The following is a 72,089-nucleotide window of genomic DNA, read 5'->3' on the forward strand; positions in this document are numbered from 1 at the left end:
TTTCTTTGAAAGGGATGAGGAAATGGTTCAGTTTAAAAAAGACCGAAAATGGATGAAATTCAAGGGTTCATAAACAGTGAATACAGGGTGATAAAAAAAATATATATAAATAAATAAGCAGAAATAAGCAGGATAAATGCATGGCTGAGGGATTGGAGCAGGGGCAGGGGGCAGGGATTCAGATTTCTGGTCATTAGGACCTCTTTTGGGGTAGGTGTGTCCTGTACAAAAAGGACGGGTTGCACTTGAATCCCAATATCCTGGTGGGGAGGTTTGCTAAGGCTATTGGGGGGAGTTTAAACTAGAACTGCTCGGGGTTGGGAACTGAGCTGAAGAGACGGAGGAAGAGGCAGTTGGCTCACAAATAGAGAAAACTTGGAGACAGTGCGAGATGGAGGATAAGCAGGTGATAGAGAAGGGATGCGCTCAGACTGATGGTTTGAGACGTGTCTATTTTAATGCATGGAGTATTATGAACAAAGCGGATGAGCTTAGAGCATGGATCAGTACTTAGAGCTATGATATTGTGGCCATTACAGAGAACTGGGTGGCTCAGGCGCAGGAAGGTTACTTTGAGTGCCAGGCTTTAGATGTTTCAGAAAGGACAGGGAGGGAGGCAAAAGAGGTGGGGGCATGGCACTGTTGATCAGAGATAGTGTCACGGCTGCAGAAAATGTGGAAGTCATGGAGGGATTGTCTACGGAGTCTCTGTGGGTGGAAGTTAGGAACAGGAAGGGATCAATAACTCTACTGAGTGCTTTTTATAGACTACCCGATAGTAACAAGGACATCGAGGAGCAGATAGGGAGACAGATTCTGGAAGTGTGTAATAATAACAGGGTTGTTGCGGTGGGAGATTTTAATTTCCCAAATATTGATTGGCATCTCCCTAGAGTGAGGGGTTTAGATGGGTGGAGTTTGCTTGGTGTGTTCAGGAAGGTTTCTTGACACAATATCTAGATAAGCCTACAAGAGGAGAGGCTGTACTTGATCTGGAATTGGGAAATGAACCTGGTCAGGTGTCAGATCTCTCAGTGGGAGAGCATTTTGGAGATAGCGATCACAATTCTATCAGCATTGGAGAGGGATAGGAACAGACAAGTTAGGAAAGTGTTTAATTGGGCTAAAGGGAAATATGAGGCTATCGGACAGAACTTGGAAGCATAAATTGAAAACAGATGTTCTCAGGGAGATGTACAGAAGAAACGTAGCAAATGTTCAGGGGATATTTGCATGGAGTTCTGCATAGGTACGTTCCAATGAGACAGGGAAAGGATGGTAGGGTACAGGAACCGTGGTGTACAAACGCTGTTGAAAATCTAGTCAAGAAAAAAAGAAGAGCTTACGAAAGGTTCAAGAAAATAGGAAATGATAGAGATCTGGAAGATTATAAGGCTAGCAGGAAGGAGCTTAAGAATGAAATTAGGAGAGCCAGAAGGAGCAATGAGAAGGCCTTGGTGGACAGGATTAAGGAAAACCCCAAGACATTCTACAAGTATGTGAAGAGCAAGAGGATAAGATGTGAGAGAATAGGACCAATCACGTGTGACAGTGGAAAAGTGTGTATGGAACAGGAGGAGATAGCAGAGCTACTTAATAAATACTTTGCTTCAGTATTCACTATGGAAAAGAATCTTGGCGATTGTAGGGATGACTTATAACGGACTGAAAATCTTGAACATATAGATATTAAGGAAGAGGATGTGCTGGAGTTTTTGGAAAGCATCAAGTTGGATAAACCACTGGGACTGGACAAAATGTACCCCAGGCTACTGTGGGAGGTGGGGGAGGAGTTTTCTGAGCCTCTGGCAATGATCTTTGCATCATCAATGGGGACAGAAGAGGTTCTGGAGGATTGGAGGGTTGCAGATGTTGTTCTCTTATTGAAGAAAGGGAGTAGAGCCAGCCCAGGAAGCTATAGACCAGTGAGTCTTACTTCAATGGTTGGTAAGTTGATGGAGAAGATCCTGAGAGGCAGGATTTAGGAACATTTGGAGAGGCATAATATGTTTAGGAATAGTCAGCATGGCTTTGTGAAAGGCAGGTCGTGCCTTACGAGCCTGATTGGATATTTTGAGGATGTGACTAGACACATTGATGATGGTAGAGCAGTAGATATAGTGAATATGGATTTTAGCAAGGCATTTGATAAGATACCCCAACGGGGACATTGCTTTGTGGACCCAGAAGTGGCTTGCCCACAGAAGGCAAAGAGTGGTTGTAGACAGGTCATATTCTGCATGGAGGTCAGTGACCAGTGGTTTGCCTTAGGGATCTGTTCTGGGACCCCTACTCTTTGTGATTTTTATAAATGACCTGGATGAGGAAGTGGAGGGATGGGTTTGTAAATTTGCTGATGACACAACGGTTGGGGGTGTTGTGGATAGTGTGGAGGGCTGTGAGAGGTTACAGTGGGACATTAATAGGATGCAAAACTGGGCTGAGAAGTGGCAGATGGGGTTCAACCCAGATAAGTGTGAGGTGGTTCATTTTGGTAGGTCAAATATGATGACAGAATATAGTATTTATGGTAAGACTGTTGGCAGTGTGGAGGATCAGAGGGATCTTGGGGTCTGAGTCCATAGGACACTCAAAGTTGCTGCGCAGGTTGACTCTGTGGTTAAGAAGGCATATGGTGCATTGGCTTTCATCATCATGGGATTGAGTTTAAGAGCCGAGAGGTAATGTTGCAGCTATATAGGACCCTGGTCAGACTATACTTGGAGTACTGTGCTCAGTCCTAGTCGCCTTACTACAGGAAGGACGTGGAAACCATAGAAAGAGTGCAGAGGAGATTTACAAGGATGTTACCTGGGTTGGGGAGCATGCCTTATGAGAATAGGTTGAGTGAACTTGGCCTTTTCTTCTTGGAGCGACGGAGGATGAGAGGTGACCTGATAGAGTTGTGTTGGATGATGAGAGGCATTGATCGTGTGGATAGTTAGAGGCTTTTTCCCAGGGCTGAAATGGCTAGCATGAGAGGGCACAGTTTTAAGGTGTGTGGAAGTAGGTACAGAGGAGATGTCAGGAGTAAGTTTTTTAAGCAGAAAGTAGTGAGTGCGTGGAATAGGCTGCCGTCGACGGTGGTGGAGTTGGATATGATTGGATTTTTTTAGAGAGTCCTGGATAGATACATGGAGCTTAGAAAAATAAAGGGCTATGGGTAACCCTAGATAATTTCTCAGGTAAGGACATGTTTGGTACAGCTTTGTGGACTGAAGGGCCTGTATTGTGCTGTAGGTTTTCTATGTTTCTAAATGGCTAGCTACATCAGAAAGATAGTCACATTCAATTGCACAACAGATTATACTGAATGAATTAAGCAGTACTTTGAAGCAAATGAAATAGTCAGTGATACTGGGTGCAATTGATGAAAGCATACAGTTTGCTTTGAAGTTTAACTACTCTAACCAAACTAGTCAAAATGAGCTTTGCTGAAGAGATTATCCAAGCATTGTCAGTTCAGTGATTGGCTTAATGATTCATTTAGTTTATCCAATCTTACAAGAAAGCATTCAGAAATGGCTCCTAACCAAAGCACAACTCACATTTAAAAGAGCAGTTGAAATTGCTGTATCAATGGAAACAGCAGCCAGAGATGCAATTGAGTTGCAGTCAGGAATAAAAGTGATCGTGAACAAAATCGCAGCATGGAAACGCAACCTACCTGGTGAAACAAATCGTGTTAAAATTGTAGCGAGGGCTCACATACACCACCCAATGCAAGTTTAAATGCGAAACTTACAAGAAATGCAACAAAGTAGGACAGGTATAAAAAACATTGGGCAGACAAAAATAAATGACTGCACTAGGAAGAAAAAAAGATAAATGTCAAGTTCTTTCAAAAAGAGCACTAATCTGCATGCTGTTATTTGAACTCTGAGTTTAGAAGACATATTTAAAACTTGTGGCCAAGTCTGAACACTAGAATGTTGCATCTTATTAAACAGTTAAGCTACACCAGATAGCTTAACTTCAATGATCTACTAAGAAGAGACAAGCTATAAGTAGCACAAAATCTATGTAGACAGTATGTTTCAGGTTTTGATTTTTAAAGCTTTGCAGTTTAGTTGATCTCATATAAAGTCACAGTTAAAATGGTATAACTAGCTGCATTTCTCTGGAATAAGAGGCAGGAAAGTTAACGAGAGTTAACAATTACCCTTGGGCGAAGCCTGATATAAAAATACAAATTTGTGTATTTTTATTACAGTGGTCGTCACAGGATTAACAAATCAACTCTTTGTGCTTATATAGTCAGCAGCTATGCACCCAGTAACCACACACAGATTATGCAACTTAGAAAGTACTAAGCAGTTATCAACAAGTGACCAAGTTGGCAAAGAACATTATTATTTTAAATACAAGAGTTTCTGTGGATACTGGAGATCCAAAGGAATAAGCACAAAATGCTGGAGGAAATCAGCAGCTCAAACCAGATCTTATGCCATCAACATTTCCTGCCTTAAATCACTTGCTTTTAAGTCCTATTGTGAAGATGCTCCAAATAAATTGTTACCTTTGTGACTAAAATCCAGGCAAAGATAAACAGACAGCGAGTGAATAATAAAACCTGGATATTACATCCTGTCTGCTCTAGTCCCACACATCTCTTTTAAAGCTCATTCTCAGGGAAGAAAGCAGGCTTACATCAAGAGGATTTTTGTCTTGAATAACATTCCGCACCTTTACAAAATCAACTCCTAGCTATAAGCATGCTTCATCTATTCTGAATTAGACACGTTTCAGCCTGGATTGCTGATTATAATTGCCGATAAATGAAGAATTCATAAATGCAGATTTCAATTTGAGGAAAGCCTACCAAACAAGGAGAAAATTGATTTTAATTGACTGTTATTTACTTTGGAACAGATTGATTCATGACACATCAAGAAGCAAGTGAAAGCTCATGTTTCTATGTCAAATGGAGCAGAGCATTTTTCTTGTTCTGGTGACTCAATTGCCCTGAAAATCTCCTTTTATTTTCAAGCCATTTGCTGCCAAAGAAAAATGTTCAATACACTAATCATACTGAGTGAAGATGTTTGTGCATGAAGCAACATGACCTGAGCAAAGCACGATAAAGTTTGATCAGGTCTCTGTTCATCTGTGCACTACTGGTTAAGTGACCAGATTCAATATCCTAAGGGCTGTGTTGATGTTTGCTTGTAAAGATTGGATAAAGCTATAGTGACTTGTGGGGCTTTCTCAATTTCTACCTCAAATATGTTAATACAGTGTGCTAGAAATGACAGGCTGAATAAAGGCATCCACCTTCTAATACACAAACACCCCAGGCTTCTCTTGCTTTAGTGCTGATGCACATTAAGTGTATGTGGAAATACAAGATGAGTCAAGAGCTACAAATCACAAACACGAGAAAGTCTGCAGATGCTGGAAATCCAGAGCAACACACACAAAATGCTGGAGGAACTCAGCAGGCCAGGCAGCACTCTGGAAATGAGTAAACAGTCGAGGTTTTGGGGCGATACCTTTCTTCAGGACTGAGAAGGAAGGGGGAGGATGCCAAAATAAAAAGGTGGGAGGAGGGGAAGGGGGCTAGCTGAAAGGTGATAGATGAAGCCAAGTGGCTTCAAAATTCAAAAGGCTGGAGAAGAAGGAATTTGATAGCCGAGGAGAGTGGACCATTGGAGAAAGGGAAGGAGGATGGAGCCCAGTGTGAAAGTGATAGGCAGCTGGAGAAGAGGTAAAAGGTGAGAGTGGGGAATAGAGGAGGGGGGGATTGAAATTTTTTACTGGAAGGAGAAATCAATATTCATGCCATCAGGTTGGAGGGTACCAGATGGAATGTAAGGTGTTACTCCTCCACCCCGAGGGTGGCCTCATCTTGCACAAGAGAAGGCCATGGACCGACATATTGGAACAGGAATGTGAATTAGAATTAAAATATTTGGCCACCAGGAAGTTCCTTTCGTAGTGGATGGAGCAGAGGTGCTCAACGAAGTGGTCCCCCAGTTTACAATGGGTCTCACCAATGTACATACATTGGGAGCACCAGAAACAATAGATAAACCCAGCAGATTCACAGGTGAAGTGTGCCTCACCAGGAAGGACCTTTTGGAGCCCTGAATGGAGGTGAGGGAGGAGGTGTATGGGCAGATGTTGCACTCAGACCACTTGCAGGGATAAGTGCCAGGAGGGAGATTAGTGGGGAGGGATGAATGGACAAGGGAATCACGGAGGGAGTGATCCCTGTGGGAAGCGGGAGGGGGGAGGTAAAGATATGTTTAGTGGTAGGGTCTCTTTGGAAACAGCAGAAGTTGCAGAGGATGATGAGTTGGATGTGGAAGCTGGACAAGAGGGAGGTATGGACAAGAGGAATTCTATCACTGTTAAGGTGGCAGGAAGATGAGTGTGGATGTTCAGGAAATAGAGATGTAGGTGAGGGCAGCATCAATAGTGGAGGGAGGAAAACCCAGATCTTTGAAGAGGGAGGACATCTCTGATGTCTTGGAATGGAAAGCTGTGTCCTGGGAACAGATGCGGTGTAGGCGAAAGAACTGAGAAAAGGAAATAGCATTTTTCCGGGAGATAGGATGGAGAAAGGTATAGTCAAGATAACTATGGGAATCAATAGGTTTATAAAAGATGTCAGTTCATAGCTTATTACCAGAGATGGAAACAGAGACATCAAGAAAGGGGAATCACGAGTTTCGCTATTTGGAAAAGTTTCTGATAAACTCTGACTTCATGAGAAGCTCTCAGAATGCTAAGAAAACAGGTTACTGCTTATATGTTAATTGCCTATGTCTTCACTCTACCACATGATAAGTGTTCAGCTTGCTTACAGTAAACTCAAAGTTAGACCTGCATTTTGGACTCCTGTATCTTCCTTTGAAGTAGCTGAATGTTTTGAAGTTAAAAAATATAACATTGGCAACGAGGTATTTTTAAAATGAACCTAAGATGGCTACCAATCTGTTAAAGTGCACCAAGATGTTTGAGAAAAATTGAAGCGAGTAACGGTCAAATTTTAAAAACAATAAAAGCAGCCTAGCATCTGTTCTTCAGAAGGGGTGCCATAACTGATTTTTTAAAAAGAATGTCAGAAAACAGAAGAATACACAGCCTTGTAAAAAGTGAGTAGTGGGTGATAATAATAATCATTAAAAAAACAAAAATGGCTGGCTGCATCGGAAAGATTGACACATTTGATTACACAATAGGTAACTAGATTTTACATACTGAGCAAATTGAGCAGAATTTTGAAGCAAATGAAATAACCAATGAGAAACAAGTATCAGTTTTGCTGAGTTCATTCGGTTTAAAGACATACAGCTTGCTTTGACATTTAACTGCTCCAACCAATTCATCAGAAATGAGCTTAGCTGCTATTGTAAAAGTAATGCAAGAACACTTAAGCCAAAGCCATTATTAACTGCAGAATGTTTTGGGTTTCATAAGCAGAATCAAAAAGAAGTAGGTGCACTGAGAGGTCATTTAGTTTGTGGAATCTTACAAGAGAGCTTTCAAAAACGGCTCCTAACTGAAGCACAACTTACATTCAAAAGTGCAGTTGAAATCGCTGTTTCAAAGGACAGAGATACAATTAAATTACGGAAAGTGAGCGTGAACAAGATTGCAATGTCTAAACAGAAACCAGCCTGGCTGAACAATTTGTGTTATCATTGGAGCAGCTGCTCACATACACCAAACAAATGCAGGTTTAATGGTGAAATTTGCAGAAAATTCTTTTTAACATCATAAACCAGCAGGTTGTTGCTATGTCTCCCTCTCGCTGTGAAAATGGGGGACACCTCCCTCTCCCTTGACAGGGAGAGAGAGAACCTGTAGGTTGCCGAATGCCAGATGAATTGCGATAGTCTTTAGGGTAATTGCAAGGTCTGTGCCTTTGCTATCGCTTAGGTCACGCTTGTGCGGGTGCGCTTTTTGTTTTGCTGGTGGGGGGGAGGGGGGATTGTTCCTCGCCGCTGTTTACGCGTGGGAGGGGGGAGCTGGTGGGGCAACTTGGATTTCTCACGTTTAACTGTCATTCATTCTTTGGGGCATTTCTCTGTTTTCGTGGATGCTTTGCGAAGAAAAAGCAATTCAGGATGTATATTGTATACATTTCTCTGACATTAAATTAAACCTTTGAACCTTTGAAAATGCAACAAAGTGGGACACATACAAACAGCATGTCAGGCAGACAAAAATAAGTGGACTGCACAGAGAAAAGATAAAAGTCAAGTTGCAGTTTCAAAAAGAGCACTAATCTGCATGCTGTTGATAAAAAATCTGATCATGATGAGATTGAAACAGGACTGGGTACCCTTGAGATTCACAAGCTAACAATAGAAAATTAAACACAAAATACTCTGCAGTATTCTGCTGGGGCCAAAGCAACACTCACAACACGCTGGAGGAAACTCAGCAGGTCGGGCAGCATCCGTGGAAACGATCAGTCAACGTTTCGGGCTGGAACCCTTCGTCAGAACTGAAGAGGGAAGGGGCAGAGGCCCAATAAAGAAGGTGGGGGGAGGGTGGGAAGGAGAAGGCTGGTAGGTGCCAGGTGAAAAACCAGTAAGTAATAGAAAAGTAAAATGTCTTACATCCGAAGTGAATGGTAAATTTATTGATATGGTATTAGACACTGGTTTGGCTGTCCAAAATATAAAAACAGACAGTAAAATTTTTTGTCATTATATAAAGTGGAAAAGGGTGGCTAAAGTGAGCATAGTTCCCTTGGAGGATGAGAAGGGGGAATTGATATTGGGCAATGAGGAAACGGCCGAGGCTTTGAATGACTATTTTGTTTCAGTCTTCACAGTGGAGGACATGTCTAATATGTCAAAGAGAGATGATATGGATTCAATGGGAGGTGAGAACCTTGATACAATATTTATCCCTGAAGAGCTAGTGCTGAGCAAACTTGTGGGTCTAAAGATAGACAAGTTCCCTGGTCTTGATGGAATGCATCCCAGGGTACTGAAAGAAATGGCAGTGGTTATAGTAGAAGCTTTGGAGATAATTTACCAAAATTCTCTGGGCTCTGGGCAGGTCCCAGTGGTTTGGAAGAAGCCAAATGTCATGACACTGTACAAAAAAGGATGTAGGCAAAAGGCAGGTAACTATAGGCCAGTTAGTTTAACATCTGTAGTTGGGAAAATGCTTGAAACTAACATTAAAGAAGAAATTAGCGAGGCATCTGAAAAGAAATGGATCCATCAAGCAGATGTAGCAAGGATTCAGAAAAGGCATGTCTTGTTTGACAAACTTACTGGAGTTCTTTGAGGATATAATGAGCGCAGTGGATAGAGGGAAGCAGATGGACATTATTTACATGGATTTCTGGAAGATGATTTTATGTTTCTGAAGGTGCCACATTTTATATGTTCTGAAGGTGCCACATAAAAGACATATCCATAAGATAAGGATGCATAGAGTTGGGGGTGATGCATTAGCATAGATAGAGGATTGGTTAACCAATAGGAAACAGTGAGTTGGGATACATGGATGTTCCTTCGGTTGTGAGTGGTGTGCTGCAGGGGTTGGTGCTGGGCCTGCAACTTTTCATGATATACATTAACGATCTGGAAGAGGGGACTGGGTGTAATGTAGCTAAATCTGCTGATGATACTAAATTGAGTGGAAAAGCAAATTGTGCAGGGGATGCAAGGAGTCTGCAGAGAGATATAGATAGGATAAGTGAGTGGGCAAGGGTCTGGCAGATGGAGTGCAATGTTGATGAATGCAAGGTCATCCACTTTGGAAGAAAAAATGGAACATCGGGTTATTGTTTAAATGATAAAAGATTGCAGCATGCTGCTGTGCAGAGGGACAAGGCAGTGCTTGTGCATGAATCACAAAAGGTTGGTTTGCAGGTACAGCAGGCTATCAAGAAGGCAAATGGAATGTTGGCCTTCATTGCTACAGGGATTGAATTTAAGAGCAGGGAGATTATGCTGCAACCGTACAGGGTACTAGTGAGGCCACATCTGGAGTACTGTGTGCAGTTCTGGTCTCCTTACTTGAGGAAGGATCTACTGGCTTTAGAGGCAATGCATAGGAGGTTTGCAGGTTGATTCCAGAAATGAGGGGGTTAGACTATGAGGTGAGATTGAGTCACCCGGGACTGTACTTCCTGGAATTCAGAAGAATGAGAGGAGATCTTACAGAAACATATAAAATTATGAAAGGGATAGATAAGATAGAGGCAGGAAAGTTGTTTCCCCTCGTGTGAGACTAGAACTAAGGGACACAGCCTCAAGATTTGGAAGGGTAAATTTAGGATGGAGATAAGGAGGAACTGCTTTTCCCAAAGAGTGGTGAATCTGTGGAATTCTCTGCCCAATGAAGCAGTGGAGGCTACTTCAGTAAATATATTTAAGGCGAGGTTGGATAGATTTTTGCATAGTAGGGGAATTAAGGGTTATGGGGAAAGGCAGGTAGGTGGAGATGAACCCATGGCCAGATCAGCCATGATCTTATTGAATGGCAGAGGAGGCTCAATGGGCCAGATGGCCTACTCCTGCTCCTATTTCAAATGTTTTTATGTTTCAGACATTCCACAAAATGAGTTTGAACAGTATTTTAAAGATATCAAACTAAAGCCCGCAGATAGAACAGAGAACATGGAATAGTACAGCACAGTACAGGCCCTTCGGCCCACAATGTTGTGCCGACCCTCAAACCCTGCCTCTCATATAAGCCCCCACCTTAGATTCCTCCATATACCTGTCTAGTAGTCTCTTAAACATCACTAGTGTATCTGCCTCCACCACTGACTCAGGCAGTGCATTCCACGCACCAACCACTCTCTGAGTAAAAAACCTTCCTCTAGTATCCCCCTTAAACTTCCCACCCCTTACCTTAAAGCCATGTCCTCTTGTATTGAGCAGTGGTGCCCTGGGGAAGAGGCACTGGCTATCCACTCTATCTATTCCTCTTATTATCTTGTACACCTCTATCATGTCTCCTCTCATCCTCCTTCTCTCCAAAGAGTAAAGCCCTAGCTCCCTTAATCTCTGATCATAATGCATACTTTCTAAACCAGATATCTATCTAACAACTTATACTGAAGTAAAGATGAGTCCTGTGGGAATGACATTTGTAGCTGTGAAATACAACAATCAACAAGCCACATTGGGCATGCACGTGGTAAAAGCAGAAGGACCAGCATTGTGGGGATGAGATTGGCTGAAACAATTACAACTTGATTGGAGATCCGTCCATCATTTGCATGCCACATCCCTGCAAAGACTCCAACTGAAAGTGAACTAAGAAAGTTACTGAATGATGCCACAACTGTCTCCACGTTGTACACCATGAACCATTGCTGGAAGGAGCATGCTGCTTAGAGGAATTATGAAAGTGACAAAAGCAGTGGTCCGACTACAACAGGTTTTGTTGGCAACATATCTGAGAAAGCTTCTCATATGTTAATCAGGCAGTTACCTGTGAAATGTGGCTCGGTTTTAAACTGGAAGAGAGTTCAAGGAACTTCAGGAAATTTGTAAACATTCAGCTTTTGTGAGTATAAAGAACGCAGCTACTCTGCGTACATTAAGATTATTGCATGAACTTCAAGTATGGAGCAAAAAGCTGCTTGTAAATCTAAATGCACAGACCAAAGCCCAGCTGGGTGAATGGAAGGCCAAAAAGAAAGGAGTCAATGGAGATATGAAAACAGGATTCCACAGATGATATGGAAGATGACGAAACCAAGAGATCAGATCTTAAAGGGAGCAATAGGAGGATTAGTAAGAGAATACTCCAAAGAAATAAACATACCTTCCCAAGATCAAGATGCACAAACTAGAAGAAGAAAAAAGAGGGAAGAGATGGAGAGAATGAATGTGTCTGAAAAATGAGAAGAAAGGCATTCAGAGCTGTCAGAATGAACCACTTCCTACAGTCTCAGAGTCAACTCATACCACCACCATCTCAAGGCCCCAGAACTTGAGATTGTTCTCACAGCCACAAATCTCACCTGCCAAACTGTACTGCTGCTGCAAAAAGCTGAACTTCCTGGCAACAATACCCCATACATGTGTGCCTAGAGCAATAATCTTGAACTTGAATACTTGGAATTAAATTAATGAGCAAATTATTTCAATGACTCAGTAAATAAATGGAGAGTGAATACCAGTGAATTCAATTCATATAATAGTTAATACAGAATTAGTTCATAAATTTTATTATTTCAATTTTCTTTCGACCAACTGCTTTAGCTCATACAGTCATACACACGAAGTGGTCGTCCTGCCCATTGCTCTTGTTCTGACTCTTCTCGAGCTACTTTAGACAGATTTATTTATCACATGTGCATCAAAACATCCAGTGAAATACATCATTTGTATTAATAATCAACACACCCAAGGATATACTGGGGGCAGCCTGCAATTGTTGCTACACACTCCTGCACCAGCATAGCATGCTCACCATGCTTGGCAGAACGACTTAGAATATAAGGAAACAGAACACACCGTACTAAGCAACAAAGCAAGAACAGCAAAAACAAGCGCTGTTCCTCCCTCCCACCCACACGCATACACAATCCTCTAACCCCAGGGCAGGCCATCTTCCTCAGCTTCCAGGTCCTGGTGGACTTGTTGGCTCACAGATATTGGACCTTCTTCTTCCCCAGCAGACTTGGGGCTCCAGCCATCACATCTCGATTTTTGATCTATTGATCGATCTTTGGTATCGACCTAATGACTTAATTAATTTTTTGGCCAATCACTTAATCAGACACTGCTCTCTGACTTCATCCTAAATGAAGTCCTTCTCCCCTATCACCCTTTCCCTTGTTAACCAACTCAAACATCTGCCTGGTCCGGATTGCAAGAAGCTGCAGAAGGTTGTTCATTCAGCCAGCTCAATCACAGGCATAATTCTCCCTGCCATTGAGGACATCTTCAAGAGGCACTGCCTCAGGAAGGCAACATCCAGCATATATGGGAGGAGGTACAGGAGTCTGAAGACCCACGCCCAGCAATTCAGAATGGCTTCTTCCCCTCTGCCATCAGGTTTGTGAATGGTGCATGAACACTACCTTGTTATTCCCGTTTCCTACATTATTTATTTATTGTTGTGATTTATTGTCGTTTTACATCTTTGCACTGCCACAAAATAAACAATAATTCTGATTCTCATTCCCTCTCTAACCTTTATGTGAAGGATGCACTTGCAGTCAAGAGGGTACAGAGGGGATTTAAAAAGATGATGCAAAGCATGGCGACTTTTAGTTATGAGGAGAGATTGTAATGGTAAGACTAGATTTTTTTTGAAATGACAAGGCTGAAATGAGATTTAATTGAGGTGCAATGTGCACAAAAAATGCTGGTGAACGCAGCAGGTCGGGCAGCATCTATATTCAGTCCTGACGAAGGGTCTCGGACCGAAACTTCGACTGTACCTCTTCCTATAGATGCTGCCTGGCCTGCTGCGTTCACCAGCATTTTTTGTGTGTGTTGCTTGAATTTACAGCATCTGCAGATTTCCTCGTGTTTGCATTTAATTGAGGTGCATAGGATATGTGAGCCCTTGGCAGAATTAACATGGGAACCCATCTCCTTTATTATTGAGCTCATTAACAAGGTGACATGAATAACTAGTAGATAGATTATGCAGAATGGAGAAATTAATTTTTCAACCAAAGAGCATGACTGGAAGTCTGGCTGAAAGAGTGTGATGGATGCAAACATCCCCAGAATGATCACAAGTGAACATGAGGTGCTATAAATTATGAAGTTGCCCACTAAAAGTTGAGAAGTGGGATTAGCTTAAAGAGCTCTACTTTCTTTATTGTAAATATCAAGGATGCCATGATCCTTGTGCAATTTTACATTGCCAAAGCATTTTTCAGTTATGTTTGATCCTAACTGGAAGAGAATTATTACCTCAGAGGAAAGCTTGCTATTCTTTCAATTCTCATTCAAATATTAGTCTGTAGTGAGAATCTGCACATCTATCATTTGGTTCACTGTCATTAAATTATGCAAAATGTATCACCAGTAACATTTCCTGAAACTGAAAAAAAAATCTGGCTTCATTTAAATACTTCTGATTAGTGCCTCTGTAAAGCAAAAGAATTACAGGGAAAGTGAAATATTTTGGAATTAATCCCCTGCCCCAAATCTCTGATCAGCATTTTGCACATTGGGTGTACTATCCTCTGACGAACAAAATGCTGAAAACATCAATTGCAGTTATTTTTTAATGTAATCAAATGCTCCCCCTTGTGGTAACATCTTTTCTCTAGTAAACATATTTGAGGGAAATTTTCAGTTTTGCTATGCCCCATAAACTGATACATAGATCATAATCAAGCAAAAAATGGGACCAAAATTTAGTGGAGCTGGTATCAAGATGTGATTGCTGACTATGTCTTACTTAGTGCCTCATTAGAAAATTTAAATATGCAAAATGCAGTATCATAATCAAGCCATCATTCTCCAAACCTATCCCACTATCCATTAAACTTTGATGAAACAATGGTTTTCCCTGGGACAGTAATGCAAATATATATTTTTTTTATTATGAACAAAGTGTATTGTGTTAATAAAAAGCAATTTACATCAAGAACAAATCTCTCCCCATCATTGGTAGTATCCACATGAGGTGCTGCCTTAAGAAGGCAAGATCCATTATCAAAGGTCCCCACCATCTGAGCCATGCCATCTCCTCACAGTAACCACAGAGCAGACAGTACAGAAGTCTCGATCCCACACCACCACGTTCAGGAACAGCCACTTCCCTCCAACCATCTGGTTCTTGAACCAACCTGAACAAATTTAATTTTGTGTTACTACATGTCAGTATAGCAATAATATGACAACTTTGTTTGATCATATAAATGATGTAATTGCAAAAAAAGCATGACATCTCCTCTATTTCCTTAGAAGGCGGTGAAGATTTGGCATGACATCAAAAACCTTGACAAACTTCAATAGATGTTCAGTGGAAAGTGTATTGACTGGCTGCATTACAGCCTGGTATGGGAAAACCAATGCCTTTGAACCAAAAATCCTACATGGATTCAGGCCAGTACATCACAGGTAAAACCCTCCTAACTATTGAGAGTATCATTGTTGTTGGAACTCAGCATCTATCATCAAAGATCCTCACCACCCAGGCCATGCTCTTTTCACATTGCTGCCATCAGACAGAAGGTGCAATTGCCTCAGGACTCGCACCACCAGGTTCAAAACCAGTTACTCGCCCTCTACTTCAGACTCTTGAATAAAATAGGATAAATACACTCACTTGCCCATCTATTGAGATGTTCCCACAATCAATGATCTCATCTTAAGGACTCTTTATCTTGTTATTTCATGCTCTCGTTATTTATTGCTATTTAGTTAGAGTTGCATTTCAACAGTTTGTTGTCTTATGTGCTCTTGCTGTTTCATTGATCCTGTTTACAGTTACTATTCTATAGATTGCTGAGTATGCCCACAGGAAAAAAGAATCTCAGGGTTGTATGTGGTGATATATGTAGTCTGTTAATAAATTTTACTTTGAACTTTGCAGTAAAATGGATTTTTATTGTTCTAATGGTGTTCTTGTAATTGTGTTATGTAAAACTTGTGTATATGTTTAATTTCTGTATTTTTCTTGTGAATACTGTTTTTATGATGCTATGCGCCTGTGACATTGCTGCAAGTTGTCACTGCACCTGTGCATAGAGGTAATTGTGCATATAATAAACTGGACTTTGCTTTGTACTCTATCCAATATAACATACTGTATTCATTACTCACAGTGTGGTTCTGTCAACTCTGAGCAAAGCAAAAGCAGGTTGACAGACTATTTGCAGAAAAACTTCCATTTTCTCTGCATGCATGACCCTACGCTACCAGTCACCGATCAACTGAATTCTTTTTTTCCACTCAAACCCTGACCTCACTCCCCTTGACCTATTGAACTGTTCTTATTAATCTTTATGTGAATAGAAGAAATAGCACTTCGCCTTCGGATTGAACATATTATAACCTTTCAATCCTAGCACTAAGTTTTACATTTCAGATAATTAGCATTTCCAATGTACACTCAGTGGCCACTTTATTAGGTACAGGAGTAGAACCCAGTGTGGTTTCTGCTATCAACACACATTAAAGTTGCTGGTGAATGCAGCAGGCCAGGCAGCATCTCTAGGAAGAGGTACAGTCGACGTTTCAGGCCGAGACCCTTCGTCGGGACTAACTGAAGGAAGAGTTAGTAAGAGATTTGAAAGTGGGAGGGGGAGGGGGAGATCCAAAATGATAGGAGAAGACAGCAGGGGGAGGGATGGAGCCAAGAGCTGGACAGGTGATGTTTGCCAATCAAGTCCTTCCTCAACCTTCTACACTCCAAAGAATAAAGACCCAATTTGTTCAACCTTTCTCTGTAACTTAGGAGATGAAACCCAGGCAACATTCCAGTAAATCTTCTCTGTACTCTCTCAATTTTGTTGACATCCTTCCTATAATTCGGTGACCAGAACTGTACACAATACTCCAAATTTGGCCTTACCAATGCCTTGTACAATTTCAACATTATATCCCAACTTCTATACTCAATGCTCTGATTCATAAAGGCCAGCATACCAAAAGCTTTCTTCACCACCCTATCCACATGAGATTCCACCTTCAGGGAACTATGCACCATTATTCCTAGATCCCTCTGTTCTACTGCATTCTTCAGTGCCCTACCATTTACCATGTATGTCCTATTTTGATTAGTCCTACCAAAACGTAGCACCTCGCATTTATCAGCATTAAACACCATCTGCCATCTTTCAGCCCACTTTTCTAACTGGCCTAAATCCCTCTGCAAGCTTTGAAAACATACTTCATTATCCACAACTCAACCTATCTTAGTATCATCTGCATACTTACTAATCCAATTTACCACCCCATCATCCAGATCATTAATATATATGACAAACAACATTGGACTCATCACAGATCCCTGAGGCACACCATTAGACACCGGCCTCCAATCTGACAAACAGTTATCCACCACTACTCTCTGACGTCTCCCATCCAGCCACCGCTGAATCCATTTTACTACTTCGATATTAATACCTAACAATTGAACCTTCCTAACTAACCTTCCGTGTGGAACCTTGTCGAAGGCCTTACCGAAGTCCATATAGACAACATCCACCGCTTTACCCTCGTCAACTTTCCAAGTAACCTCTTCAAAAAATTCAATAAGATTTGTCAAACACGACCTTCCACATACAAATCCATGTTGACTGTTCCTAATCAGACCCTGTCTATCCAGATAATTATATATACCATCTCTAAGAATACTTTCCATCAATTTACCCACCACTGACGTCAAACTCACAGGCCTATAATTGCTAGGTTTATAGATAAGGAAATTTCCAAAGAGAGAAATATACTAGTTAATAGGCTACATAATTAAAACAATTACATCACCTGGGCAATGTGCCCAGAGAGCCAATGAAAAATGAGAAAGGTGACAAACCATTAGTTTAACTGCTATACCACTTTCTGGCTGTAAGTGGGGACAAGCTACCACATACTGTGAAAAATACATCAGTTTGGGGGCTGTTTTGTTGAGAATATCGGCTCCATCCACCAAAAGTAGATTACCTGATGGCTAATCATCTTAATTCCTATCCCCATTCCTGTTTCGACATGTCGATCCATGGCGACCTCTCTGCTATGTTGAGGCCAGTGTCAGGATGGAGGAGCAACACCTCATATTCTGTCTAGTTAGCCTCCAACCTGGTGAAATGAACATCGATATCTCCTTCCGGCAATTTTTTTCACTCTTTTTTTCTTTTTCCTTCTCCCTTCCATCTTCTTCCATTCCCCACTCTGTCCTCTTACCTCTTGTCCTCACCTGCCTATCACCTCCCTCTGGTCCCACTCCTTCTTCCCTTTCCCCTATGGGCCACTCTCCTCTCCTGTCAAAGTATTACTTTAAAAGGATTAAAAGTATTATATATGAATGCACAGAGTATAAGCTTGAGGCTCAGTTGGAAATTGGCAAGTATGATGTTGTGGGAATAACAGAGACATTGCTGCAAGAGGACCAGGGCTGGGAAATGAATATTACGGGATATACATCCTATCGAAAAGACAGACAGGTTGTCAGAGGAGGTGGGTTGGCTCTGTTAGTGAGGAATGAAATTCAGTCACTTGCGAGGGGGGACATAGAATCAGGAGATGTAGGGTCAGTATGAATAGAACTGAGAAACTGTAAGGGCAAAAAGACCCTGATGGGAGTTATCTACAGGCCCCCAACAGTAGCCTGGATATAGGGTGCAAGTTAAATCAAGAGTTAAAATTGGCATGTCGCAAAGGTAATTCTACGGTTGTTATGGGGGATTTCAACATGCAGGTAGACTGGGAAAATCAAGTTGGTCCTGGACCCCAACAAAGGAAGTTTGTGGAATACCTCAGAGATGGCTTCTTACAGCAGCTTGTATTACAGCCTACCAGGGAGAAGGCAATTCTGGATTTACTATTTTGTAATGAGCCAGATTTGATAAGGGAACTCGAGGTAAAGGAGCCATTAGGAGGTAGTGACCATAATATGATAAGTTTTAATCTACAATTTGAGAGGGAGAAGGGAAGATCAGAAGTGTCAGTATTACAGTTGAATAAAGGGGACTATGGACCCATGAGGGAGGAGCTGGCCAAAGTTGACTGGAAAGATACCCTAGCAGGGATGACAGTGGAACAACAATGGCAGGTATTTCTGGGAATAATACAGAAGGTGCAGGATCAGTTTATTCCAAAGAGGAAGAAAGATTCTAAGGGGAGTAAGGGGCGAACGTGGATGATAAGGGAAGTCAAGGACAGTATAAAAATAAAAGAGAGGAAGTATAACATAGCCAGAACGAGCGGGAAGCCAGAGGATTGGGAGACTTTTAAGAAGCAACAGAAGATAACTAAAAAGGCAATACAGGGGGAAAAGATGAGGTACAAAGGTAAGCTAGCGAAGAATATAAAGGAGGATAGTAAAAGCTTCTTTAGGTATATGAAGAGGAAAAAATTAGTTAAGACCAAAATTGGGCCCTTGAAGACAGAAACGGGTGAAATTATTATGGGGAACAGGGAAATGGCAGACGAGCTGAACAGGTACTTTGGATCTCTCTTCACTAGGGAAGACACAAACAATCTCCCAGTTGTAATAGTGGCCAGAGGACTTAGGGTAACAGAGGAACTGAAGGAAATTCACATTAGGCAGAAAATGGTGTTAGGTAAACTGATGGGACTGAAGGCTGATAAATCCCCAGGGCCTGATGGTCTACATCCCAGGATACTTAAGGAGGTGGCTCTAGAAATCGTGGACGCATTGGTAATCATTTTCCAATGTTCTATAGATTCAGGATCAGTTCCTGTGGATTGGAGGGTAGCTAATGTTATCCCACTTCTTAAGAAAGGAGGGAGAGAGAAAACAGGCAATTATAGACCAGTTAGTCTGACATCAGTGGTGGGGAAGATGCTGGAATCAATTATAAAAGATGAAATAGCAGCATATTTGGATAGTAGTAGCAGGATAGGTCTGAGTCAGCATGGATATACGAAGGGGAAGGGGACTGCTCTTCTGTAATTTTTTGAGAATGTAACTATGAAATGGACATGGGAAAGCCAGTGTACCTGGACTTTCAGAAAGCCTTTGATAAGGTCCCACATAGAAAGTTAGTGGGCAAAATTAGAGCAAATGGTATTGGGGATAGGGCAAACACGAGGAAATCTGCAGATGCTAGAGTTTCAGCAACACACATAAAAGTTGCTGGTGAACGCAGCAGGCCAGGCAGCATCTCCAGGAAGAGGTACAGTCGACGTTTCGGGCCGAGTCCCTTCGTCAGAACTAACTGAAAGAAGAGCTAGTAAGAGATTTGAAAGTGAGAGGGGGAGGGGGAGATCCGAAATCATAGGAGGAGACAGGAGGGGGAGGGATGGAGCCAAGAGCTGGACAGTTGATTGGCAAAAGGGATATGAGACGATCATGGGACAGGAGGCCTAGGGAGAAAGAAAAGGGGGAGGGGGGGAAAACCCAGAGGATGGGCAAGGGGTATAGTGAGAAGGTCAGAGGGAGAAAAAGGAGAGAGAGAAAAAGAATGTGTGTGTATAAATAAATAATGGATAGGGTACGACGGGGAGGTGGGGCACTAGCGGAAGTTTGAGAAGTCAATGATCATGCCATCAGGTTGGAGGCTACCCAGACGGAATATAAGGTGTTGTTCCTCCAACCTAAGTGTGGCTTCATCTTTACAGTAGAGGAGACCATGGACAGACATATCAGAATGGGAATGGGACGTGGAATTAAAATGCTTGGCCACTGGGAGATCCTGCTTTCTCTGGCAGACAGAGCGTAGGTGTTCAGCGTAACGATCTCCCAGTCTGTGTCAGGTCTCGCCAATGTATAGAAGGCCACATCGGGAGCACTGGACGCAGTATATCACCCCACCGACTGACAGGTGAAGTGTCGCCTCACCTGGAAGGACTGTTTGGGGTCCTGAATGGTGGTGAGGGAGGAAGTGTAAGGGCATGTGTAGCACTTGTTCCGCTTACACGGATAAGTGCCAGGAGGGAGATCGGTGGGGAGGGATGGGGGTGGGTACGAATGGACAAGGGAGTCGTGTAGGGAGCGATCCCTGCGTAAAGCAGAGGTGGGGGAGGGAAAGCTGTGCTTAGTGGTGGGATCCCGTTGAAGGTGGCGGAAGTTACGGAGAATTACTGTATATGTTGGACCTGGAGGCTGGTGGGGTGGTAGGTGAGGACAAGGGGAAACCTATTCCTGGTGGGGTGGCAGGAGGATGGAGTGAGAGCAGATGTGCGTGAAATGGGGGTGATGCGTTTGAGAGCAGATTTGAAGGTGGAGGAAGGGAAGCCCCTTTCTTTAAAAAAGGACATCTCCCTTGTCCTGGAATGAAAAGCCTCATCTTGAGAGCAGATGCGGCGGAGACAGAGAAATTACGAGAAGGGGATGGCATTTTTGCAAGAGACAGGGTGAGAAGAGGAATAGTCCAGATAGCTGTGAGAGTCAGTAGGCTTATAGTAGACATCAGTAGATAAGCTGTCTCCAGAGATCTAGAAAGGGGAGGGAGGCGTCAGAAATGGACCAGGTAAACTTGAGGGCAGGATGAAAGTTGGAGGCAAAGTTAATGAAGTCAACGAGCTCAGCATGCATGCAGAAAGCAGCGCCAATGCAGTCGTCGATGTAGTAAAGGTAAAGTGGGGGACAGATACCAGAATAGGTTTGGAACATAGATTGTTCCACAAAGCCAACAAAAAGGCAGGCATAGCTAGGACCCATATGGGTGCCCATGGCTACACCTTTAGTTTGGAGGAAGTGGGAGGAGCCAAAGGAGAAATTATTAAGAGTAAGGACTAATTCCGCTAGACGGAGCAGAGTGGTGGTGAAGGGGAACTGGTTAGGTCTGGAATCCAAAAAGAAGCAGAGAGCTTTGGGACCTTCCTGATGGGGGATGGAAGTATATAGGGACTGGACATCCATAGTGAAAATAAAGCGGTGGGGGCCAGGGAATTTAAAATCATCGAAAAGTTTGAGAGCCTGAGAAGTGTCACGAACATAGGTAGGAAGGGATTGAACAAGGGAGGATAAAAGCGTGTCGAGGTATGCAGAAATGAGTTCAGTAGGGCAGCAGCAAGCTGAGACAATAGGTCTACCAGGACAGGTAGGTTTGTGGATCTTGGGTGGGAGGTAGAAACGGGCAGTGTGGGGTGTGGGAACTATAAGGTTGGTAACAGTGGATGGGAGATCCCCTGAGCGGATAAAATCGGTGATGGTGTGGGAGACAACGGCCTGCAAGCAACACACATAAAAGTTGCTGGTGAACGCAGCAGGCCATGGCAGCATCTCTAGGAAGAGGTACAGTCGACGTTTCGGGCCGACGTTTGGAGGTAGGGTACTGACGTGGATAGAAAACTGCTTGGCAGACAGGAAACAAAGAGTAGGGATTAATGGGTCCTTTTCAGAATGGCAGGCAGTGACCTTTTTTTTTAAGGCTCGGTGCTGGGACCGCAACTAATTACAATGTACATTAATGATTTAGATGAAGGGATTAAATGGAATATTAGCAAATTTGCAAATGACACAAAGCTGGGTGGCAGTGTGAAATGTGAGGAGGATCTTATGAGAATGCAGGGTGACTTGGACAGGATGGATGAGTGGGCAGATGCAGTTTAATGTGGATAAATGTGAGGTTATCCACTTCGGTGGCAAGAACAGGAAGGCAGATTACCATTATCTGAATGGTGTCAAGTTAAGAAAAGGGGAAGTACAACGAGATCAGGTTCATCAGTCACTGAAAGTAAGCATGCAGGTACAGCAGGCAGTGAAGAAAGCTAATGGCATGTTGGCCTTCATAACAAGGGGAGTTGAGTATAGGAGCAAAGTGGTCCTTCTGCAGTTGTACAGGGCCCTGGTGAGACCACACCTGTAGTATTGTGTGCAGTTTTGGTCTCCAAATTTGAGGAAGGACATTCTGGCTATTGAGGGAGTGAGGTTCATGAGGTTAATTCCAGGGAATGGCGGAACTGTCATATGTTGAAAGATTGGAGCGACTGGGCTTGTACACACTGGAATTTAGTAGGATGAGAGGGGATCTGATTGAAACATATAAGATTATTAAGGGATTGGACACGCTAGAGGCAGGAAACATGTTCCCGATGTTGGGGGAGTCCAGAACCAGAGGCCACAGTTTAAGAATAAGGGGTAGACAATTTAGAGTGGAGTTGAGGAAAAACTTTTTCACACAGAGGGTTGTGGTTTTGTGGAATGCTCTGTCTCAGAAGACAGTGGAGGCCAATTCTCTGGATTCTTTCAGGAAAGAGTTAGATAGAGCTCTTAAAGATAGCGGAGTCATGGGATGTGGGGAGAAGGCAGGAAAAGGGTACTGATTGTGGATGATCAGCCATGATCACAGTGAATGGCGCTGCTGGCTCGAAGGGCTGAATGGCCTACTCCTGCACCTGTTGTCTATTGTCTGTCATTCCTTCTTCTCCAGCTCATTACCTTTTCCACCCACATGGCTTCACCTATCACCTTCTAGCTTGACCTCCTTCCCTTCTCCACACCTTTCTATTTTGGTGTCTTCCATCTTCCTTTCCAGTCCTGATGAAGGGTCTTGGCCTGAAGACCCTGACACGTCGACTGTTTGTTTATTTCCATAGATGGTGCCTGACGGTTGAGTACCTCCAGCATTTTGTGTGTGTTGTTATGGATTTCCAGTAAATGCAGAATTACTAATGTTTATGATGTGAAATCTATTGTTTTGTTGAAGTAGTACAGTGCAAAGACACAATATTAAAATAACTATTTCAAAAAACACTATTATTTTGTCATTTAATCACTCAGTACAGCTTTCCCATTTCATTTCTCTGTACATTCTAACACGTTTTCCTCAAACTTTTCTAAATTCTGATGGAAGATTATCAACAAGAAATGTTTCTCATCCATAGATGCTACCTGGCCTGATGTGCATGTCCAGGATTTTCAATTTTCTTGCTTTTGATGATCCGTTTTCACTTGTATTATTTGAAAGATGATAAAAAGCAGGGCACTTGCAGGTTTTGTGAGTTCAAACATAACAGTGGAACACACAAGATGCTGGAAGAACTCTGAGTGGGCTGGGGAGCCTGTATGGAGAGAAATGGACAGTCAACATGTTGAGATGATACTCAGTTGTGCTAACACCCTGGGAAAGTAATTGTATTCATTTGAGACATTCCATTATTGCCTACAAACTACAGAGACAACATAAAATGAGAAACATTTATAATACGAGATAAACAGAGAATGATCAGTGGATCACGAACAGCTTTGAAAGGAGTGAAACAACAGGCTGGAGTTTAGTATTCAGTGTTGATTTGGCAGAAATACAGTGAAAAGTGGTGGAGGTGGAGTGGCAGGAATTCCATAAGGGTTAGAAGCCTTTCAGAAAGGTTCAGGGAAGTGAGATACTATCGCTCATGGGTCTTCATGATTCGGCAAGTGAAGTAGATGTTGAATGGGGAGGAGGAGAAGAGTACATAATGATTGTGATGGTGATGCGCTCTGAGGGTAAGGGAGGAGGGGTGGGGATAGAGGGCGTTGAAGCAGGTGGAGGCAGTGGGAAGGGGAAAGGACGGTAGCAAGGAGAATTGAAGGGCAAAGGTAAGGAAGAGATGAACGGAGGGGGAAGGTTGAGTGTCGCCTGCATGGCAATGCGGAAGGCTACAGGTGAGAGGCCCTGATGGGCTGGGGAGTGAGAAATAGGAATTGGTTGGGACTCCCGTATTAGACAGACAGACAGACTCGACCTTCCCGTATATCAAAGCGCAAATACTTACACTACCCGCCTAAATGTACCGAGATCTCGCGAGAGCGCCACGCCAGAGTTCGCGAGAGCTGTAGCGCGGGGGGCGGGCCCTGGTTGCTGGGAAACGGATGGGACCCGTAGCGGGAGCTGGCCGGCAGAAGGTAAGAGGTAGTTACCGGGTTTAATGAGTAGTGTCTGGGATGGTAGGATAGGATCCTCTGGATTCCCAGAGCCACGGGGCAAGGAGTGTAGGAGCGCTAGAGTGCTCGGTCAAAGGCGGTAGGAATCCCCGCTAGCCCGTCACTCCCTCCTGCAGGCCACATCTCCCTCCAGAGGTGAGGCTGTGGTTTGTATGGCAATTCGCGAGATGCCGGAGGAGCTCGGTAGGTCAGGTAGCACCTTTGCAGAGAAGTGCACAGTGACGTTTCGTATCGAGACCCTTAATCTGCCTGTTTTAGAGTTGCGACCTAATGCCTCGCCTTAGTAGTAGTAGAAGACCTAAACACGCATTGATGGCTGTTGTTAATGACGCCCTGCCAATTTATCCCCACTCTAACCCCCACAGCACAACCAAATGTGTCCTTATCTTATATATTCTTTCCCTACTATTTTGTACAGGTGACCAGATCAGGTTAGTTTGTTGTCATATTCATCAGGCTGTAGTGGAATTTCTCGCTCGCCTGAAGCTCACGGAGTTAGCAGTGTACGTGGTGGTAATAAATACAACAAGCACAAAATGATGGAACGCTGCAAAATGAAATGTTAAAGTGACAACGTAGGCTAGAATTAAGCGTTCAAGAACGTCGAGGGATATATGAGGGGGTTGATTGCTTCAGATCACTGATTGCAGTCGGAAAGACGAACATTCTTCAGCCTGCTCATCTGGACTTTCTTTAGAAGATAGAAGAGAAAAATAGAGACTGGAGTGAGGGGAGTCCTAATAATACTGTTAGCCTTCCTAATGTAAGGCGCCGTGATAATAGGTTGGATGGAAGGACATGAGGAGCAGTTTACAACCCTTTGCAAGTTCTGACAGTCTGGAGCAGAGCTGTTGTCATACCTCCCCATCAGGATGCTTTTGATATCACTTGTGTGGAAGTCTGAGAGAATGCTGATCTATCTGGAGCAAAAATCATCTCTGGTTAAGGCAGCAGTTTGCACCATTTTGCTGTTTCGCACTTGTATTTATTATTACCATGTATAGTGTGTGAGCAAACAACAAATTTCATTGCACCTTGCTGTATGTGATCAGTAACACTTCATCCCCCTTTCTGTTCTTTTGACCCAGTAATCTTAAATCTTGATACTGGTTCTCCTTTCACTTGCTAGAGTGCAGGGAAAACTATCAAAGCCCCTCATAAATTTGAACTTCAATTAAATATTATTTTAACTTGCTCTATCCTCAGAAAGTGCTATGGTTTTTGCTAGTTTCTGAATACATTTGCAATTTCCTGGTGCTGCCTTCTTTCTTATTTATTCAAGAAAGATAGTAGTGATAAGCAGCGTAATTACAAGCCTGTGAGTCCAATGTCAGTGGTAAGAATGTTACTGGAAGTTTCTGAGGAATAAATGAATCTACACTTGGAAAGGTTTATGGGAGATCTAATCCAAAATTAGTGTGCTAAGAGGCTGAAGGTGGACAGCCAGTCTTGTAATCAGAAGCATGACACAAATAGTGTACCGTAAATTAGTGGTGAACACTTACTGTTTATTGTATACATTAACAAGTTAGATATGAATATCGGAGGTATAATTAGTAAGATATTGGATGACAAATATTGGTGGTATTCATAGTGGGGTAGTTGGTTTCAATCTACAGGATGCTATTGATCAATTGGTAAGATTACAGATTGATAGCAGATGGAACTTAATTTTGAACACTGAGGTAATGTACTTTGGGAGGACTAATAAGGGCAGATCATGCAACAGAGAGTGGTAGGCCCTAGAAAGTATTGAAGAACAGGAGTACAAGTACAAGGATGACCAGGTAGCATCATCAACCAACAGTTAAATTTTGCAGACAGCTCACTAAACTACTGGATATTCTAGTAGATATACTTCTGAACTGCAGCCTGTAATTTCTCTTTTAAGGATGCTCTTTTGAACTGACTAAATGACCACCTAAGGGATTTAGCAAACTAGACTCTTGGGAGTGCAGGTACGGCTGGGGCAACCATTGCTGGAGGTGGACACTGTGTCGAGGCCTGATGGCAAAAGGCAAGCTCATGATTGGCTTCATTACTCCATATCGATAAAGTCAAGCAAGGTTAAAATAGTTGAGAACTAGAGTGGAAAACGTACAGGTGTTCAGCATCGTCTGCCTGCATTTGACTGGTCTCCCTCTCCTCTTGTGTCAGGCGGAGGTGAAGGAGTCTTGGGTCCCATGCTCCCAGGCTCAGAAGCAGTTGTTGCCTGTATCCATCGGGCACCTGGACGGGCTTCACTCAGCTCAGTGATGAACAGGCTCCATTGCTGTGGACTCTGCAGTTCACGTTCCGTGTGTTTTCGTTTACTTTGTTTTTTTACTCTTTGCGTGATTTGATGGAAGTGTCAAGGCTGAGGATGAAGGTTGAACTAATGTTCAGCTCACTGCTGTACGAGATTTACTGGGTTCAGCGCTGACTGGCTTTGCGGTTATGGTCTGCAGCTATCGGACTTCTGAACTGGCTTAACTCACCTCAGTGCTGATCTGGCTCTGACTGTGGACTCACTTTCGGGACTCTGTGTTTTTATTTGTTTACTTTTTTATTATTTGCATGATTTGTTCTTTTTTCACACATTGGGTATTTGACAATGTTTGTTATGTGGAATTTTTTAATAGTTTTGAGGCTGTCTACAAGAAAACGAATCTCAAGCTTATATACTGTGTAGATACTTTGATAATAAATGCACTTTGAACTTTGATCCTTGAAAGTGGCTGCACAGGTAGGTGGTGAGGGAGGTGCCTGGGGCATTGGCCTTCATTTACCAGAGCATAGAATAGAAGAGCAAGGAGATTGTGATGCAGCTTTATAAAATTTGTTAGGCTACAGTCTTGAGACTGTGTGTAGGTTTTGCCACCAAACAGTTGGAAGGATGAGATTGCACTGAAGTGGGTACAGAGGAGATTCACCAGGATGTTGCCTGGGATGAGGGCATTTCGGTTCATCAAGACCTGTATTCAAAAGCTGGTTAGTTTTTCAAAACCACGAGAGGTTGTGTTTGCAGGGTACTTATGATGACTTTAGTTTGCGTCATTTGGTGGCTGAGCGCTAAGGAAGATATTAAAATTGCAGCAGTGGATTAAGGTTATTGGAATCTTTGTAGTCATTGAAGGCTTTTATTTTCCCCCAGGAGCTGGAAGACGGCACAAACAGCAATCAATGGCTCGAATCAGTAAAACTGCAATATTGAGCTTGCTGTCTGTGATGAGTTCAATCTTTCTGTTATTTCAGCTGTATTATTACAAACAATACTTCTCAACAAAGGCAAGTGCATTATATTTCCTTTTTCAGTCATTTTGACTCTAAAATTGTTGTGAAGTGGAAGCACTGAATTTTCATTTTAAAAATCTTTTTATTGATACATAATCTTCTACAGCTTTAAAATGGTACAAGATTACAGCAAATTAATATATTAAAAGGCATCTGTTAGTCTTGCAAGACTATGGATCTGCGCCTGGAAAGTCTTCACTCTCCATGGCTCAGGCCTGGGCAAGATTGTATGGAAGACCAGCAGTTGCCCATGCTGCAAGTCTCCCCTCTCCACGACACCAATGTTGTCCAAGGGAAGGGCATTAGGACCCATACAGCTTGGCACTGGTGTCGTTACAGAGCAATGTGTGATTAAGTGCCTTGCTCAAGGACACAACACGTTCCCTCGGCTGGGGCTCGAACTCATGACCTTCAGGTAGCTAGTCCAATGTCTTAACCACTTGGCCACGTGCCCACAAATTAATATATATACAGTTAATAAAGCTGAAGAAAAGAAACTTATCAAAAAAGAATAATATGACAATGAAAAAAATATTTTTGATGAAGAAAAGAAGGAAAAAGAGAACCCCAACTACTAAAAGAGGGAAAAAAAACAGTAACTACAAGAGAAAGAAATGGAAAAAAGAGAGAAAAAAACCCATTAGGAACCAACTCCCGGAGCAATACGACTTATAATCATCTATATAAATAAAGAAGAAAAATCATCAACCGCCAATTCACATTTATATAAAATAAGATTGGAAGGAAACCATATAAATTAATTCAAATTAAATGATAATATTTGGCAAAAGAACCCTACCTTCTCTCAAAATTGAATCAAGGATCAAAAGTTGTACTTCTAATTTTTTCCAAGCTAAGACATGACATTACTTGACAAAACCATTGAATTAATGTAGGGACAGAGGTATCTTTCCATTTCAATAAAATAGCCCTTCTTGCCAATAATGTGACAAATGCAATTACATGTTGGTCTAAAGATGAAATACCCTGAATATTGTGTGGAACTATTCCAAATAAGACAGTCAATGTATTAGGTTGTAAATTAGTTTTCAGAGCTTTAGAAATTGTAGAAAATAAAGATTTCCAAAAAGACTTTAATGAAGAACATGACCAAAACATATGTGACAAAATAGCTATGTCAGTTTTACACCTATCACAATAATTGTCTATGTTAGGAAATATTTTAGATAATCTCTCCTTTGTTAAATAATAACGGTGAACAATTTTAAATTGAATTAAACAGTGATTGGCACATATCAAAGAAGAATTAATCATTTTCAAAACTCGCAACCAATCTTTATTAACAAAGGTCATATTAAGTTCTCTCTCCCAACCTTGTTTAATCTTTAGTAAGAGGTTATCTTTTTGTAGTAAAAATAAATTATAAATTCTACCAATGGAACCTCTCACTAAAGGGTTCATATTTAAAGTAGTATCCAACAAATCAGATTCTTGCTTATATGGAAACTTAGATAAGTATTTTTGTAAAAAATGTCTAACCTGAAAATATTGTAGGAAGTGTGTCTGAGAGAGAGAATATTTGCTAACTCTTCAAAAGTCATCAATCGACCACCACAAAATAAATCTGCAAAAGAACAGATCCCATTATTTCTCCATAAGAGAAAAATGGGATCGGTTATTGATGGTTTAAATAGAAAATTTCGATATAAAGAGCTAGACAATTTAAATTGTTTCAAATTAAAAGAGTTACAAAACTGAAACCAAATCTGTAAGGACTGTTTAATAACTGGGTAGAGATTTAAATCTGGAATTTTAGCAAGTTGTAAAGGTAATGGAGCTCCTAGTAATGAGGTTAAATGAAATTGTTTGATAGCTTTTAATTCCAAATCAATCCAAGCTGGTTTTTGGCTCTTATCGAGCCAATATAGCCAAAAACATAATTGTCGAATAGTAACAGCGCAATAATACAATCTTAAATTAGGCAGTGCAAGTCCACCATCTTTTTTAGATTTTTGTAAATGATACTTATTAATTCTTGGTTTTTTATTATTCCAAATAAAGGACGAAATAATAGAATCAATTTGATCGAAAAAATTTTTAGTTAAAAAGATAGGTATATTTTGAAAAATATATAAAAATCTAGGTAAAATCATCATTTTCACGGCATGAATACCACCTATTAAAGAAAGTGTAAGTGGGTTCCATCTAGAAAATAATTGTTTCATGGAGTCCATTAAAGGAACTACATTAGCTTTATAAAGATCTTTATATTTTTTAGTAATGATAATACCTAAATATTTAAAAGCATTCACAATTCTTAATGGAATATCGTTATAACAGGAGCTTTTAATGGAAACAATCACTTTTATTTAAGTTGAGTTTATATCCAGAAAATTTTCCAAAATCATTTAATGTTTCCAAAAGATTAGGAATAGATTCTTCAGGGTTCAAAATATAAACCAAAAGATCATCTGAGTAAAGAGAAATCTTATGTGTGGTCCCATTTATAGAGATACCATGAATATTTTTAGCTTCACGGAGTGTTATACCCAAAGGCTGCAGTACAAGATTAAATAATAAAGGACTTAATGGACATCCTAGTGTAGTACTTTGTGAGAGTGAAAAAAAGGAGACCTGAAATTATTAGTAATAACAGTAGCAATAAGATTCTTGTAGATCATTTGAATCCACTTATTAAAATTATTACCAAAGCCAAATTTTTCTAATGCATTAAACAAATATGTCCATTCAACTCTATCAAATGCCTTTTCTGCGTCAAGAGAAATAACACATTGGGGTATCTTGGATAGTGATGAGTATATAATGTTCATCAATTTCTGAACATTGGAGAAAGAGTAACGGCCTTTAATAAAACCTGTTTGATCCGTAGAGATGATTTTAATTAAAATAGTTTCCAACTGGTTGGCCATTATCTTAGAAAGAATTTTTGTGTCCACATTTAATAGCGAAATAGGTCAAAATGATGAACATTCAGTAGGATCTTTATCTTTCTTAAGGATTAAGGAAACAGAAGCTTAATTGATTATGGCTTAATTGAAATTTGGAGACATATGCATCCTAGTGATAGAGAATATTCCTTTTTCTCACATGTGCATATTAAATATTCGAAAATCGACTATTTTATAGTCGACCCTTGACCTCTATTTAATGTTCAGAAATGTGAATAGGATGCAATTGTTATTTCTGATCACACTCCCTTAAACTTAATATTTGATTTGAAAGATGTTGCTTCTACAAGACCACCTTGGCGTTTTCCAGAACGTGTCACAAAGCTCAGAGTTTGTTGAGTTTAATGAAACTCAGATAAAAGAGTTCTTTCTCTTTAATAATACAGGAAATGTCTCAAAGTTAGTTACTTGGGATACATTAAAAGCTTATTTACGTGGTTAGATTATTTCGTATTTAGCTAAGCTGAAGAAACAGACAAGAATGGAATTAGATAAAATTTCTAAACAAATTAAAGAGTTAGATAACATCAAGCCAATTTCTCGAAATGTTGGTTTGTATAAAAGAAGAGTGGAATTACAATCACAATATAATTTATTATTAACTTATCGTATTGAAGGATATTTGTTTAAATTGAAAAGTCAGTTTTATATTTTTGGGGATAAAAATAATAGGCTCTTAGCTTCCCAATTAAGGGCAGCTAGGGCTAAAAGACAAATTTTAAAGATTCGTAAAGATAATGGGGATATAGTAAGTAATCATGAAGACATTAATAATATTTTTCAGGACTTTTATTCCGATCTTTATAAATCTCAATTTCCTGCAGACTCCTCCAAAGTGAAGGCTTTTTTACATAAGATTAAATTTCCTCAAATTACTGTTGAAGATCAACAGATCCTTGATGCTCCAATTACTGAGCATGAAATTCAGAAAGCTGTGTTGTCAATGCAATCAGGTAAAGCTCCTGGACTTGATGGTAATTCGGTAGGATTTTACAAAAAATTTGAAAAATTACTTTCTCTTTCTTTTCAAAACTTTATGTTGTATATATATATATGAAAAATAACATGAGTACATCGAAGTAACAACACTTACAATGCCTCAAAAAAAATCATCTTAAAGATTGAAAACAAAATTTTGTGATAACAAAAAAACTACTAAGCAGGAAAGTGAGAAAAAAAAGAGAACCCATTAGGTATACAACCCCGGAGCCATGCGTCATACAAAAAGCTTCTAAAAGTAAACATCAAACTGCCAGCAAGAAAAGAAAATATACTAAAAGAATTTACAATTAGATCGTGGAAAAATTATATCAATTAAATCAAATGATAATAACGAGCAAATGAGCCCCATCTTTTCTCAAAATCAAATAAAGGTTCAAAGGTTTGACTTCTAATTTTCTCCAAACTAAGACATAGCATCACTTGAGAGAACCATTGTGACAAAGTGGGAGCTGATGTATCCTTCCACTTCAACAAAATGGCCCTCCTAGCTATCAATGTAACAAATGCAATAACATGTTGGTCAGACACAGAAATACCATGAATATTTTGAGGAACTATTCCAAAAAGCACTGTTAATTTATCAGGTTGTAAATTAATTTTAAGTGCTTTAGAAATTGTCAAGAAAACTGACATCCAGAACTGTTCCAATATAGAACAAGACCAAAACATATGTGTCAGTGTAGATATCTCAGTTTTACATCTATCACAATGACTATCAACATTAGGAAAATTTTTAGAAAGTCTCTCCTTTGTCAAATGATAATGATGTACAATTTTAAATTGAATCAATGAGTGGCTAGCACAAATTGAAGAAGAGTTAACCAACTTCAATATCCGCATCCAATCCTCCGTCATAAAAGTCAAATTAAGTTCCTTTTCCCAATCCGGTTTAATCTTAGACAAAGGACGCTTATCCCATTGTAATAATAAATTATAAATTCTTCCAATAGAACCCTTAATCAAGGGATTCATACTCATAATAATATCTAACAGGTCAGCCTCCAATATGTAAGGGAAATTACTTAAATATTTTTGTAAAAAATGTCTAACTTGAAGGTATTGCAAAAAGTGTGAATGTGAAAGAGAATATTTATCAGTTAATTGTTCAGAGGACATCAATCTATCTTCTTTAAATAAATCCAAAAAAGAATTAATACCTTTATTTTTCCAAAGTAGAAAAATTGGATCACTCAAAGAAGGCTTAAAAAGGTCTCTCTTTATGTTGATGATTTATTGGTTTATATATCTAACCCTGACGAATCCATTCCTGCCCTGTTAAAATTATTTAATGAATTCGGAGGTTTTTCAGGATATAAAATTAATTTTAGTAAAAGGGAATTATTTCCTTTAAATGATTCTGTTTCTATATATGATAATACTCCTGTCAAAGTTTCAGACTCTTTTAGATATTTAGGTATTATAATTACTAAAAAATATAAGGATCTTTATAAAGCTAATTTTGTTCCCTTAGTAGACTCTATGAAGTATTTATTTAGTAGATGGAGTCCACTTACATTTTCACTTGTTGGTCGTATTCATATAGTTAAAATGATGATTCTACCGAAATTTTTATATTTATTTCAGAATATTCCTGCTTTTTTGACAAGGAAGTTTTTTGATCGGATTGTTTCTATTATTTTATCTTTTATTTGGAATAATAAAAGACCAAGAATTAGTAAATGTCATTTACAAAAATTGAAAAAGGATGGAGGTCTTGTTTTGCCTAATTTTAGAATGTATTATTGGGCTGTTAATCTGCGATATATGTCTTTTTGGTTATACTGGGTTGATAAGACTGATTGGCCAGTTTGGGTAGATCTGGAACTAAAAGTTGTAAAACAGTTTTATTTAACTTCGTTATTGGGGGCTCCTTTACCTATGCAATTAGGTAAAGTTGTTAATTTAAACTTATATCCTGTGATTAAGTATTCTTTACAAATTTGGCTCCAGTTTCGCAATTCTTTTAATCTTACAAAATTTAAACTTTGTAGTTTAATTTACCGAAATTACTTTTTTTAATAATTACTTTCTCCATATCTTTTGGAAATATTTCATGAATCTTTTGAGAAGGGTAATTGACCTCCTTTTTAGGAAGCACTGAATTTTAAGACAAGATGGAACCTTCACCAGATGTCTCAGTAAAACAATTTTGTTTTCCCACGCCTCCCTACTTTTTTTTTGGCACAAAAACTACAAATATTGTGAATTTTGATTTCAGTCACACTTGCAGATTTATAACCCCTGATTGAAACATGCTCACACTTGCCCATTATGCTGCTGGCATTTAAGGGCAGCAATGAAGATCCTTCATATCTGGTGGTGTTTAGAGCTTCCTTCATTGTGCCAATAGCTTGCTCTCGGTTTTCACTCATGTCTGCCGTGAAAGTCCTGAGTGGAGCCTAAGTAATACCATCGCACTCAGATGTAGAAGGATTCTTCATTGCTATTTCTGTAACAGTTTTGTTTTACCAGTCAGGTTGTTAGCCTCGAGATGAATCCCCAAACTTGGAGAACTGGTGGACCACTCTTTAGTCTGTCCTTTACCCTTTGACCTGTTTGTCATGGCTGACCCTACCAAGAGCCAAAGCACAAAGCCCTGACTCCAGCCAACATAGCTCTACGGGTCATTGAAGCACACAAGCCTCCAAATAATGACAAGGTTGTGGTCCTCTTGGAAGAGATACACTCACGTTTATCAATAAAGATTAATTACATTTTTTTAAAAATGGAACTTAGCCCAATTCCTGTTCGCCCAACAAATTCAATGCTTCTTTAAGTATCCATGTATTTATCTAAATTTTTAAAAAATGTTATTATCATATCTGCCTCAACAATTTCCTCTGGCAGTTCTTACCATATACACACCACCCTTTGTGTGAAGAACTTGTCCCTCAGGGCCTCTCACCTTCAATCTATGACCTCTAGTTTTCAGTTCCCTTATTGAATTATTGAAAGTTATGGAACTAGCATGGTGGGCATGGACAGCTTGGAATGAAGGGCCTCTTTCTGTGTTGTATTTTCTGGCTCAATGACTCAAATGCCTTTTTGGTTTTAAAGTTCTCAAACACGTTTTCAGTGTAATCCATTGTTTAGCCCACATCCATTTTTAAAACACCTCAGCCTTGCTGGAGATCTCTGCATCTTAAATTCTGGCCCTTTGATCATTTTCCCCCTATTTACCTACTCTGCTATTGACAGCTCTGTCTTTAGCAGGCAGGTCCTAGTCTCTGGCATTTCCTCATGTTCCCCTTTTGTTCTTTATGTCTGCTCCTTGGACAAGATTTCTAATCAGCTGGCTTACTATTATCTGATGTGGCTTCCCTGAGGTGAGTTGGGACTTCTTGGAAATATTAAAAGAAGTTATAGTCACTGGAGAAAATACAGAACTTTATGCTTTTGTAATTTATTAAAATGTCTTAAATATGAAATCTAGACACCACAAGTGATGTGCCCACAAATATGTGTTGTCAGTGACATTTTAATAATTAATGTTTTGTTCATTGCCTTTGTCCATAAAATTATTGACTGATTTTTGCAGCTAACTATTACAAGATATCTTTATATTTTTAGATTTCTGATTGTTTAATAAGTTGTGCTGATCACAGTAAAGTATTCATGAAGGTCTTATGAAAGAAATTGGCTTACAGGATAGATGAAAAATATAGCGCTCCTTTGTAATGTTTTAGTAAAAATTAAAGCAGCCACTAGAGGACGCATCTTAACAATGAAAGTCAAATGCTATATTGTAAAAGAGCTTGTGCATTTTAATGTGGAGCCTTACTCTTCTGCTAATGAAGTCCTATTCAAAAATCATGACAGTTTTGGTTTTCTAATCTCAAAGTCTATTCACATTGACTCCCAACTACACATCACCCAGGTTAAGTATTTCATCCTAACTTTCAAAGCTCTCAATGGGTTTACTTTTCTAATCTCCTCTCGTTCTACAACCCTTCAAGATTTGTGCAGCAGCTAAACTTGACCTCACGCACATCCCTAATTTTAAACTGTTGTCTCCAAAGTTCTAGATTCCAAGGTGCTAAAATCTGGAATCCTCTTATAAATGTCTCTCTCCCTCTTTCCTTCTTTAAGACATTTTAAAAACTACTTTTTAAAAAAATGTTGGTTACTCTTTATAATGTCTCCTCAAGGCTTCTGTTTGGTATTTCTTTGATGCATCTCAGAATATTTTGGCATATAAAAATTGCAATGCAATTATAATTTCTTTGCAAGTTGTAGTACTGTGACATGTACACAGAGGTGGATTTGCTCATCATTGGTTTAACAAAATGTTTTGGCTTATTTCAGAATGGAGCAGACACTTCTGATTTCAAAAAAAGTTATTCCTCGGAAGATAGCGTGCCCTGGGTATGTACATTATTTGGACAGACTACAATTTCATGAGTTTATAGAGAGTAAACACACATTAGTAACATGCACACATGAGATTCTGCAGACGTTGGAAATCTAGAGCAACACATACAAAATGCCAGAGGAACTCAGCAGGTCAGGCAACATCTATAGAAATGAATAAATAGTTGACATTTTGGGCCAATGGCAAACATGGATTGTTTATTCCTTTCCATAGATGCTTTCTGACTACTAGGTTTTTGTAGCATTTTATGTGTGTTATTTAGCATCTTCTACTTTATCTCATCTAAGCTTCTCAACTGTTTGTGGAAGTTTTGCATCATTTTGTCAGTATTTTTCTGCTTGTGACTATATTTAATGTTTAATTGAAATTCACGTCTTTTAAGAAATTTTGGAATGCTTGCTTCATTAGTGTAATATATTAAGATTTGTTAATCTTATTGTTAAATCTGATGCTTTACTCTGGACTTGTATCCAATCTTGATGTGTGTAAACTTCAGAGCTTGTGAATTGCTGTCACTGGCATTAAAGTGTACTACGCTTTGATTGGCCACAAATACTTTATACTTTATTGTCGCCAAACAATTGACACTAGAACGTACAATCATCACAATGATATTTGATTCTGCGCTTCCTGCTCCCTGGATTACAAATATTAAATATTAAAAATAGTAAAAATTAGTAAATATTAAAAATTTAAATTATAAATCATAAATAGAAAATAGAAAAATGGAAATTGAGGTAGTGCAAAAAAACTGAGAGGTAGGTCCGGATATTTGGAGGGTATGGCCCAGATCCGGGTCAGGATCCGTTCAACAGTCTTATCACAGCTGGAAAGAAGCTGTTCCCAAATCTGGCCGTATGAGTCTTCAAGCTCCTGAGCCTTCTCCCGGAGGGAAGAGGGACGAAAAGTGTGTTGGCTGGATGGGTTGTGTCCTTGATTATCCTGGCAGCACTGCTCCTACAGCGTGCGGTGTAAAGTGAGTCCAAGGACGGAAGATTGGTTTGTGTGATGTGCTGCGCCATATATATACATCTTCTTTCTATTCCATATCAGATGAAGTATGAACAAGTGCTTGATAGTCATAGTTTTGATCAAAGAAGTTTAATTTGGTATATGGAAGTGTTGTTTCGTTTCTACCTGGAGGGCTATTGTAATTCTATTAATGCTGATGTCTGTTTTATTCCAGAAAGTGGTCAAAAAGTTTCTTGGCTTGGTATCAACCCACAACATTCCTTTGTATTTGATTGATCCTTTGGTTTTGGGACAAATGAATGAGAATATTCACAAGGACACAAGCACAGCCAGTGGTCTAAGCTGCCAGTATCTGTGCACTCCCAGAGAGGTTACCACATTTGCACTGTTGGGCAAATTCTGGAAAAATGAAGTGAGTGCAAGTAGTTTATTGATACGATGATAGAAGACACCTAGTGGGCATCATAGGACAATCAGATAGAAGAAGCAATTTTGCCTCATTTTCATGAGGTATTATATTTAATGTTTTGGATTCAGAATTGCAAATAATAAAAAAAAGCTTAGAATTATTAAATATGGATTTAGTAATTGGAAGCTCATGTTTCTATAATAGAAAGAAAGCAGGTTTGAAGCCCACATAGACAAAAGAGACTGCTCATGTTGAAAATTGAAGCACAAAACGATCTGCTGAAGGAACTCAGCATCACCTGATCATTTATGGGCTGGGTGTGGGGGAAGGAATTGACGTTTTGATAGTTTGAATTGAGGCACTGCAAACCCATATAATTCTTTCATCTGAGCAATAATTGGGAAGGGTAGGTAATGGGCACAGAGAATTTCTGAGTTAATTGAGGAGAGCTAGCATAGATTTGACAAGCTGGTTGAATTTTGTGGTGAGAAAATGGGGAATATTGAGGGATTGAAGTAGCTGTTGTAAAATGGATTTGTCGAAGATGTTTGATAAAGCCCCACACAAAAGATTGGTCAGCAAAATATTTGGCTCATGGAATTAAAATTCCGCTGCAGGATGGATAGGAACTTATCAGAGAAGCTGAGAATACATTTGTGCCCTAAAAACACTCGTGGGTATACGTTCAGAGTGAGAATATACCTTAGGAAAATATCTGCCTGATTGTATGCAGGGAACCTGACACTTGCAGCAATGAATGTTGTTGTTGGATGGGTTAGTCAAATGGTGCAACAGCTAAGATGTTGGATTAGGGCTCTAGCTTGGCCTGTCCATAACCTTTTGGATATGATGCTGCTATTTGCTGGAGATCAGTACCAGATTATTACTTTTGTTTTTTCTATGTTAATGTCTTCGGCATGGGAGTGTAGGATAGAACTTCAAATTTGCAAATGAGCAAAGCCTGTAGGTGTAGTAAATGGAGAAGATGGCTATTGACTGTGGATTACAGAATGTGAATTCAACTATCTGATCAAATTTAATACAGTAATTTGTGAAGTGATATATCTTGGGAAAAATAACAAAGATTAAATGACACAATTTCAGAGGATGTACAGGAACAATGCAGTCTGGATGTGTATGTGCATATGTCTTTTAAACTGCCAAGTAAAACGTATGGGATTTATAATTACTGCAAGGGAGTTATGTTGAATGTGTGAAAATATTGGTTTACCCACATCTGAAGTTCATAGAAACTTTTAACAAGGATATGGAGGTCCTTAAGTGGGATGGAAGATATTTAAAAAAACAATTCTAAGACTAAGCTAGTTCAGGAATTGGGTTAGACTAGGGAAACTGGGGATTTCAAAAAAGTAATTGGATAGGGGCTTGAAAGAGGAAAATTTGCAGTGAAACTGAGAGGAACGCACTGATGGGATTGTTGCACTAGGAGATCACATGGACTCAATTAACTGAATAGTCTGTGATGAAGCAGTCCTATGGTTCGAAACCAGATATTAATTTTATTGATTATCAGGTGTTTTACTTGTGTGTTAAATGATTTAATATCCACTTGCGTACATATCAAGCTCTATATAGCTAGACGGAATGGTTGATTCAAAACTTGTCAAATTTTAAAAACTGAAATGCTGCAGATGAGAGCGTAAGGATTAAGCTTTTTGGCTTATTGAGTCTGCACTGCCATTCAATCATGGCTGATTTTTATTTCATCGTCGTTCTCCCACCTTCTCTGTAGACTTAATCTTATCAATCAAAAACCTATCAATCTGTCTTAAATACACCTTCCACAGCCCTCTGTGGCAACAGATTCCACAGATTCACCACTTGCTAGCTGAAGAGATTCCTCCTTATCTCAGTCCTAAAGATAGCCCTTTATTCTGAGGCTATGCCCTTGGATTCTAGACTCATATACTAATGGAAACTAATGGAACATTGTTATGGGGTGAATTATGCATTTTATTTACTTTTGTATAATTTTGTTTATCACATATTTAAATTTCCTCTAATTCTGTTTAGTTAATGGTAACCTTCTTGGCAAGATGCCCTGTGGCTTTGGTGAATGAGGAAGAACCTCTTGCACAGTTTTTTGCTGTCTTTCAAATGGTGTTTGAAAAGTTTGTTGGGAGATTTGGACTGTCATGCTACTGGACTATTCAAAACTATTCTTTCAATTCACTGAGGTGTTCCTGAAGAGAGAAGCTGAAGAGCAGGGTTTCCAGTGGATGGAGCTAAGTGGTAAAGACCCACGACTGGCTGGAATGGATGGTCTTTCTGGAACTGAGATTCCACTACACTACATCTTCAAGCTGCAGAGTCACGCCATCCACCTGGTGGTGTTTTATGAGAGGAGCGGTAACTACCTCTGGCACGGGCAGTTGCGGCTGAAGCAAAATGCAGACAAAATGTTCATACATTTCCGAAAATTGCACTTTGGTCGCTACCCTGGAGCCTATAACAAGTAAGAGTACACTGTGTGATCAAAGATTTGCTTTACTCATCAAAATCTAGATCTCATTTTAAAATTCAGAGTATATGTGGTTCTGTGATAATGCATGTTTTCATAATACATTTGGATAGCCAAAGTTGACTTTCTTGTCATATGCATAAGTACACGTATGCACAGGGGCAATAAAGTGTAATTGCAGCCGCATCACAGGCACATAGCATGTAAGCAGCATTCACAAGAGGAACATAAATTAGACAAACTTTTCCCATAAAAAAGCAAAATTAAAACAAAAGAACTCAATTTTAGTACAAACTGATCAAAGTTATCATAGCTTTGCTAACTGTAGGTGATTAGGGTTTTGTAGGTTGGCTCAAAAACCAAATGATTGAAGGAAAGTAGCTGTTCCATCAGGCAGAAAGTACATAAGCCTAAGGAGCAGGGTTTATTGTGTTATTTTTTAGGCTTCTGTACCTCTTGCCTGATGATAACTGCAAGAAGATGGCATGTCCTAGATGGTGAGGGTCTTTGATGGATGCTGCCTTCTTGAGGCAGTGCCTCCTGTAAGTACCACTGGTGGGGAATGATATATCCGTGATGTATTGGGTAGAGTTCTCTACTCTCTGCTGTTTCTCATATTTCTGTGCACTCCCACTTGATAAATTAGGAATCACTATCTCTATTAAATGGGTGGAATTGATTGTAATGTGAATTCAATCAGGAACTAGAGAACTAAAGAGTTACTTTGGAAATTGATGAGCAGAAAAAAATAGTTGTCTTGAGTCTGAAAATACCTGTTTGTATGTAACCTTCCTGTAGCAATTAAGCACTATTGTCTCTTAAGATTACAGGCTGATAGTTTAATTGTTCATTGAAAATTGATAATTGGCTTTATTGACACTTTTGCAAATATATTATTAAGCAATATAACATACAGCCTTTAGGATTTTTAGCTTGCAGTTACAGAATAAATTTAAAGCCGTAGGTTTTTGAAAACAAACTTGGATTATTTACTCAGGAGCATCAGAGACTGAGGGGAGATATGACAGGTGTCTAAAATGGTAAGAGCCATTGATAGATTAGAGATGTACAACACTAAAGGACATTAAGGTGAGAGGGGAAAATTTAAGGGGGATGTGTGGAGCAAGTTTTTTTTTCATGTATCGGTAGGTGCCTGGAATGGGGCGGTAGTGGAAACACATGCTATAGTGGAATTCAAGAGCCTTTTAGATGGAAGCATGAATGTGCAGGGAATAGAGGGATATGGATCAGGGGCAGGCAGAAGTTTTGTTTGATTTGGCGTAGACATCGTGGGTCGAAGGGGCTCTTGCTGTCGTGTAATGTTCCATGTTCTATTAAAGGTTTATAGGCTTAAGATCAGAGGTAGAGAAAATAAAATGGATTTCAAGAGCATCTATGGAGGGAAATAAATGTGGTACCCTGCCCCAAAGACTATCATCCAGTAGCTCTTATGTCCGCAGTGATGAAGTGTTTTGAGAGGTTGGTGATGAATCATATCAACACCTTCCTGAGAAGCGTCTTGGATCTACTCCAATTTGCCTACTGGCCCAACAGGTCTGCAGCAGGAGCCATTTCATTGGCTGTTCACTCAACTCAGGAACATCAGGATGCTCCTTATTGACTACAGCTTGGTATTCAATACTATTATCCTCTCAAAACTAATCAATAAGCTTCAAGACCTTGGGCTCAATACCTTCTTTTTGCAATTTGATTCTCGATTTCCTCACTTGCAGATTCCAGTCAGTTCGGATTGGCAATAACATCTCCTTCACAATCTTCAGCAACACAGGTGCACTACAAGGCTATGTGCTTAGACCCTGCTCTACTCGTGTCGCTTTACACTTCTGACTGTCTGGCTAAGCATAGCTCCATTGCCGTATTTAAGTTGCTGATGACACCACTGCCGTGGGCCGAATCAGAGGTGGTGACAAAGGAGGGAGTCTGAAAATCTGGTTGAGTGGTGCTACAACAACAACTCAGTGTAAACAAGACCAAGGAGCTGATTATTGATTTCACGAGGAGGAAGCCATGGACCATGAGCCAGTCCTCATTGGGGGATCAGAGGTGGAGAGGATTAGCAACTTTAAATTCCTAGGGGTTAACATTTTAGAGGACCTGTCCTGGGCCAGTATGTAAGTGCATTTATGAAGAAAGCACAACAGTACATTATTTCCTTAGAAGTTTGTGAAGATTCAGCGTGACATCTAAAACTTTGACAAACTTCTACAGATGTGTCATGGAGAGTATATTGACTGGCTGCACCACACGCCGGTATGGAAAAACCAGTGCCCTTGAACGGAAAGTCCTGCAAAAAGTCCAACCAGTCCATTGTGGGTGAAGTCCTCTCCACCATTGAGCACATCCATACTGAGCTTTGTCACAAGTAAGCAGCATCATTGTCAGGGACCCCCACCACCCAGATTGTGCTCTCTTCTTGCTGCAGCCATTGGGAATAAGGTACAGAAGCTTCAAGACTTGCACTACCAGGTTCGGGAACAGTTCTCCTCAACCATCAGGCTCTTGAACCAGAGAGAATAACTTCACTTGACTTAATTTGCCCCATTACCGAACTGTTCCCACAATCCATTGACTCTTCATCTCATGTTCCAGATATTTGTTGTTTATTTATATATTTATTATTAGTACTTTTTTTTATCTTCCTTTTTGTATTTGCACAGTTGGTTGCCTTTTGCACACTGGTTATCACTCTGTTGGTGCAGTCTTTGATTTTTTTTAAAGGTCATTGGATTTATTGAGTATGCCCGCAAGAAAATGAATCGCAGGGTTGTATATGGTAACATATATGTACTTTGATAATAAATTTACTCTTCACTGTTTTAATGGAGGTCGGGATTGAGGACGTGATTTTAAGTTTAACTCTGTTTGGTTTCAAGTTAGCCCATTGCTTTGCTTTGCTTTTAGTTAGTTGCACGGTGGGTTTTTTTTTGGGGGTTTTTTTTTCTTTTTTTTTCCATTGATATATATAAAATCTAGTATACTATTATGTTATCTTGGTTTCTTATGCTTAAATTACATTGTTTGTAGTATTTTCTTTTTGGTATTGTTATCTTTTGGAATTTTATTATACTTTAACATTGTATTAATGTTTATATGGCTTACCTTTTTTGTATACTTACTCAATAAAAAGATTTAAAAAGAAAGAAAGATAATAAATTTACTTTGAACTTTTTAAACAGTCGACATAAATGCGGCCTGATCTGCTGAATTCCTCCAGTACTTTGTGTGTGCGATGGTATTTGATTTATTCAATTTTATTTGGGCTGTATATTTTACATGGACAATAATCCAGTGGGCTTCACAGTTATCACATGGAGCTTCTTAAATAAACTTTATCGTGCAAAATCAGACTTGGCGGCACCAGGTAATGTCAGCCAGGGAGTCCTGGTACCAAACATGTTCATTTGTTATCATTGATAACATAATGCATAATTGAACATGCACACCGTGACCATGTGAGTTTACCCTGAGGCTTCAAATTTCACCCACATCTCAAAACTGTACTGGTTAGTGGTTAATAGGCTACTGTGAATTTCCCTCAATGTAGGTGGGAATCACATTGGATGGGCCTGTGGGCATATGTTGTGGCTTCGCAGTGACACTTTTGATAGTGGTTTTCTTTAAGCTCCAGTGACCTGGGCTTTGATTCTAAACTAAAGTGCTGTTGCTGTGGAGTTAACATGTTCTCTGTGACAGGGTTTTCCTTCAAGTATTAATGGGCATGCTTGGAAAGAATAGGTTATATGGAATTAAGTAGATTGATGGTATTGCTCAAAGAGCTGGTTTGGATTCAATAGGCCAAGTGGCCTCCTATGTGATGAAATTATTTCATATTTTCTTTTACTACATAAGGAAATATGGAAAAAAAATTCAAATAGGATGGAGTAAAGAATCCAATTGCTTAACCATAAATATATTTGTTTTTTTTATGTATATATATATAGACCTGAGCTACACCTAGCTTTAGTTGATGGACTGGAAATCCATGTCCCTAAGGAAATAGCACACTTCCTTGAGGAGTTTTCTCACTCCAGGTTTGTTGAATGTAGATACAAGGAAGCAAAGATGTTTTATCAGGTTAGTATGATGAAAAGGTAATTCTGCCTGGGTAATTCATTTGTTTTTGACAGGAAGTTTTAAAATCTAAATGAATTAACTATTTGTGTAGAAGTAAATCAAAATAATTTTGGTCAGAAATTGAATTGCACTTTTTGTATAATTTACCATGGACATTCTGAGAAAAGTAATGAGCGAACAATTTAAGGTTGAATGTTTGAGAGTATGTAAGCCCTTAACTGAGAGGTGGGAGTCAAAAAATAACTTAAGTCATTAACATTAGTTTTATAATTGTGTGCTTATTTAGATATTGATGTACAACTCTGGAATAGCTTTCTGAAAATGTCATGTGTACTTTTATATAGCTAAGGTGCTACGGCTTTTGCACAGTGCTGTAGTAATTTTATGTATGGCACTGTCCTGCTGCCACAAAAAAAAAAGTTGTCATGACATGTGAGTGATGATAAACCTGATTCTGGTATGGATGTCTATTGTAGACTGAGAGAGGGAGGGGGTCAGGAAGAGGGGAATAATTGGGAAAGGGGAAATGGAGAAGGGAGGGAGCAGGAAGCACCAGAGAGACCTTCTGTAATGATCAATAAACCAATTGTTTAGAATTAAATTACCTTGCCTGGTGTCTCAGTGCTGGGTGTGCCTGTACCTACACCACCCCCTGCCCCTGGCACTACTCTGCCACCTGTTCCAATCCATTCTCACCATTTCCAACATCCATTGCTCCTGCCAGAGTTACAAATTGGCTCTCCACTCCACATTGACAAATACAGTACTGTGCAAAAGTCAGGCACACTAGCTATGTAACTGGGGTCCAAAGACTCTTGCACAGTACTGTATTTAGTGTTGTTCTATAAATATATACAGTAATAATAACAGTTTACTTCATGAAACAAAGCAGGGAAATTAGTGACATTAGATTCTGCGGATGCTGAAAATCCTGAGCAGCACACACAAAATGCTAGAACTCAGCAGGTCAGGAAACCTCAGTGGAAATAATAAACAGTTGACATTTCAGGTTGAGACGCTTCTTCAGGACTGGAAAGGAAGGGTGAGATGCAGAATAAAAAGGTGCGAGGAGGGGAAGGAGGATAGCTGGGAGGTGATAAGTGAAGCCAGGTGGGTAGGAAAGGTAAAGGGCGGGAGAGGAAGGAATATGATAGGAAAGGATGAAGGAGGGGCACTGGGAGATGTTATAGGTAGGTGAAGAGAAGGGGTAAGAGGCCAGAGTGGGGAATAGAGAAAGAGGGAAGGGGGAGGAAAAAAAATAAATTACCAGAAGGAGAAATTGATGTTCATGCTATCAGTTTGGAGGCTGCCTAGGCAGAATATAAAGTGTTGATCCTCCACCCTGAGAGTGGCCTCATTGTGGCAAAAAAAGAGGCCATGGACTGACATGTCGGAACAGCAGTTGGGGATAGGAATTAAAATGGTTGGCCACTATGAGATTCCACCTTTGGCAGATGGAGCGGAGGTGCTCAACAAAGCAGTTCCCCAATATAGCCTCCAACCTGATGGCATGAACATTGACTTCTCTAACTTACACTAATGTCCCACCTCCCCCTCCTACCCCATCCGTTTTTTATTTATATACACACATTCTTTCTCTCTCTCTCCTTTTTCTCCCTCTGTCCCTCTGACTATACCCCTTGCCCATCCTCTGGGTTTCCCCCCCTCCCCCTTTTCCTTCTCCCTGGGCCTCCTGTCCCATGATCCTCTCATATCCCTTTTGCCAATCACCTGTCCAGCTCTTGGCTCCATCCCTCCCCCTCCTGTCTTCTCCTATCATTTTGGATCTCCCCCTCCACCTCCCACTTTCAAATCTCTTACTAGCTCTTCCTTCAGTTAGTCCTGACGAAGGGTCTCGGCCCGAAACGTCGACTGTACCTCTTCCTAGAGATGCTGCCTGGCCTGCTGCGTTCACCAGCAACTTTGATGTGTGTTGCTTGAATTTCCAGCATCTGCAGAATTCCTCGTGTTTAAGTTCCCCAGTGTACGTACGTCTTACCAATGTACAATATTATGCACAGGGACATATATATAGCTAAGGTGCCTCATGTTGAAGAACTGTTTGGGGCTCTTAATAAAGGTAAGGGAGGAGGTGAATGGGCAAGTGTAGTGTTTCAGTCATTTGTAGGGATATTTGCTAGGAGAAGTTTAGTGGGAAGAGAGGAATGACAAGGGAATCGCAGAGGGAACAATCTGCGGAAAGTGGAGAGTGGGGGAAGGGCATGAAGATGTGTCTGGTGGTAGAAAATGAAGATGGCAGGGGTTACAGAGAACGATGTGTTGGATGCAGAGGTTCATGGGGTGGGAGGCAAGGACAAAAGGAACTCTAACCCTGTTAAAGTGACTGCAAGATGGGGTGAGAGCAGATGTCCATGAAATGGAGGAGATGCGGGTGTGGGCATCAGCCATGGGAATCGGTAGGTTTACAGGAGATGTTGGTAGACAGTTTCTCTCCAGAGATGGAGATCAAGAAAGGGGAGAGAGATGTCAGACATGGACCAAGTGAATTTCAGGGCAGGGTGTAAGTTGGAGGCAAAGTTGATGAAATTAACGAGCTCAGCTTGGCTGCATGAAGTAGTTGTCAATATGCTGAGGCCTCTGTTGGTCAGAGTTAACCATGGATATTGCATCCTAGCTGTCTAGATACACAAGCCTGGGCAATACGATATGGAGAGCAAACTGTTGTCCATGTAGCAAGCTCTCCTTCTTCACGCATCTGATGAACCCAAAAGAATGGCAGAGACCGATACAGTTTGGTACCAGCGGCGTCGCAGGAGTTACCAGTCAGCATTGAGCTCAATGTAGGACTGCCTTAGGGCGCCAGCTCCAGATACTTCCTGTGGGGTTTACTCCCGAAGTCTTCCCCATTCAGGATATAGCTGCAAGGCAGCGGAGGTTTGAGATCAGTTTTCCTGTTAGATGAGCTACCAACCACAGCTGACGAGCCCCATCTGCTTGAAGCAGCTGGTTTTAAGGCGCTGGTAACCCACCTTCAGGCTTAGTAGCAAAGCCACACACTTAGGCCAGGAGCTGGATTTGGTTGTCAGAGACTATTTGAGGTGAACGCTATTGGGAGTTTTTAATAGGTAGTGGGAGCATGTTCCCGTTACCACCCCCCCCCCCAACTGTAACAACCTTAAGGAACCAGTTTTCAATATAGCGCAGGAAATTAGTGAATATATTTGTTGTACATCCATATCCAAATAAGCACCCAAGGCTTCGGAATTAATTGGCTACACGTATTCACTCCACAAGTTGTAGGTCAAGATTATAGAACATAGAACAGTACAGCACAGCAACAGGCCCTTTAGCCCACAATGTTGTGCCAAACTTGCTAAAAAGCACCTTTTTAAAAAAACAAAAACAAATCCCTCCTACCTGCACAATGTCCATATCCCTCCATCTTCCTCATATTCGTGTGTGTATATAAACGTACATTGTGTTTGTTTCCATTCGCTTGTGTGGGCACACCTCCCAACTATGCCCACATGATCCTTCCACTGCAAAGTATTTTTTTATCTCATTGACTTCCTTAAACATTGCCCCTCCCCTACTGGCGTATTATAGCTGCAGCATGTACCATCTAGGGAAAAAAAATGCACTGTAGTTTCTTGCCACCTCTTAATGCTACCATCAAGGACAAGAGTAGCAGGCTTATGGGGACAGCACTGTTTTCCAAGGGGTATACTGTAATAGCAGCAAAATAACTTCATCAGTTTGATAAAATGAGTAACTATCATATTTTCTGTCCTTATTATGGATAGACAATGCCCTCATCCCAGATGAAATGAAGAGCTTAGCCAATTAAACCCCACACTGTTAAGAAGAATGTGAAAATGAGATCATTTTAATTATTGTACATAAATCAAATAATTAATGATTTCATTAGGGAAGTAGGTGGGCAGATGGTTAAAATGCTGCAAGGAATTTATCATTTCTTGGAAAAATATATTTTTGTTTGGATATCATTCTTTAATGTTTATTGCTCATTTGCTTTAATGTCATTTTATTCTAATAATTGTGTATTTATCATTTATCTGTGTATATCGTAACATTGTAACAGTTTGTTTTGGGTGGGAATGTTATAATTAATATCAAATTATATAAATAAAAAGTCTAAATTCATAAGGGCACATCAGTTCTAAAAGAGGCTCGGTTTTACTCTGCTTATGTACCATGTGCATTTCATTCATAATAGGTATACCCTGAAGACACAAGTCAAGATGCCACAGATTTTAAGAAAAAAGCTAAGCATTTGCTTCATCTGGCTGCAAGGACATTGGATAAACAGAAGGTGCCATTCTGGCTCAGCAGTGGAACGTGTCTTGGTGAAGCATCTTGTGCATTTTCTGGAGTAGATTACTGAAAATTTACTTAGGATTGCTCGACAAATATAGAATTGCACTTAACTTCATGAAATAAGGCAGAGAGATTGGAGAATGTATTCATTCAGAGTCCCAACAGCTTATGAAGTTCAGTGGTCTTGTGGCTTTAAGATTGAAAGAATTAGAAGGTGTATGGTCATAAAAGGAATTTGAGAATTTTGCTGGGAGCATGAGAGGACCATAGGTTCCTCAAAGATCATTTATAATAATATAATTTAACCTACAGTCAATTTGTTGGAGGAATTTCAGGAATGACCGAAAGATATTCATGCTGGATTGATGAAGACCAGGAAACACAAGGCTATAGGGATCATTTGAGACACCGTGAACTTGTTGAATGGTGAAGAAGACAGATATTTTTTGGACTTTTCTTGTTACTGTTTATTAATGGTAATGTGTGCCATTAGGAAAATATACATCAGATTAAAAGCAATCAGCCCAATTAATACTGAAATAGTTCTTATAAGAAACTTCTCCTTCCTGACGTGCATCTAGTTTAAAGTCAGCTGCTCAGAGAAACTAAATAAATGCTGTCTTGTAAAATGAAGAAGAGAACTTGGAAATTTTGGTCCACTGTGATTAAAAGAACCAAGGGTACTAAAATTTGATTGGTATAAACTATTAGTACACACGTTATTCCAGAGGCTTGTGTATACATATCTAAGTTTATTCTTCAGAGATTTAACTTAAACCACCCCATCTGGCACCAACAATCATTCCATAGTCAAGTCACTTAGATTACATGTCTTGCCCCATTCTGATGTTTGGTCAGAACAACAACTGAACTTCTTGACCATGTCTGAATATTTTTATGCATTGAGTTGCTGCCACATAATTGGCTGATTAGATATTTGCATTAACAAGCAATTATACCTAATAAAGTGGCCATTGAGTGTCTATAGGGAGACTGTGACAAAGACTGAGTTTATACAATGCATCTGGAGGAAGTTAGAAGTACAAATTAGTGAGAAGTGGAATAGGCTGAGCAGGAGAGGAAACAGTACAACAAGCAAGATATAGCAGAGAAATTTTGGGATAGTGAAGAGTAAGGAGGGCAAGACTGGTAAAAGGAATACTGTCAAGCGTTGAAGCAAAAGGCACTATGGAAGTAAGGGATATCATAGAATAGTGAATTGCATTGTTAAATTCGCAGGCAGTGCTACTGATAATACTGGGTATCAATGTTTTTTGTTAGCACAAAACCAAAATATTGTACTTGTTAAAATCTGTAATAAAAACAAGAAATATGCAGAGTACAGGCAACCCAGAATACGGTTGTTTGTGTTACTTAAGTTCCCTTGTGGAATTCACAAATCACTACCCATAAATTTAAGAGGTGGAATTTGCTCTCACAAAATTTATGTAAGGATAAAAAGTAAACATATAATGTTTTCAACTTGTGTTTCATTAAGCATGCACAAGTAATGGGCTTTACATTATGGAAAATTGCAATATTAATAGTTTTCTAGGAATGCAAAAATCCTCATCCTTGTAAGGAAGGGGTTCCCTATACTTAGAAAATCAGGTGGCATTGGTAGATCAAAAAATTAGTAAAGTTTTGGGTCAGTGACCTATTCAAGCATTTTTGTCATGGCTGTAATGGAAAAGCCCAGTACTGTAATTTCAGAAACAAAATGAGATCTTAATGTTGCATTGAACTAAGTTTTGCAAAGCCAAGCAAAGTTCTTATCACATCTTGCTGTCAAATCAAATTGTTTATATTTATTAAATTTATATTCAGATTATTTATATGTATATTTATATTCAGATTATTTATATTTAATGTGTTTTGTCTTTTTTATTGTATTCTTTATGCTTCTTGTGTTTTTTTTATGCTGTATAGATCCATAGTAACAATCATTTCATTCTCCTTTACACTTGTGTACTGAAGAATGATATTAAACAATCTTGAATCTTGAAATTGCTAACTTTTGCTGATTTTTCATGAATCATTACAACAGCTACAAATTGCCTCTGATGTTTCTTTTGTTGTCTTGAATTTTGATGTCTGATTTTTCTAGGATGGTTCAGACAATGTAACATAATCCCATACAGTAAAGATGTGGACTTGGGAATAATGATAAAGGATTATAAGCCTGATATCATCACTGAGTTCCAGAGGGCAGGACTAACACTGAAACACAAATTTGGCAAAGTGAGTCAACCAGATGATTTGTTATTATAGAAAATGATATATAATTAAGCAATTTTCCTAAATAGTTTACTTTCATAAAGTATTATCTTCTTTGACATCACTTTGAGCTAATACTCAGATATTTGTAAGCCTGGTCACAGCACTTAAATGAACTATGTCAATTAAAACCATGCTAGCACTCATTATAGAGCCAAGAAACAAGCAATCAAACTGAAACAAGCTATAAAACAATAAATTGTAACAACTATAAAAACAACTAGATCTTCATGTTGTTTTTTTGAACTTGCCAATATGTGCAGCCTAAGCAATGCAGGTGTCTTAGAATTATATCACTCTAGAGTGTTCTGAAAGTTTTATTTCTGGACAGTACTACCTTTCTTTTTTTCTGCGGTCAGGTCTAGGGCATGAATTCTGCTGTAGATTTTGTCTGTTGACAAGCCGAGAGAACATTGGACAAGAGATTCCTCACAGGACTTTTGCGTTTTTGTCCCTTTTCTGTGGAATGTTATCTACAATGAATTATGGCAATCCCTATTACATTACAGCTAAGCAGAAAGCCTAACAATAGAAATTAGGTGGCAGGAGCACTGAGGAAGCTGACATATAAAAACCGTATCAACAGATTAAACTATTAAATTGTGGTGTTAGAAGTTTTATTTTTGTGCCATGAAGGGGACCTATTGCTGAAATTGAAGGAATGGTTAGACATTACATTATTACTCAGACAGTGTGTCCATCAACTGTGTACAATAATAAATGAACACATCCTCATTGGCAGCTGAAGCAGCCTCACACAAACAAGAAGTTAAACGTGACAACAAATCCACTGTGGTGAAGGAAATCTTTGTGCTAATAATTGAAAACAAAGTATTTATTGTGAAAAAAGAATAGAATTAAATTTTTTTTAACCTGCAAGAGCACAAATCCACTTTGGCAAAAAGAGCAAAACAAAAGATTGAAATGTAATATAATGTAGCATAACAATATAAGAAATAGGAGCGAGTGTAGATCATTTGGCCCTTCAAAGCTTTGAGGGAATATAATGCCATCTACATCCTAAAGTTAACTTGTGTTATAAATGTGATTCTTTTTGCAATTAGTAAATTCAATATTTTCACCTGCCTGCAGTTTAGTTTACCCAGGTTGTGACTCACCCAGTTGGAACTTCTCCAGCATTGTAATTAAGGAATCATAATCACTTATTTATACTCAAGATATTCTAAGAATCGCCACAGTTTGAGCTTAGCTGATTGTTTCTTATATGGAACTTCATCAAATGCTGTTAAAGTGTCCATTTATGTTAAATTATAAGGCCCAACACAGCCAACTTGGGGCACCATTTGATCAGCGTTTGGAAAGGATTTTCTGTGGATGGACATTATTTTAAAATTTAAAGATATGGTAACAGATACCACTGGCCCAATGAGCCTGCACTGCCTAATTACACCCATGTGACCAATTAACTTACTAACCCGTACATCTTTGGAACATGGGAGGAAACAGGAGCACTGAGAGGAAGCCCATGCTGTCATGGGGAGAACGTACAAACTCCTTACAGACAGTGGTGGGAATTGTATCTGGCTTGCTGGCACTATAATAATGTTCTGCTAACCACTATGCTATCATGCTGCTGGAAGTATTTATGCCTTTTTTTTCAGTTGTTTTCTATGTTAGTATTCAGTATTTAACTTCCAGTCGAAGAGCTTTTGGGGTTAAAAATTTTCCAGTGTAGATGTTGAAAAATAATTTGAACAAATTGGCATCACTTCTCCTCCCCGCAACAAACTCCCAATCCCTTTGTCCATATATGCCATTCCTTAGATCATTTAAAATCTAGATTCTAATTGGGATTGGTTTCAACCAGGCTCAAATTGGATAGGACTATTTGCCACATTTGTTTTAATTCTATTCTCTTCAAAACATTGCAAGAAGCTAAAATTAGACAGACTATTTTATCTGTTCTGTTTTGTTTCAGGAAGACGACAGTCTTGAACTTTCCTTTCAGTTAGCTGATTTGAAGCTGGACATATTCTTTTTCTATGAGGAGGATGATTACATGTGGAATGGAGGAACCCAGGTCAAAACTGGCAAAAAGTTCAAGTATGTTATTTTTTCTACTTGTTTACTGTTCTTGATTATTCTCTTCCAAGTGCAGATCCCAAGTGGTTAACCAATAGCAAAATAATTAGCATTTCCAACATTTGTAGTAAAAATCAGAAAATACTGGATCTTCTCAGCAGATTGTGAAGCATCAGAGGACAGAGAAATGAATTTAGTGTTTTAGAAAGTTATGATAAAAAGTTCTGATTAAATGGTATTGATCACAAACTTTTTGACCTGCTGAGTATTTCCAACACTTTTTGGTTTTATTCTTAAATGTTCCTTGCTATAAGATGACATGCAATGCTAAACAATCTCTAATGATCAATCCCTTCAAGGTCACACTTCGCCAAAATCAGGTGTCCATCTTAAAAAGATAAAATATACATCATGTAATATCTACCTTGTTTGTTACAGACATCACCAACATGCTACATACTCCTAATCTTAGAAAAAGAAAGGAACAATTGGATTTCTAAAGGAGATTGTGATCATTTTTGACATTGTTGCATATTCAGTATTCTTTATGTGGCATTATATACAATATGTGCCTTTGATTCAAGTTTGTGTACTGAAAGCAATTGTATCCTGACCATTGAAAACATCAGTCAAAAGCTGACTTAGGTTACATATTAAGGCATTATTTAGTAAAAGAAAGACACTCCCTGACCTGCTACATGCTTATAGCACTGTCTGTTTTTATTTAACATCACAGTTTTTCTCTTGATTATGATGTTTGGAACCCAGCTATAATAGGGACAAAAATAATTGGAGTCACAACAATATTTCAGATTTCATTGAATATTTTTAGATTTTCTTTCCCTTTGATATAATGGGAGAAAGGGATTTGGCAGCAAAAGTAAGTTTTAATAAACTAGGATTAACTCTTTGCATTTGAAGAGACAATGCAATTGACAGCATCCTCTGTAAAATCTATAATCTCATAATCTCTATAATCATCCACAAATGCGCAGTTAAATGCAGAAACTATGGACATCTGGAAAATAAAACGCAAAGTGTTGGAAATACTCAGCTGGTCAGCTACCATTCATGAGCTTTTGTCAGTGTAGAAATCCCAAAATGTTATCAGCAAATTGTTTCTCCTAAATAGAGTGTACTGTTTTTCACTTTTCATGGGTGCCAACCAACCGGTGGGAATATTCAAAGACATTTTCAATCTCACTGCTCCGATCGGAAGTTCCCACCTGCTTCAGAAGGGCAAAAATTATACCAGTGCCCAAGAAGAGTAGTGTGAGCTGCCTCAATGATTGTTGTCCAGTAGCACTCACATTTACTGTGATGAAATACTTTGAGAGGTTAGTCATGGCTAGAATCAACTCCTGCTTCAGCAAGGACCTAGACCCACTGCAATATGCCTATCACCACAATAGGTCTACGATGGACACAATCTCAAGGACACAAGGTGTACACAGCCATAGATCACCTGGACAATACACTTACCTCAGTCAGGAAGCTGATCATTGACTGTAGCTCAGCACTTAACACCATCATTCCAGCAGTCCTAATCAAAAAAAAACTACAGAATCTAGACTTCTGTACCTCCCTCTGCAACTGGAACTTCAACTTTCTAACCTCCAGCCTCAATCTGTGTAGTTTGGTAATAACATCTCCACCTCACTGACAATCAACACTGGCACAGCTTGGGATGTGTGTTTAGCCCACTGCTCTACTCTGTCTTCATCCATGACTGTGTGGCTAGGCATAGCGCAAATGACATCTATAAATTTGCTGATGATCCAACCATTGTTGGCAGGATCTCGGATGGTAATGAAAGGGCATACAGGAGCGAGATATACCAACATGTTGAGTGGTGTCAGAGTAACAACCTTGCACTTAACATTAGACCAAAGAGCTGATTATGGACTTCAGAAAGGGTAAGACAAGGGGAACACACACCAATCCTCATAGAGGGATCAGAAGTGGAGAGAGTGAGCAATTGCAAGTTCCTGGGTGTCAGTGTCTCTGAGGGCCTAACCCAACATACTGATGCAGCTATAAAGAAGGCAAGACAATGGCTATATTTCACTAGGAGTTTAAAGAGATTAAAACACTCAAGCTTCTACAGATGTACTGTGGAGGATATTCTGACTGGCTGCATCACCATCTGGTATTGGACGGGTGGGGTGCTACTGCACAGGATTGAAATCAGCTGCAGAAAATTGTAAAATTAGTCAGCTCCATCATGGGTACTAGCCTCTGCTAGGCTCGATCATCTCAGTTTGTGTAACCTCACAATGAACAGCACTCATTCTTAGTTTGCCTCCTAGTTTGTTCATTTGTGTACACTGAGTTTGATTGTCAGATTTCCAGTGGGAGCACAGTTAATATCAGCAACAAGCCTTTTGCATATGTAAAGCACTTTTTAACATCTAAGGAGGTTTGCAGGATCACTTTTGGATAAAGGGGTGTATGGTGCTATAATGTAACTGGTAGAGCTGTTGTCTCATACCTCCAAAGATCCAGTTCGCTCTTAACATCTGCTGTCTGTGTGAAGTTTCCACATTCTTCTGACAATATGGGTTTCCACAGGGTGCTCCAGTTCCCTCTCATTTCCGAAGGTGTGGGTTGCTGGGATAATTGGCCACTGTAAATTGGAACTTATGTGTAGGTGAGTGGTAGAATCAGGAGTGGGCTGATGAAAGTATTGAGATAGCAAACTAGGAATAATGTAAAGGGGTGTTTGGTCAGTGTGAACTCAGTGGGTCAAACAGTCTGCTTCTGTAGCAAATGGCTCCATGAAACATTGGCAGTGAACCACAAAAGGATATAATAGGACAGGTCAAAACACAAGAGATAGAAGAACTGAAAATTATATGCCATAAGTTGCTTAAGACATATCCTTTCTAGATAGGGAGAAGAAATATGGGTTGCTCAAGAGACCAGAATTGAATAACCTCATTAATCTCAACCATAGTTTAAAGGTGTGCAAAATACTGGTGTTTGATCTGTGGGCTTCAAAGTGGTCAATTCATAGAGAATAATGACTTCTGGACACATACAGTTAGTGTGAAAGGCTGTTTTCAAAAGTGAATGCACATTATGTTGATTTTATATTATTGCACAAAGTAAGCTCTTGCTGTTACAAAATATGCTTATTCTGGCTTCCTGTTCTCTTTGCAAATTGTTTTATAGATACATATTTCCTAAATTTATTCTCTGCTGGACTGAATTCCTAGAGCTGAAGGTTCGAGTCCCCTGTAAAACACTTGCATATGTGGAAGCAAACTATGGCAAGAACTGGGAAATTCCTGTAACCAGCTGGGATTGGAAAAGTTCCCCATCTAATGTTCAAGAAAATGGAATTTGGCCTCCCAGCGAATGGGATGAAGTTATCCAGATCCATTGAACAGCACTGCATCTGATCCCCGGGGTAGCAATAGAGAAACAATGACCACCACAACAACCTTAAAAAACTGGTTAATGTGGTTAATTATCTCTGGGCCAATCACCGACCATGAGAGAGTTTGTAGCACTGGAGATAAGGTGGTCAGGTGACAGCTATCTACTGGCATCAATAGTGTTGACAGTTTCCTTTTGATTTGTCAAGGAAGCCTCTTCATTCATGAAAAAGCTGTTTGGATACTGACTTTCAATACATTTCATGATTAGGATAACGTCTAGTGGTAAGTGTTCAGTTTTTGAATTATTTTATAAAATTTACGCTACTGAACACCAAGGCAAATTAAAGTGTTAACTTATTGAAATGCTTAAATTATCTATTTATTAATTAACTGAATTCTACATAAGTCACTAGATTTTGGAAAGAGGGTACTAATCAAAGGTACAATCCTAACTTTAATTAGTGACAGGTTGGATGTGCCTAAATGTAAGGATATCATACACTGGGTGTCAGGATGCTCTTGTGTTTACTAAATTTGAGGAAATGATCTAGCTAAGAAAGCTTGTTTTTACTTTTGGTTGATGTATTTATTTGACGACTTCCTTGTCTTCCTTGCAAACAAAAAAAGGTTTGCTTAGTCTTTGTCAACATTTTTTTTTGCGTTTGGAGCAGAGAGATTTCAGTAGTCGTACAATTAACCTTTGTACTAATGTTAGGTTAAATGGCCAGTGACATTTCTAGTACTTATACACTGTCATTAAACTGGAAGCATTAATGGTTTCTCTCTTCACGGATGTTGCTTAACCTATTGAGAGTTTTCTTTTTTTTTATTTATTAAAATATATTGTGTTTGTAATACTTTGTAAAACTGTCAGAATTAAAGAAATGGTTTTCAAGGTGCTATCCACTATCAGGAATGGACTACAGTATATATGAGTGATAACCACTTAATAATGTGTATGTTCTGCAGTAAAAACTGCATTCTGACTTGTCAGTTTTTGCAGTGAAATCTGTGTTTTCTGTATTGAAGATGTGTGTTCTAAATTTTTATTTTGTGTGGCAAATGATTCAGATTGACTGAAGCATCTAAAAAAAGACATTAAAAATGAACTTAAGGAAGTCCACTTTTGTGCATTGTTGAAATGTGAAAAGGACAGGAAATGTGATTTAATCCTAACTTTAATTAGTGACAGGTTATATGTGCCTAAATGTAAGGATTTTTTTTTCAAGCAGAAGCAAAATGTTTTATGATGGACATGAGAGAAAGTGCTCAAAGTAACATATAATGTTATGTTCTTAAACTCAGGACTTTTACTGCACCAGCACAAAATTGTATTTTTATTTAATGTAATACATCATGTATGTGTAAGTGAATATGACGTGGAATTGTCTGACTTAAGTTAACATGAAGTTAATTACCTTATATTGTGCTGAATTGTTTGGAAAACATATGTGGTGGCTCTGTCTTTTTATGTTATTGTTACCTACAAATTAAGCGTCTCATAAATAATCAAGATGGCAGTGTTTGCATTCTTTTGGATATTTGTTTTGAGTAGATTTCAAATATATTTGTAAGAGGAACTATAACCTAGCTAAAATAAATCATCTATTTATTTTTATCAAAATAAATCAAGTAAATAATCATCTAAAAAGAATGTATTCTCACAAAAATTTCCATGATCACTTTTAAAGATCTGAGAAAAGTGCCAGGTGAGTGAATAGGGAGCTGGCATCTGGCCTGGATGGCTTTCTTATACACCATAATTTAAAATCAACTTTATCGATACCTCTGGAAAAACCTCATTTGCTTTTCTCCAGAACACAAATATTCCAGTTAAGTGTCATTACAACATTATTGCTAAGCTAAAGGAAGTGATAGGGTCATCCTCTGGTGTCAAACTGTTTAGTAAAGGAAACTTCTCAATTTAAATTCTTCAAAGTCCTTTACAAATTGTGTGCCATCTCAATATTCTGCAAATCAGAGCTGCGCTGTTGGTTGACTGAACACAAAATTGCTGTTATTTCTAGAGAAGTTGATGGCTGTTATCTTAACCCAACTGTCATGAAATAGCTGCTTTTCCACTTCATACCATGTCTTTCTTAATTAACAGAAGGCGGAGTCTAAGTAAGTGAGTCTTGTAGGGAATCCCCCATGATCTTTACTCCGCTTTGAACTGAGGCTGTGGCCTGCACCAGCTGCAGTGATGCTTGGCTCCGTGTTTATTGTAAAAATTCAATTGTGAATGCTATTTGCTTTGTTTTATTGTTTGCACATTTTTTTTTTCTCTTTCTGCACATTGGGTGTTTGACAGTCTTTTTTAAAAATGTGTCTTTTGAGGTTTCTTTGTTTTGTAGCTGCCTGTAAGGAGGCAAACCTGAAGGTTGTATAATGTATCCATACTTTGATAATAAATGTATCTTGAACTTTGAAGCATCAGTTTTTGGCTTTCAATTATTTTTTGTTTACAGTCAGTGGCCACTTCATTTGGTACACTTGTACACCTGCCTGTTAATGCAAAATCTAATCAGCCAATCACATAGCAGCAACTCAATGCTTAAAATCATGCAGATGTGATCAAGAGCTTCAGTTGTTGTTTGGACTAAACATCAGAATGGAGAAAAAATGTGATCCACTGTATGTGACTTTGTCCATGGAATAATTGTTGGTGCCAGACAGAGTGGTTCCAGTATCTCAGATACTGCTGATCTCCTGGGATTTTCACACACAACAGTCTCTAGAGTTTATAGAAAATGGTGCGAAAACAAAAACATCCAGTGAGTGGCAGTTCTGTGGGTGAGAATGCTTTGTTAATGAGAAAGGTCAGAGGAGAATGGCCAGACTGGATCAAAAGCTGACAAGGTGACAATAATTCAAATAATCATAGGTTGCAGAAGAGCACCTCTGAATACACAACATATCGAACCTTGGAATGGATGGGCCACAGCAGCAGAAGACCATGAATATACACTCAATGGCCACTTTATTAGGCACAGGAGGAGCCTAATAAAGTGGCCACGGAGTGTATATTGACAACCTAGAAGAGGGGCAGGAATAAGATGTGTAAATGTGCCCATTGCATGAAAATAGATGGGAAGAAATGTTGCAATGGTGAAATTTAAATCCTGCAACAGGATATAAATGGCTAAGTAGATGAAAGCTTGACAAAATATATTTAAATTAAAAGCTTTGGGAAATGGGTATGGCTGCTAATCTTTCTTATCCATTTGTGCTCCATTCATAACCAGGCCAGATACTATGATCCCCTTTCGAAACTATCTAAAGTATAACCTAATATGGATACGCATAATTTTATAACTCAAAATTATAGCCTTTGTGCTGTTTTGGGATGATAATTGGAAATCAGTTTCTGCTTATTCAGCACAGCTAATGATGAAATTAAAAATATAATAATTGATCCAATGTATTTGCTTCCAATAAGTGACTGTAATTTTACAGCCGGATTCTTAAATCAATCATGACAGAATGGCAGAGCAGAGACTCAGTAGACCGAATAGCCTAATTCTTTTCTTAGGTCTAATGATCTTGATGTCATAAATTCCTTCATAGTGAGATGTTTCGTTACTGGCAAATTTGTATGTGTTCTTGAGGTCTGGAAAACTTGGCTATCGTGGCCTATCAGAAACTCTTTAGGGTTTATGTGGTGAAATTATATATAAATTTATTAAACTTGCAATAATCAAAGCAGATTTTGAACATTTGTAATTTCAAATTATTCAGATTCATTTGTTTATCACATGTACATCAAAATATGCAATGAAGTGCATTGTTAGCATCAACCAACACAGCCTAAGGATATGCTGAGGCAGCTTGCAAGTGTCACCACACATTCTGGCACCAACAGCATGCCCACAATGTTGAGAGGAACAACACAACAACAGATTCAAGTACATTTATTATCAAAGAATGTATAGATTATACAACCTTTGAGACCTACTTGCTCACAGGTAGCCACAAAATAAAAAACCCAAAAGAACCCAATTAAAGACGGCATCAAAACAACAACAGCGAAACAAGTCCCTGTCCTCCCTCCCACCCACACACACAGACAGGCCCAGGATAGGCTGACTCCAGTCATCCTGCCTCTAGTTTCTGGTCTGGACTCTTGAACTCTCACAGCCTCGGGCCTCAGACTTCTAGTTATGCTGACCCAGGTGCTTCAACTGTCGAGCCCTGACTTCTGTTAGCAGTAATTATGTAGCTTCCTATTTGTCACTGCTATTCTAGACACACGCAAGTCTGATAAGTTGGAAATATTAGAATACTCTGAAATAGAGAAGTATTTTTTGCTAATGAAAGACTTAATGTAAAAAGGCTGACTGTCAGTTTTCGTTCAGTAAGATCACACAGGTAGCAATGAAATAAATGACCAGATAAATATTTTCATTCTTTTGTGGTTAAACAATGAATGTTTGTTGGATTTCTATATTTTCTTCAAAATGATAGCAAGGGTTCTTTACATCAGCTAGAGCGACGACCACAGTTTAGTTATCCCTGTCACCTGAGTTCTGCATTCCTTTCTAGACCGGTATGTGAGATATGCAAATTTAATACTGGTTGGAAAGTAAATAATTGTGTCAGACATATGGGAGATAAAGGTGATCCAAAACTAGAGCAAAAAAATTCGTCAAGGGCAGGTCATGCCTTATGAGCCTCATTGAATTCTTTGAGGATGTAACAAAACACATTGAAGGTAGAGAAGTGGATGTAGTGTATATAGGTTTTAGTAAGGCATTTGATAAGGTTCCCCATGCAAGGCTCCTTCAGAAATTAAGGAGACATGGGATCCAAGGAGACCTTGCTTTGTGGATCTAGAACTGGATTGCTCACAGAAGGCAAAGGGTGGTTGTAGATGGTTCGTATTCTGCATGAAGGTCAGTGACCAGTGGTGTTCCACAGGGATCTGTTCTGGGACCTCTACTCTTTGTGATTTTTATAAATGACCTGGATGAGGAAGTAGAAGGGTGGGTTAGTAAGTTTGCTGAATACACAAAGGTTGGGGCTATTGTGGACAGTCTGGAGGGTTGTCAGAGGTTACAGTGGAACATCAATAGGATGCAGAACTGGGCTGAGAAGTGGCAGATAGACTTCAACCCAGATAAGTGTGAAGTGGTTCATTTTGGTAGGTCAAGTTTGAAGACAGAATATAATATTAATGGTAAGACTCTTGGCAGTGTGGAGGATCTGAGAGAGCCTGTGGTCCGTGTCCATAAGACACTCAAAGCTGCTATGCAGGTTGACAGTGTTGTGAAGAAGAGGTATGGTGTGTTGGTATTCATCAGCTGTGGGACTGAGTTCAAGAGCTGTGAGGTAATGTTACAGCTTTGTAAGACCTTGGTCAGACCCCAGTTGGAGTACTGTGTTCATTTCTGGTCACCGCATTGCAGGAAGGATGTGGATACTATAGAGAGAGTGCGGAGGAGATTTACAAGGATGTTGTCTGGATTGGAAGGCGTACCTTATGAGAATAGGTTGAGTGAACTTGGCCTTTTCTCCTTGGAGCAATGGAGGATGAAGGTAACCTGATAGAGGTGTATAAGATGATGAAGCGCATTGATCGTGTGGAGAGCCGGGGGCTTTGTCCCAAGGCTGAAATGGCTAACATGAGAGGGCATAGTTTTAAGGTGCTTGGAAATAGGTACCAAGGGGATGTCAGGGGTAATTTTTTCACACAAAGAGTGGTGAGTGCATGGAATTGGGCTGCCGGCGGCAGTGGTGGAGGCAGATACAATAGGGTTGTTTAAGAGCCTCTTGGATGGGTACATGGAGCTTAGAAAAGTAGAGGGCTATGCGCTAGGGAAATTCTAGGCAGTTTCTAGAGTAAGTTACATGTTCAGCACAACATTGTGGGCCGAAAGGCCTGTAATGTGCTGTAGATTTCTATGTTCTATGTTCTAAAACATACTTTGGTGACTTAGAGAAGTAGGGTTGTGTTCCTCCAAGTTTCACAAGGAACATTTAAAACTCACACCCTCCTGCCTATGCCAACCATCCACATTCCCTTCACTGGAATCCATGTGAAACATCTTTTCCATGATTCAACTTATTTTAATGATAATATTGCCTTTTAACAATGTCTAGCGGTTACCTTTCTTCACGGCTACCTCAAGCGTACATCCCCATCTACCACTCACTCCTCCCACTGTCTGCCATGCAACTGTTATTGCTGCCTCTTAGCCATCTAACGGGCACTTGAGTTTTTATCATATTAGTCATTTAACCTATACTTAAGCTAATGCTGAAGAGCAATAAATGCAGTACCAGTAACACAGAATCTGCTGGAACTATTTACTGCTTTTATATTCTATTTGTTTTCTTTTGTTTATTTATATGTAAAAAAATAAATCGGAATATAAAAGCAAGAATGTATTGCTGAGGCTTTATGAGGTATTTGGAATCTTGTGAACAGTTTTGGGTTCCACAGCTAAAATATACGCCAGCTCCTTAGAGGGATCGGAGGAAGAGTAATTCCAGGAATGAAAGACTTAACATATGAGGAGTGTTTGATGTCCCTAGGCCTTGACTTAATGGAGTTCCGAAGGATAAAGGGGATGTAATTGAACCTGCCAAATAATGGAAAATCTGGAAAGAGCAGACATAGAGATGATGCTTCCATTAGTATGAGATCTAATATTGGAGGCATAGCCTCAGAATAACAGAACATCCCTTTAAAACTGAGATGAGGATGAATTTCTCCAGACAGAAATTGGTGAATCTGGAACTTACTACCACAGAGAACTGTGTAAAGCAAGTTAGTGGGCGTATTTAAGGCAGAAATTATTAAGTTCTTGATTGGTAAGGGCATTAGCATTAAAGTGAGAAAGCAGGAGAATGGGGTTGAAAAGAATCAGCTCCTATATTTATTGTCTTATGCTAGAAGAGCTCAATGAGTGGAGAAGCACCTTCTGGAGGAAGTGAATTGTTGAGGTTGCTGACACCACCATTCAGGACTGTGCCGTTGCTGTACCGGTACATAAATACTTAATCCCTGATGTACAAACAGATGTCCAAACCTGTTTTGGCAAAGGCTACGAACCACCAGGTTCGGAGCCAGTTATTTTTCTGTAACTATCGGGCACAACTCTAATCCTACCTCGATGACAGAACTGCAAGGACCACATTTGCAGTACTGTGGACTTGACTCTAACTGTGTCTTTTTTCTTGCATTAAGGGCTAGCTTTTTCCCTCTTCAGTATCTTGTTTGATTTATATATCATTTGTATTCTGTATTGTCTGTACCCTACTGTACGTGCCTGTGATGCTGGTATCAAGCTTTACCTGTATCTCACTGTACTTGTGCACAAGACGAGACTGGACTCGAACTAAAATTAACAAATATAATACGTCTGCAGCTGTTATAAACTTTCCCTTGCGTTCGTTTTCCGCATCCACGCGTTTCTATTGAAAAGGAAATTCTCCCTCCGAGGAATGTTAAATGCGTCCACTTGGATCTGTGATTTCAGCCCGAACGTCCAACAGTAATGAATCAACTGTGCATCTGTTTTACAATGCAAAGCGGTAGTGCAGCCCAACTGATAAACCATCCCTGTTTCTTTTTTTACTGACTGCGGTAACAATTAATCCTTAATTAATAATTGCGTCGTTTCCTTATCACTTCCTACCAGGACCCCTGGAATTCTTATCAGCAAAAGGCAGCTTCCTTGAATGATCCCCTCACCACTCAGAATGGGAAAATCAAAGAACCAGGCTCACAATAAACTGTCATCTCCAACAAGCGATTGTGTGAACATCTCACCTACATCCCTCTTTCAAAGAATTTCACAACTCCTTGTACACACTTTCCCTCAAACCTTCCACATTTCTCCTCTGAATTCGAGTCTTTACTAAGGCAACCTTCAGCTAAGATCAACACCCCGCTGACTGGAGTTGTACGGAGGTAGATTTGTTTAAGTAGATTTATTGTATGAACCGCGCCGCCGACTGACTTCGGGCTGACTGCACCCACTGCCTTAACACTGCACCGTCACCTCGGAAAGTGCTGAGGGACGAGGCGAGTTGGCCCTTCTTAAAGCAACAGATGACCCTTTAGATAACATTAAACGTCCAAAACGTTCATTTTCAAGACTAATCCAGATGAATCAATTAAAAGCGAAAAAGGGATTTCCACCCTGCCTCCTAAATATTAGAGCCCACTAGAGTCCTGGAAGTATGTCGGCCAGAAATGCAGGTGCGGTCTTTTGCTGTACAGAGTGCAATGAATAGTAAGGATCCTTTTTTATGTAACTCAAACCCATGGGGCAGTTTTTGCAACCCCATGATAATCGCCCTAATCGGATTATGTAAATTCCTACTCCACAAGGTAAAACGCCATAGCAGGCTGGCTGTCAATTTCAAACAAAGCACTTAAAGGGAGGGAGAGAATTTATAGTATAAATTAGAAACTAGTTAAACTCGCGATAAATTACAAGGATCGCTGATTTTTTTTTAACCCGAATAAAAGTAGTTTTTTGCCTAACTTTTTAACTTGCGGGTCCTCGCGGCAATATGTATCCCGCTTCCATTCTATGAAATACAAGTTAAAATTAAGTTTAAGAACTGGCCGTATATCGGTGCACCAGGACATCGCCCTCTAAGGATCCTAATGAAAGCACACAATTGTTTCTGAATGATGATTGAGGTGTTACGTTCCAGCAGCATCACATGTCAAGATAGAAACTGTCTGAAACATTAGCGGTCTTTCCCTTAGCAGTTGTAATTTCGAAAGGGTTTAGGCACAATTGAGGCGGTGCGAATCCACGCGCCAGTACTCCAGTCAGTATAGCACTGCCTTGGCTTTTAAAGTAATTTTTCCAAGAGCATCATTCACCGTCACAAGCCAGCTGACTGACACTTGTAAAATTGTCAAAGATGGAAAGCATTTTTTTAAAATGAGGGAACAAGATGTCAATGAGCGAGAGGGGAAACGGAAGGCTCTTCTTGCCGAAGGAGACTGAAATACATTCACTTGTAGCTCGAAGTGGTGACACATGTCAAACAAAGGGACAGGCACGCTATAAATGACAGGAGCCCTCCCACCCCACTCTCTCCTTCTGACGGCTCTGCACCGAGTTGGGCTTCACGGCTTCAGCAGCATCTTCATCGCGCAGGGCTCAACTCCAACTTTTCCAGCCACTGCAGGCGCGAATCCTCCTGCCAGCACCTCCGATATCAGGTAAGAAATGATCCTGTGCATTCAAAACATTAGTCTGGGAAATAAATAAAACGGGGCAGCCTTCTGCATCGCAGGTGTAAGTATTTCTCCTCGCAGTAACTTGCTTTCATTATAATAAGTCCTGTTTCGAATGTTTCTTCTTCTTCGAGTTATTTCTGTATTTTTGTTTAAATTAAAAATTTGCCCATGGGTCGCTTATTCTGCATTAGTTGAAAGGCAGCGGGAAGTACTGTATTGAATACTAGAAATGGCATTTCGTTTAATAAGGTTAATGCAATGCAATTCTGTGGTGGGGCCGGTAAAATTTCCAATCTATCTGTTTGTGAATAATGTAATTATGTTCAGGAACTCCATATACTCTGTCTGCTATTTTGATGTGAGAAGAGTGTTCCTGTGTGAGGAATTGTTCCCTTTATTATATGACTGGCTTGTTAGAGTGCTTTCTTTGCCACAATGCCATATTTTTACTATCACCTTTAATGGGTTTCAAAAATATGGGATCATCATGGCTGAGGTTGTAAAATAATCAGTGTCTGTGAAGAGACATGAAAGGCGTGATTAGACTGTGTTATTGATTTAAGGCTGAAAAGGTTTCTCTAAATCTGAGGTCAACCATCAATAATAATTTGATGCACTCTGCTCAATGCAATACCTTTGGTTCCTTGTGCTCCATATGTGCCCCAACCAACACCTCACCTCAGACCTGGTGAAAGTGTCATCGCCTGCAAGTTTCCCTTTCTACTCACTTACAATTCTCCCTTGGAAATGTACTGCATCTTTGTTGGTTCATTGTCACCAGGTCCAAATCCTGCAGGTCCCTGCCCAAACGTGTTGGGTCTGACCTCACCATACAGAGTGGTTCAAGATGGAAACTCCCCATTACCTTCTCAAAGGAAAGTGGGGCCAGACAATAGACATTGTCAGTGATTGAAATGCCTATGCCTCACAAAGTAATTTTTAAAACAGCTGCTTAAATAAATAAATATTGCAAGATTATCAATTATATCTATATTGTGTTGGCACGTGGCCAAGTGGTTAAGGCATTCATCTAGTGACCTGAAGGTCGCTAGTTTGAGCCTTGGCGGAAGCAGCGTGTTGTGTCCTTGAGCAAGGCACTTAACCACACATTGCTCTGTGATGACACCGGTGCCAAGCTGTATGTGTCCTAATGCCCTTCCTTTGGACAACATTGGTGGCGTGGAGAGGGGAGACTGGCAGCATGGGCAATTGCTGGTCTTCCATACAACCTTGCCCAGGCCTGTGCCCTGGAAACCTTACAAGGCACAAATCCATGGTCTCACAAGACTAACGGGTGCCTATATATATAAATCTATCAATACTATCTTTCAATATCTATCAATACATTTATCAATATCTATCAATTATTTACAAAGCCAATCTTATTATGAATGAATGGAGCAAAAATAAATATGAGGAAGCAATTTATCTAACCAGTTCTGCTGTACAGATAGACCACATTGATCTGTTTCTTATCTCTTCCTACTCATCTAGATTCTAACATCCTTCAGTAATTTGTCCAACAGAAGTGGCTTGACCTAATGAATGAATCTTTGTCCTAATTGTTGTATCAAGTGGTGAAAGTGCTTAATGGTTATCTCCTAAACAAACTATTTAATGAATTTATGCAACTAATTAACTGATTAATCTTGTACACTCAAATCTAGTGCTCCTGATTTAACTCCTTTAGCTCTGATATAATCATATTTAATCTGCGATCACACTTCCGCCTTCACTTTCCCTCCTCGATCTCAAAACAGTGCGGAGAAATGAGGTGGTCTTGGACCAAGTCTCTAAGGGAACAAGAGGCAGATGAATAACCTAGTAGCATTTATCACATTATGAAAACCAGCCTCCCCTCCATGGACTCAGTTTATATTTCTTGCTGCCTCAGTAAAGCAGACAAAACAATTGAAGACCCCTGCCACCCTGGCCATTCTCTGTTTGTTCCCTTCCCATCCAACAGAAAACACAAAGGATGTACCATGATGCTCAAGGACCGCTTCTATCCCACTTTAATAAGACTATTGAATGAACCTCTTTTACAATAAGATAGACTCTTGACCTTACAGAATGATCTGTGTGGATGGCATGCAAAAGAAGGTTTTTCACTGTACCTTGGTCCGTGTGTCAATAATAAACCAATTTCCCAATTCGTCTTCAAAGTTGTACAGATGGGCATTCTACCATTGATACTCTACATTAAGCATTGATTTATTTAACAGAGGAAGGATTGCAAGGTCAACTAAAGATGATAGGCATTATGGGGAGTTGGTAACCGAGTTTGTGAGTTCAACTTTTCCTCAGTAAGCATGACCCCGTACACCATTTTGACGCTTCTGGTCCAGTGTTAGGGAAATCCTGCACAAGGGGAGATATCATCTTCAGAATATGATGCTAAACCAGAGGTGATCAGCCCTCTCAGTTGACATAAAAGATCTCATCTTGGAGAAGAACAGACAAATTCTCCTCATTGTCCTGGGGTAGATTATTATTCCTCACTCAATATCACATGATTCAGTTATTATGTCACCTGTTGATTATGGGAGTTTGCAATGTGCAAATTGGCTGCTGTATTTCCTTCAATATGACGGCAACTCTATTTAAATGGTCCCGTATTAAAATGGTTTGGTCCGAAATATCATTGCAGAGTTCCAAGGCAAGATGACCAGAAAGGTTTTTAGCAACACCAGGGAGAGATGGAGGCAACAGAATGTGAACAGCGCCTTTGCTGAGCTGCGGAAACTCGTCCCAACACACCCCCCAGACAAAAAACTCAGCAAGAACGAAATTCTTCGCCTGGCAATGAAGTATATCGATTTTCTGGTCAAGCTGCTGAAGGATCAGGGAATTGGTGAAGAGAGCCCAGGGTCAAGTAAAGTTGAATCTTTCCCTGAAACTTGGCAAGAGGGGTCCCAGAGAGAAGGGAGCACAGAGGGTGAGAGTAATATCCCATCACCACCATTGGGGTGCTGCAGCAGTTGGACAGAGAGATCACCTGAGGGACATTCCCAATCAAATGATCACACAATGACTCCCAGCACTACAATTTTGTACCTTAATCAATTTGCCCTGCTAAAAAACCTGCAGGTTTTGACCCATTAGATACCAGTGCGACCAAATGTGTTTATTATTGTGTCTTTGGGTCTGTTTGGCCCCTCAGTGATTTCTCATTTACTGACCAAGATGAAATACTTCACCAGAAAAAAAACCATTTAAAAATAAATAGTTGAAAATATCAAATTAACTGAAAATCTTAATTTTGATGTGACATTCCTGTAGTTAACACAATGAATAGATTTACATTTGAAGGTTGATTAGTTAGTGCATTAATTTCCTTTCACATCTGTTATATTGAACATTAGCTATTTTGTTGTATCACTGGATCCTGTCTATTTTCAACTTGCTGCCTTTCATAAACTGAGATTGGCAGGGAGGAAAAGAAGCTCCATTGCGTGAGCAATGTTGTTGGATTCAATGAAAATTGAAATCTGGTGATTTACATAAGGGACAGTTAAAAGACCAACATTTTTGCTTGCTGTATTCTGTGCTTTGTGGCATACATGGGCAATGGACTGTGTGGTCAGTGTGCAATATACCTCTCATTTTCTACAATTGCATAGCCCTTCCTGTTTAACAGTTGAGTTTGGTGCTTGATGCCTGCCCACAATCGCTGGAGGAACAATCAATCTGAATGAGTTTATAGCAGTCCCACAGCAAGTGGAGAACTGTTTAGAATAATAGAGGGCAGCTTTGAAAATTTGTCTAATATTTCACACTGAATTTTATACATTTTAGTTTTAATTATTATTAAAATTTAATTTATTCTTGTGGTTTGGAAGCTGATGGATAATATTTTGCAATGTTGTTTTTTGAAGGCTCAATGCAAATATTGACTTAATTTATTTTGCTTACCTATTACTCTCCTGTACGTTTGCGAAGCATTGCACTGAAGTTGTGGTGGGGGACAGTGCAAGGTAAGGGTGACATCATGTTAATGTTTAAACCCTTTGCCAAGGCACAAGACCTTCAGACCTGAATCAATCACAGCCTGCTTTACAATTCAGCAGAGAAATAAACATCCTCATCCTGTATTTAACTCGCAAAGCCTTTCCATTAATGGGTATTAGCTTTCTCAGTTACCAATCAGAGCAGAACAGGCTGCCCAGTTCTCAAAATAAACAATAATCTTACTTATACTTATTTCCAAATTAAGTTATTGTTAATGTTAATTAATTTAAAAAGTATGTTTCTATTAAGAGAGAGTGTAGAGGATATTTACTATATTGGCCCAAAGAATGAGGTCTTACAGTTTTGTGTACAGAATGGATAATCTCACAGACATGTTCAAAATCCAGAATGTTCTGGATGAAGCGAATAAAGGGGATTTCTTTTAAATTAGGAGAATTATTATGGACCAGAACTGATTTAAAGTCACTGTCAAAAGAACCAAAGGAGAGATGAAAATTAATGTTTACTTACAACTGGTAGTTTTGTTCTGGAATTCACTGCCTGAAGTGTGGTGGAAACTGATTCAATTGTGGTATTAAGATGAACAGAGGGTGGAATGGGCTCCCTCTACACTCTAATCGTCCAGTAATTTCATTCAACGTAATTACAAGGTGAACATTTTTGGTTGAACTAGCCAAAGTGTCTACCAATGTACGAAGCGCTTGAATTTCACATTGGGAATGCTCAAATGAAGGTAAAAATAGAATGACATACAGGCATTGAAATCTGGCAGCTCTAAATTAAATATATTTATTGTTTAATAATATTAAAACAATAATGCTGCATTCTTGTGATTAGTGATACTTTCAACCAAGTATGTATTTTGTGTAATATGCTAAATGATTTTGACCATTTGTAACCATTTATACTGGATGTTGTAAACGCATGTGGAAATAAAGAAACGGAGTTGAGATTCTCTACCTTTATTTTTGACCAGTCGTTTTTAGGATAATACAGTCATAAAGTCAAGGAAAAGTACAGCACAGAAACAGGCCCTTTGGCCCATCTAGTCCAGGTCAAAACCATTTAAACTGCCGACTCCCATTGACCTGTACCAGGGCCAGAGTCCCCCATACCCTACCATCCATGTACCTGTCCAAACTTTGCTTAAATGTTGAAATCAAGATCATATCACCACTTGTGCTGCCAGCTATTTTCTCACTCTCATGACCCTCTGAGTGAAGAAGCTTCCCCTCGTATTCCCCTTAAACTTTTCACCTTTCACCCTTAACCCATGACCTCTGGTTGTAGACCCATTCAACCTCAGTGGAAAAAGCCTGTTTGCCTTTACCCTATCTATACCTCTCATAATTTTGTATACCTCTCATAATTTTGTATACCCCTGTCAAAACTCCTCCCGATCTTTTATGTTCTAAGGAATAAAGTCCTAACTTATTCTCTCTTTACTTATAACTCAGGTCCTCCAGACACAGCAACAACCTTGCAAATTTTCTCTGTACTCTTTCAACCTTATTTACATTTTTCCTGTAGCTAGGTGACCACAACTGCACAGGATACTCCAAATTAGGCCTCACTGATATCTTATATAACTTCTGCATAACTTCCCATCTCCCATCAACACACACAAAATGCTGGAGGAAGTCAGCAGGCCAGGCAGCATCTACGGAAAAGAGTACAGTCGACGGTTCGGGCCGAGAAACTTCAGCAGGTCTGGAGAAAAAAAGATGAGGAGTCAGAGCTAGAAGGGATGGGAGCAAGAACGACAAGGTTTTAGGTGAAACTAGGAGGGGGAGGGGTGAAATAAAGAGCTAGGAAGTTGATTGGTGAAAGAGATATAGGGCTGGAGAAAGAAGAATCTAATAGGAGAGGACAGAAGGCCATGGACCCTCCTACTCTTCCTGGATACCCCGCTCTTGTCTTCTGCCTGCTCTGGATCTTTTCATTGCCATCTGCCGAGGAGACATCAACCATCCTGACTTCAGTACTCCTCTTTCCAATTTCAACCTCACTCCTTATGAATACACTGCTCTCCACTCTCACCACACCAATCCTAACCTCACCATCAAACCTGCAGGTAAGTAGGGTGCTGTGGTTGTCTGGCGTACTGACCTCTACCTTGCTAGGCCCGGCAACAATTGTCAGACATTTCATCTTGTTTACCCCTCGAACAGGGTCCCACAGAGGAGCACCAGCCCATTGTCTCCCACACCATCACCAACCTTATTAACTCTGGGGATCTCCCATTCACTTCCACCAACCTTATAATTCCCTCACCCCGCACCTCCCATTTCTACCTCCTACCCAAGATCCACAAACCTGTCTGTCCATGTAGACCCACTGTTTCAGTTTGTTCCTACCCCACTTTACTCATATCTCATACCTCGAAACAGTTTTATCCCCCATGGTTCAGTCCCTTCCTACCTATATCCATGGCACTTCACATGCTCTTGACCTTTTTCAATGATTTCAAGCTCCCTGGCTCCAAGCATCTTATTTTCTCCATGGATGTCTAGTTCCTATATACCTCCATCCCCCACCAGGAAGGCCTCAAAACTCTTGATTTCTCTCTGGACACTAGACCCAACCAGTTCCCCTCCACCAGCACTCTCCTCCATCTCGCGGAAATTGTCCTCACTCTCAATAATTTCTCCTTTGGCTCCTCCCACTTTCTTCAAACAAAAGATGTAGCCATGGGTACTCGTATGGGTCCCAGCTATGTCTGCCTTTTTATCGGCTATGTGGAACAGTCTATATTCCAAACCTACACTAGTATCGCTCCCCAGCTTTTCCTACACTACATCGATGACTGCATTGGTGTTGCTTCCTGCACCCATGCCAAACACATTAACCTCATCAGCTTTGCCTCCAACTTCCATCCTGCCCTCAAATTTACCTGGTTTATTTCCAGCACCT

At 39.8% G+C, this 72,089-nt stretch overlaps 2 protein-coding genes and 1 long non-coding RNA gene across 5 annotated transcripts; 2 read left to right on the forward strand and 1 right to left on the reverse strand.

The window, feature by feature from the left end:
• Positions 1–13,447: 13,447 nt before the first annotated feature.
• Positions 13,448–48,061, reverse strand: LOC134347058 (uncharacterized). The gene is made up of 3 exons (XR_010018065.1): positions 47,373–48,061; positions 23,428–23,597; positions 13,448–14,749 (listed from the first exon to the last, which is right to left on the reverse strand). It is a non-coding gene; the product is annotated as an uncharacterized LOC134347058 (long non-coding RNA).
• Positions 24,361–58,414, forward strand: fktn (fukutin). Of its 3 annotated transcripts, none has more exons than XM_063049106.1 (10): positions 24,361–24,420; positions 27,593–27,726; positions 35,970–36,029; positions 37,223–37,420; positions 39,616–39,893; positions 43,862–43,994; positions 48,193–48,322; positions 50,401–50,534; positions 52,510–52,634; positions 55,788–58,414. In XM_063049106.1, the coding sequence occupies exons 2-10, from the start codon at positions 27,622–27,624 to the stop codon at positions 55,999–56,001; spliced, it is 1,377 nt and encodes a 458-aa protein (XP_062905176.1). In that variant the 5' UTR covers positions 24,361–24,420; positions 27,593–27,621; the 3' UTR covers positions 56,002–58,414. The 3 variants fall into 3 exon arrangements, with proteins under 3 accessions (XP_062905176.1, XP_062905179.1, XP_062905178.1); XM_063049109.1 differs by having other exon boundaries at positions 56,203–58,414; XM_063049108.1 differs by having other exon boundaries at positions 39,628–39,893.
• A 6,582-nt stretch (positions 58,415–64,996) lies between these two features.
• Positions 64,997–69,664, forward strand: tal2 (T-cell acute lymphocytic leukemia 2). Its single transcript, XM_063049110.1, has 2 exons — positions 64,997–65,186; positions 67,855–69,664. The coding sequence occupies exon 2, from the start codon at positions 67,869–67,871 to the stop codon at positions 68,307–68,309; it is 441 nt and encodes a 146-aa protein (XP_062905180.1). The 5' UTR covers positions 64,997–65,186; positions 67,855–67,868; the 3' UTR covers positions 68,310–69,664.
• Positions 69,665–72,089: the final 2,425 nt, after the last annotated feature.

Source organism: Mobula hypostoma, chromosome 5 (genome assembly GCF_963921235.1).
Source record: "Mobula hypostoma chromosome 5, sMobHyp1.1, whole genome shotgun sequence".
Taxonomy (NCBI): Eukaryota; Metazoa; Chordata; class Chondrichthyes; order Myliobatiformes; family Myliobatidae; genus Mobula; species Mobula hypostoma.

Coding starts and splice junctions, on each gene's coding strand:
- fktn (XM_063049106.1), top strand. CDS start 27,622: ATGGCTCGAATCAGTAAAACTGCAATATTGAGCTTGCTGTCTGTGATG. Junction 37,421..39,615: donor GCAAATTCTGGAAAAATGAA/GTGAGTGCAAGT, acceptor CAATTCACTGAG/GTGTTCCTGAAGAGAGAAGC. Junction 39,894..43,861: donor TACCCTGGAGCCTATAACAA/GTAAGAGTACAC, acceptor ATATATATATAG/ACCTGAGCTACACCTAGCTT.
- tal2 (XM_063049110.1), top strand. CDS start 67,869: ATGACCAGAAAGGTTTTTAGCAACACCAGGGAGAGATGGAGGCAACAG.